Below are 71,733 nucleotides of genomic sequence, written 5' to 3'. Positions count from 1 at the left end.
GCGCCTCCAGGGGAGAGGCCAAAGCAAGACGCGCCCCGAGGAGCGTCTTGCCACATGTCACCTCTGGGTCTGACTGAGCGCCTCCAGGAGAGAGGCCCAAGCAAGACGCGCCCCGAGGAGCGTCTTGTCACATGTCAACACTGGGTCTGACTGAGCGCCTCCAGGAGAGAAGCCCCAGCAAGACGTGCCCCGAGGAGCGTCTTGCCACATGTCAGCACTCGGTCTGACTGAGCGCCTCCAGGAGAGAGGCCCAAGCAAGAAGTGCCCCGAGGAGCGTCTTGCCACGTGTCAACACTGGGTCTGATTGAGGGCCTTCTGGAGAGAGGCCCAAGCAAGACGCGCCCCGAGGAGCGTCTTGCCACATGTCAACAATGGGTCTGACTGAGGGCCTCCAGAAGAGAAGCCCAAGCAAGACGCGCCCCGAGGAGCGTCTTGCCACATGTCAGCACTCGGTCTGACTGAGCGCCTCCAGGAGAGAGGCCCAAGAAAGACGTGCCCCGAGGAGCGTCTTGCCACATGTCAACACTGGGTCTGACTGAGCTTCTCCAGGAGAGAGGACCAAGCAAGACGCGCCCCGAGGAGCGTCTTGCCACATGTCACCTCTGGGTCTGACTGAGCACCGCCAGGAGAGAGGCCCAAGCAAGACGCGCCCCGAGGAGCGTCTTGTCACATGTCAACACTGGGTCTGACTGAGCGCCTCCAAGAGAGAGGCCCAAGCAAGAAACGCCCCGAGGAGCGTCTTGCCACATGTCAACACTGGGTCTGACAGAGGGCCACCAGGAGAGAGGCCCAAGCAAGACGCGCCCCAAGGAGCGTCTTGCCACATGTCACCTCTGGGTCTGACTGAGCGCCTCCAGGAGAGAGGCCCAAGCAAGACGCGCCCCGAGGAGCGTCTTGTTACATGTCAACACTGGGTCTGACTGAGCGCCTCCAGGAGAGAAGCCCCAGCAAGACGTGCCCCGAGGAGCGTCTTGCCACATGTCAGCACTCGGTCTGACTGAGCGCCTCCAGGAGAGAGGCCCAAGCAAGATGCGCCCCGAGGAGCGTCTTGCCACATGTCAACAATGGGTCTGACTGAGGGCCTCCAGGAGAGAATCCCAAGCAAGAGGAGCCCCGAGGAGCGTCTTGCCACATGTCAGCACTCGGTCTGACTGAGCGCCTCCAGGAGAGAGGGCCAAGCAAGAAGCGCCCCGAGGAGCGTCTTGCCACATGTCAACACTGGGTCTGACTGAGCGCCTCCAGGAGAGAGGCCCAAGCAAGACACGCCCCGAGGAGCGTCTTGACACATGTCAACACTGGGTCTGACTGAGGGCCTCCATGAGAGAAGCCCAAGAAAGACGCGCCCCGAGGAGAGTCTTGCCACATGTCAACACTGGGTCTGACAGAGGGCATCCAGGAGAGAGGCCTAAGCAATACGCGCCCCGAGGAGCGTCTTGGCACATGTCACCACTGGGTCTGACTGAGCACCTCCAGGAGAGAGGCCCAAGCAAGAAGCGCCCCGAGGAGCGTCTTGCCACATGTCAACAATGGGTCTGACTGAGGGCCTCCAGGAGAGAAGCCCAAGCAAGACGCGCCCCGAGGAGCGTCTTGCCACATGTCAGCACTCGGTCTGACTGAGCGCCTCCAGGAGAGAGGCCCAAGCAAGACGTGCCCCGAGGAGCGTCTTGCCACATGTCAACACTGGGTCTGACTGAGCTTCTCCAGGAGAGAGGCCCAAGCAAGACGCGGCCCGAGGAGCGTCTCGCCACATGTCACCTCTGGGTCCGACTGAGCACCTCCAGGAGAGAGGCCCAAGCAAGACGCGCCCCGAGGAGCGTCTTGTCACATGTCAACACTGGGTCTGACTGAGCGCCTCCAAGAGAGAGGCCCAAGCAAGAAACGCCCCGAGAAGCGTCTTGCCACATGTCAACACTGGGTCTGACAGAGGGCCTCCAGGAGAGAGGCCCAAGCAAGACGCGCCCCGAGGAGCGTCTTGCCACATGTCACCTCTGGGTCTGACTGAGCGCCTCGAGGAGAGAGGCCCAAGCAAGACGCGCCCCGAGGAGCGTCTTGTTACATGTCAACACTGGGTCTGACTGAGCGCCTCCATGAGAGAAGCCCCAGCAAGACGTGCCCCGAGGAGCGTCGTGCCACATGTCAGCACTCGGTCTGACTGAGCGCCTCCAGGAGAGAGGCCCAAGCAAGATGCGCCCCGAAGGAGCGTCTTGCCACATGTCAACAATGGGTCTGACTGAGGGCCTCCAGGAGAGAATCCCAAGCAAGAGGAGCCCCGAGGAGCGTCTTGCCACATGTCAGCACTCGGTCTGACTGAGCGCCTCCAGGAGAGAGGGCCAAGCAAGAAGCGCCCGGAGGAGCGTCTTGCCACATGTCAACACTGGGTCTGACTGAGCGCCTCCAGGAGAGAGGCCCAAGCAAGACACGCCCCGAGGAGCGTCTTGACACATGTCAACACTGGGTCTGACTGAGGGCCTCCATGAGAGAAGCCCAAGCAAGACGCGCCCCGAGGAGAGTCTTGCCACATGTCAACACTGGGTCTGACAGAGGGCATCCAGGAGAGAGGCCCAAGCAATACGCGCCCCGAGGAGCGTCTTGCCACATGTCACCACTGGGTCTGACTGAGCGCCTCCAGGAGAGAGGCCCAAGCAAGAAGCGCCCCGAGGAGCGTCTTGCCACGTGTCAACACTGGGTCTGATTGAGGGCCTTCTGTAGAGAGGCCCAAGCAAGACGCTCCCCGAGGAGCGTCTTGCCACATGTCAACAATGGGTCTGACTGAGGGCCTCCAGAAGAGAAGCCCAAGCAAGACGCGCCCCGAGGAGCGTCTTGCCACATGTCAGCACTCGGTCTGACTTAGCGCCTCCAGGAGAGAGGCCCAAGCAAGACGTGCCCCGAGGAGCGTCTTGTCACATGTCAACACTGGGTCTGACTGAGCTTCTCCAGGAGAGAGGCCCAAGCAAGACGCGCCCCGAGGAGCGTCTTGCCACATGTCACCTCTGGGTCTGACTTAGCACCTCCAGGAGAGAGGCCCAAGCAAGACGCGCCCCGAGGAGCGTCTTGTCACATGTCAACACTGGGTCTGACTGAGCTCCTCCAGGAGAGAGGCCCAAGCAAGAAACACCCGAGGAGCGTCTTGACACATGTCAACACTGGGTCTGACTGATCGCCTCCCCAGGAGAGAGGCCCAAGCAAGAAACACCCGAGGAGCGTCTTGACACATGTCAACACTGGGTCTGACTGATCGCCTCCCCAGGAGAGAGGCCCAAGCAAGACGCGCCCTGAGGAGCGTCTTGCCACATGTGAACACTGGGTCTGACTGAGCGCCTCCAGGAGAGAGGCCCAAGCAAGACGCGCCCGGAGGAGCGTCTTGCCACATGTCAGCACTCGGTCTGACTGAGCGCCTCCAGGAGAGAGGCCCAAGCAAGACGCGCCCCGAGGAGCATCTTGACACATGTCTCCTCTGGATCTGACTGAGCGCCTCCAGGAGAGAGGCCCAAGCAAGACGTGCCCCGAGGAGCGTCTTGCCACATGTCAACACTGGGTCTGACTGAGTGCCTCCATGAGAGAAGCCCCAGCAAGACGTGCCCCGAGGAGCATCTTGCCACATGTCAACACTGGGTCTGACTAAGAACCTCCAGGAGAGAGGCCCAAGCAAGACGCGCCCCGAGGAGCGTCTTGCCACATGTCAACACTGGGTCTGACTGAGCGCCTCCAGGAGAGAGGCCCAAGCAAGACACGCCCCGAGGAGAGTCTTGTCACATGTCACTACTCGGTCTGACTGAGCGCCTCCAGGAGAGAGGCCCAAGCAAGACGTGCCCCGAGGAGCGTCTTGCCACATGTCAACACTGGGTCTGACTGAGCTTCTCCAGGAGAGAGGCCCAAGCAAGACGCGCCCCGAGGAGCGTCTTGCCACATGTCACCTCTGGGTCTGACTTAGCACCTCCAGGAGAGAGGCCCAAGCAAGACGCGCCCCGAGGAGCGTCTTGTCACATGTCAACACTGGGTCTGACTGAGCTCCTCCAGGAGAGAGGCCCAAGCAAGAAACACCCGAGGAGCGTCTTGACACATGTCAACACTGGGTCTGACTGATCGCCTCCCCAGGAGAGAGGCCCAAGCAAGAAACACCCGAGGAGCGTCTTGACACATGTCAACACTGGGTCTGACTGATCGCCTCCCCAGGAGAGAGGCCCAAGCAAGACGCGCCCTGAGGAGCGTCTTGCCACATGTGAACACTGGGTCTGACTGAGCGCCTCCAGGAGAGAGGCCCAAGCAAGACGCGCCCGGAGGAGCGTCTTGCCACATGTCAGCACTCGGTCTGACTGAGCGCCTCCAGGAGAGAGGCCCAAGCAAGACGCGCCCCGAGGAGCATCTTGACACATGTCTCCTCTGGGTCTGACTGAGCGCCTCCAGGAGAGAGGCCCAAGCAAGACGTGCCCCGTGGAGCGTCTTGCCACATGTCAACACTGGGTCTGACTGAGTGCCTCCATGAGAGAAGCCCCAGCAAGACGCGCCCCGAGGAGCATCTTGCCACATGTCAACACTGGGTCTGACTAAGAACCTCCAGGAGAGAGGCCCAAGCAAGACGCGCCCCGAGGAGCGTCTTGCCACATGTCAACACTGGGTCTGACTGAGCGCCTCCAGGAGAGAGGCCCAAGCAAGACGCGCCCCGAGGAGAGTCTTGTCACATGTCACTACTCGGTCTGACTGAGCGCCTCCAGGAGAGAGGCCCAAGCAAGACGTGCCCCGAGGAGCGTCTTGCCACATGTCAACACTGGGTCTGACTGAGCTTCTCCAGGAGAGAGGTCCAAGCAAGACGCGCCCCGAGGAGCGTCTTGCCACATGTCACCTCTGGGTCTGCCTTAGCACCTCCAGGAGAGAGGCCCAAGCAAGACGCGCCCCGAGGAGCGTCTTGTCACATGTCAACACTGGGTCTGACTGAGCTCCTCCAGGAGAGAGGCCCAAGCAAGAAACACCCGAGGAGCGTCTTGACACATGTCAACACTGGGTCTGACTGATCGCCTCCCCAGGAGAGAGGCCCAAGCAAGAAACACCCGAGGAGCGTCTTGACACATGTCAACACTGGGTCTGACTGATCGCCTCCCCAGGAGAGAGGCCCAAGCAAGACGCGCCCTGAGGAGCGTCTTGCCACATGTGAACACTGGGTCTGACTGAGCGCCTCCAGGAGAGAGGCCCAAGCAAGACGCGCCCGGAGGAGCGTCTTGCCACATGTCAGCACTCGGTCTGACTGAGCGCCTCCAGGAGAGAGGCCCAAGCAAGACGCGCCCCGAGGAGCATCTTGACACATGTCTCCTCTGGATCTGACTGAGCGCCTCCAGGAGAGAGGCCCAAGCAAGACGTGCCCCGAGGAGCGTCTTGCCACATGTCAACACTGGGTCTGACTGAGTGCCTCCATGAGAGACGCCCCAGCAAGACGTGCCCCAAGGAGCATCTTGCCACATGTCAACACTGGGTCTGACTGAGAACCTCCAGGAGAGAGGCCCAAGCAAGACGCGCCCCGAGGAGCGTCTTGCCACATGTCAACACTGGGTCTGACTGAGCGCATCCAGGAGAGAGGCCCAAGCAAGACGCGCCCCGAGGAGCGTCTTATCACATGTCACTACTCGGTCTGACTGAGCGCCTCCAGGAGAGAGGCCCAAGCAAGACGTGCCCCGAGGAGCGTCTTGCCACATGTCAACAATGGGTCTGACTGAGGGCCTCCAGGAGAGAAGCCCAAGCAAGAAGCACCCCGAGGAGCGTCTTGCCACATGTCAACACTGGGTCTGACTGAGCGCCTCCAGGAGAGAGGCCCAAGCAAGACACGCCCCGAGGAGCGTCTTGACACATGTCAACACTGGGTCTGACTGAGGGCCTCCATGAGAGAAGCCCAAGCAAGACGCGCCCCGAGGAGAGTCTTGCCACATGTCAACACTGGGTCTGACAGAGGGCATCCAGGAGAGAGGCCCAAGCAATACGCTCCCCGAGGAGCGTCTTGCCACATGTCACCACTGGGTCTGACTGAGCGCCTCCAGGAGAGAGGCCCAAGCAAGAAGCGCCCCGAGGAGCGTCTTGCCACATGTCAGCACTCGGTCTGACTGAGCGCCTCCAGGAGAGAGGCCCAAGCAAGACGTGCCCCGAGGAGCGTCTTGCCACATGTGAACACTGGGTCTGACTGAGGGCCTCCAGGAGTGAGGCCCAAGGAAGACGCGCCCGGAGGAGCGTCTTGCCACATGTCAGCACTCGGTCTGACTGAGCGCCTCCAGGAGAGAGGCCCAAGCAAGACGCGCCCCGAGGAGCATCTTGACACATGTCTCCTCTGGGTCTGACTGAGCGCCTCCAGGAGAGAGGCCCAAGCAAGACGTGCCCCGTGGAGCGTCTTGCCACATGTCAACACTGGGTCTGACTGAGTGCCTCCATGAGAGAAGCCCCAGCAAGACGCGCCCCGAGGAGCATCTTGCCACATGTCAACACTGGGTCTGACTGAGCGCCTCCAGGAGAGAGGCCCAAGCAAGACGCGCCCCGAGGAGAGTCTTGTCACATGTCACTACTCGGTCTGACTGAGGGCCTCCATGAGAGAAGCCCAAGCAAGACGCGCCCCGAGGAGAGTCTTGCCACATGTCAACACTGGGTGTGACAGAGGGCATCCAGGAGAGAGGCCCAAGCAATACGCGCCCCGAGGAGCGTCTTGCCACATGTCACCACTGGGTCTGACTGAGCGCCTCCAGGAGAGAGGCCCAAGCAAGAAGCGCCCCGAGGAGCGTCTTGCCACGTGTCAACACTGGGTCTGATTGAGGACCTTCTGGAGAGAGGCCCAAGCAAGACGCGCCCCGAGGAGCGTCTTGCCACATGTCAACAATGGGTCTGACTGAGGGCCTCCAGGAGAGAAGCCCAAGCATGACGCGCCCCGAGGAGCTTCTTGCCACATGTCAGCACTCGGTCTGACTGAGCGCCTCCAGGAGAGAGGCCCAAGCAAGACGCGCCCCGAGGAGTGTCATGCCACATGTCAACACTGGGTCTGACGGAGCGCCTCCAGGAGAGAGGCCCAAGCAAGACGCGCCCCGAGGAGCGTCTTGCCACGTGTCAACACTGGGTCTGACTTAGCGCCTCCAGGAGAGAGGCCCAAGCAAGACGCGCCCCGAGGAGCGTCTTGCCACGTGTCACCACTGGGTCTGACTGAGCTCCTCCAGGAGAGAGGCCCAAGAAAGACGCGCCCCGAGGAGCGTCTTGCCACGTGTCACCACTGGGTCTGATTGAGCACCTCCAGGAGAGAGGCCCCAGCAAGACGCGACCCGAGGAGCGTCTTGCCTTATGTCAGCACTCGGTCTGACTGAGCGCCTCCAGGAGAGAGGCCCAAGCAAGACGTGCCCCGAGGAGCGTCTTGCCACATGTCAACAATGGGTCTGACTGAGGGCCTCCAGGAGAGAGGCCCCAGCAAGACCCGCCCCGAGGAGCGTCTTGCCTTATGTCAGCACTCGGTCTGACTGAGCGCCTCCAGGAGAGAGGCCCAAGCAAGACGTGCCCCGAGGAGCGTCTTGCCACATGTCAACAATGGGTCTGACTGAGGGCCTCCAGGAGAGAGGCCCCAGCAAGACCCGCCCCGAGGAGCGTCTTGCCTTATGTCAGCACTCGGTCTGACTGAGCGCCTAAAGGAGAGAGGCCCAAGCAAGACCCGCCCCGAGGAGCGTCTTGCCACATGTCACTACTCGGTCTAACTGAGCGCCTCCAGGAGAGAGGTCCAAGCAAGACACGCCCCGAGGAGCGTCTTGCCACGTGTCAACACTGGGTCTGATTGAGGGCCTTCTGGAGAGAGGCCCAAGCAAGACGCGCCCCGAGGAGCGTCTTGCCACATGTCAACAATGGGTCTGACTGAGGGCCTCCAGGAGAGAAGCCCAAGCAAGACGCACCCCGAGGAGCTTCTTGCCACATGTCAGCACTCGGTCTGACTGAGCGCCTCCAGGAGAGAGGCCCAAGCAAGACGCGCCCCGAGGAGTGTCATGCCACATGTCAACACTGGGTCTGACGGAGCGCCTCCAGGAGAGAGGCCCAAGCAAGACGCTCCCCGAGGAGCGTCTTGCCACGTGTCAACACTGGGTCTGACTTAGCGCCTCCAGGAGAGAGGCCCAAGCAAGATGCGCCCCGAGGAGCGTCTTGCCACGTGTCACCACTGCGTCTGACTGAGCTCCTCCAGGAGAGAGGCCCAAGAAAGACGCGCCCCGAGGAGCGTCTTGCCACGTGTCACCACTGGGTCTGATTGAGCACCTCCAGGAGAGAGGCCCCAGCAAGACGCGACCCGAGGAGCGTCTTGCCTTATGTCAGCACTCGGTCTGACTGAGCGCCTCCAGGAGAGAGGCCCAAGCAAAACGTGCCCCGAGGAGCGTCTTGCCACATGTCAACAATGGGTCTGACTGAGGGCCTCCAGGAGAGAGGCCCCAGCAAGACCCGCCCCGAGGAGCGTCTTGCCTTATGTCAGCACTCGGTCTGACTGAGCGCCTAAAGGAGAGAGGCCCAAGAAAGACCCGCCCCGAGGAGCGTCTTGCCACATGTCACTACTCGGTCTAACTGAGCGCCTCCAGGAGAGAGGTCCAAGCAAGACACGCCCCGAGGAGCGTCTTACCACATGTCACTACTCGGTCTGACTGAGCGCCTCCAGGAGGGAGGTCCAAGCAAGACGCACCCCGAGGAGCGTCTTGCCACATGTCACTACTCGGTCTGACTGAGCGCCTCCAGGAGAGAGGCCCAAGCAAGACGTGCCCCGAGGAGCGTCTTGCAACATGTCAACAATGGGTCTGACTGAGGGCCTCCAGGAGAGAAGCCCAAGCAAGACGCGCCCCGAGGAGCGTCTTGCCACATGTCAACACTGGGTCTGACTGAGGGCCCCCAGGAGAGAGGCCCAAATAAGACGCGCCCCGAGGAGCGTCTTGCCACATGTCAACACTGGGTCTGACTGAGGGCCTCCAGGAGAGAAGCCCAAGCAAGATGCGCCCCGAGGAGCGTCTTTCCACATGTCAGCACTCGGTCTGACTGAGCGCCTCCAGGAGAGAGGCCCAAGCAAGACGCGCCCCGAGGAGCGTCTTGCCACATGTCAACAATGGACCTGACTGAGGGCCTCCAGGAGAGAAGCCCAAGGAAGATGCGCCCCGAGGAGCTTCTTGCCACATGTCAGCACTCGGTCTGACTGAGCGCCTCCAGGAGAGAGGCCAAAGCAAGATGCGCCCCGAGGAGCGTCTTGACACATGTCAACACTGGGTCTGACAGAGGGCCTCCATGAGAGAGGCCCAAGCAAGACGCGCCCCGAGGAGTGTCTTGCCACATGTCAACACTGGGTCTGACTGAGCGCCTCCAGGAGAGAGGCCCAAGCAAGACGCGTCCCGAGGAGCGCCTTGCCACGTGTCAACACTGGGTCTGACTTAGCGCCTCCAGGAGAGAGGCCCAAGCAAGATGCGCCCCGAGGAGCGTCTTGCCACGTGTCACCACTGGGTCTGACTGAGCTCCTCCAGGAGAGAGGCCCAAGCAAGACGCGCCCCGAGGAGCGTCTTGCCACGTGTCACCACTGGGTGTGATTGAGCACCTCCAGGAGAGAGGCCCCAGCAAGACGCGCCGCGAGGAGCATCTTGCCTTATGTCAGCACTCGGTCTGACTGAGCGCCTCCAGGAGAGAGGCCCAAGCAAGACCCGCCCCGAGGAGCGTCTTGCCACATGTCACTACTCGGTCTAACTGAGCGCATCCAGGAGAGAGGTCCAAGCAAGACACGCCCCGAGGAGGCGTCTTGCCATATGTCACTACTCGGTCTGACTGAGCGCCTCCAGGAGGGAGGTCCAAGCAAGACGCGCCCCGAGGAGCGTCTTGCCACATGTCACTACTCGGTCTGACTGAGCGCCTCCAGGAGAGAGGCCCAAGCAAGACGTGCCCCGAGGAGCGTCTTGCCACATGTCAACAATGGGTCTGACTGAGGGCCTCCAGGAGAGAAGCCCAAGCAAGATGCGCCCCGAGGAGCGTCTTGCCACATGTCAACACTGGGTCTGACTGAGGGCCCCCAGGAGAGAGGCCCAAATAAGACGCGCCCCGAGGAGCGTCTTGCCACATGTCAACACTGGGTCTGACTGAGGGCCTCCAGGAGAGAAGCCCAAGCAAGATGCGCCCCGAGGAGCGTCTTGCCACATGTCAGCACTCGGTTTGACTGAGCGCCTCCAGGAGAGAGGCCCAAGCAAGACGTGCCCCGAGGAGCGTCTTGCCACATGTCAACACTGGGTCTGACTGAGCGCCTCCAGGAGAGAGGCCCAAGCAAGACGCGCCCCGAGGAGCGTCTTGCCACATGTGAACACTGGGTCTGACTGAGCGCCTCCAGGAGAGAGGCCCAAGCAAGACGCACCCGGAGGAGCGTCTTGCCACATGTCAGCACTCGGTTTGACTGAGCGCCTCCAGGAGAGAGGCCCAAGCAAGACACGCCCCGAGGAGCGTCTTGACACATGTCTCCTCTGGGTCTGACTGAGCGCCTCCAGGAGAGAGGCCCAAGCAAGACGTGCCCCGAGGAGCATCTTGCCACATGTCAACACTGGGTCTGACTGAGTGCCTCCATGAGAGAAGCCCCAGCAAGACGCGCCCCGAGGAGCGTCTTGCCACATGTCAACACTGGGTCTGACTGAGCACCTCCAGGAGAGAGGCCCAAGCAAGACGCGCCCCGAGGAGCGTCTTGCCACATGTCAACACTGGGTCTGAGTGAGCGCCTCCAGGAGAGAGGCCCGAAGAGCGTCTTGCCACATGTCACCTCTGGGTCTGACTGAGCGCCTCCAGGAGAGAGGCGCAAGCAAGACGCGCCCCGAGGAGCGTCTTGCCACATGTCAACACTGGGTCTGACTGAGTGCCTCCATGAGAGAAGCCCCAGCAAGACGCGCCCCGAGGAGCGTCTTACCACATGTCACTACTCGGTCTGACTGAGCGCCTCCAGGAGAGAGGCCCAAGCAAGACGCGCCCCGAGGAGCGTCTTGCCACGTGTCAACACTGGGTCTGACTGAGGGCCTCCAGGAGTGAGGCCCAAGGAAGACGCGCCCGGAGGAGCGTCTTGCCACATGTCAGCACTCGGTCTGACTGAGCGCCTCCAGGAGAGAGGCCCAAGCAAGACGCGCCCTGAGGAGCATCTTGACACATGTCTCCTCTGGGTCTGACTGAGCGCCTCCAGGAGAGAGGCCCAAGCAAGACGTGCCCCGTGGAGCGTCTTGCCACATGTCAACACTGGGTCTGACTGAGTGCCTCCATGAGAGAAGCCCCAGCAAGACGCGCCCCGAGGAGCATCTTGCCACATGTCAACAGTGGGTCTGACTAAGAACCTCCAGGAGAGAGGCCCAAGCAAGACGCGCCCCGAGGAGCGTCTTGCCACATGTCAACACTGGGTCTGACTGAGCGCCTCCAGGAGAGAGGCCCAAGCAAGACGCGCCCCGAGGAGAGTCTTGTCACATGTCACTACTCGGTCTGACTGAGCGCCTCCAGGAGAGAGGCCCAAGCAAGACGTGCCCCGAGGAGCGTCTTGCCACATGTCAACAATGGGTCTGACTGAGGGCCTCCAGGAGAGAAGCCCAAGCAAGAAGCGCCCCGAGGAGCGTCTTGCCACATGTCAACACTGGGTCTGACTGAGCGCCTCCAGGAGAGAGGCCCAAGCAATACACGCCCCTAGGAGCGTCTTGACACATGTCAACACTGGGTCTGACTGAGGGCCTCCATGAGAGAAGCCCAAGCAAGACGCGCCCCGAGGAGAGTCTTGCCACATGTCAACACTGGGTCTGACAGAGGGCATCCAGGAGAGAGGCCCAAGCAATACGCGCCCCGAGGAGCGTCTTGCCACATGTCACCACTGGGTCTGACTGAGCGCCTCCAGGAGAGAGGCCCAAGCAAGAAGCGCCCCGAGGAGCGTCTTGCCACGTGTCAACACTGGGTCTGATTGAGGGCCTTCTGGAGAGAGGCCCAAGCAAGACGCGCCCCGAGGAGCGTCTTGCCACATGTCAACAATGGGTCTGACTGAGGGCCTCCAGGAGAGAAGCCCAAGCAAGACGCGCCCCGAGGAGCTTCTTGCCACATGTCAGCACTCGGTCTGACTGAGCGCCTCCAGGAGAGAGGCCCAAGCAAGACGCGCCCCGAGGATAGTCATGCCACATGTCAACACTGGGTCTGACGGAGCGCCTCCAGGAGAGAGGCCCAAGCAAGACGCGCCCCGAGGAGCGTCTTGCCACGTGTCAACACTGGGTCTGACTTAGCGCCTCCAGGAGAGAGGCCCAAGCAAGATGCGCCCCGAGGAGCGTCTTGCCACGTGTCACCACTGGGTCTGACTGAGCTCCTCCAGGAGAGAGGCCCAAGAAAGACGTGCCCCGAGGAGCGTCTTGCCACGTGTCACCACTGGGTCTGATTGAGCACCTCCAGGAGAGAGGCCCCAGCAAGACGCGACCCGAGGAGCGTCTTGCCTTATGTCAGCACTCGGTCTGACTGAGCGCCTCCAGGAGAGAGGCCCAAGCAAGACGTGCCCCGAGGAGCGTCCTGCCACATGTCAACAATGGGTGTGACTGAGGGCCTCCAGGAGAGAGGCCCCAGCAAGACCCGCCCCGAGGAGCGTCTTGCCTTATGTCAGCACTCGGTCTGACTGAGCGCCTAAAGGAGAGAGGCCCAAGCAAGACCCGCCCTGAGGAGCGTCTTGCCACATGTCACTACTCGGTCTAACTGAGCGCCTCCAGGAGAGAGGTCCAAGCAAGACACGCCCCGAGGAGCGTCTTGCCACATGTCACTACTCGGTCTGACTGAGTGCCTCCAGGAGGGAGGTCCAAGCAAGACGCACCCCGAGGAGCGTCTTGCCACATGTCACTACTCGGTCTGACTGAGCGCCTCCAGGAGAGAGGCCCAAGCAAGACGTGCCCCGAGGAGCGTCTTGCCACATGTCAACAATGGGTCTGACTGAGGGCCTCCAGGAGAGAAGCCCAAGCAAGACGCGCCCCGAGGAGCGTCTTGCCACATGTCAACACTGGGTCTGACTGAGGGCCCCCAGGAGAGAGGCCCAAATAAGACGCGCCCCGAGGAGCGTCTTGCCACATGTCAACACTGGGTCTGACTGAGGGCCTCCAGGAGAGAAGCCCAAGCAAGATGTGCCCCGAGGAGCGTCTTTCCACTTGTCAGCACTCGGTCTGACTCAGCGCCTCCAGGAGAGAGGCCCAAGCAAGATGCACCCCGAGGAGCGTCTTGCCACATGTCAACACTGGGTCTGACTGAGCGCCTCCAGGAGAGAGGCCCAAGCAAGACGCGCCCCGAGGAGCGTCTTGCCACATGTGAACACTGGGTCTGACTGAGCGCCTCCAGGAGAGAGGCCCAAGCAAGACGCGCCCGGAGGAGCGTCTTTCACATCAGCACTCGGTCTGACTGAGCGCCTCCAGGAGAGAGGCCCAAGCAAGACGCGCCCCGATGAGCGTCTTGACACGTCTCCTCTGGGTCTGACTGAGCGCCTCCAGGAGAGAGGCCCAAGCAAGACGTGCCCCGAGGAGCATCTTGCCACATGTCAACACTCGGTCTGACTGAGCGCCTCCAGGAGAGAGGCCCAAGCAAGACGCGCCCCGAGGAAAGTCTTGCCACATGTCAGCACTCGGTCTGACTGAGCGCCTCCAGGAGAGAGGCCCAAGCAAGACGCGCCCCGAGGAGCGTCTTGACACATTTCTCCTCTGGGTCTGACTGCGCGCCTCCAGGAGAGAGGCCCAAGCAAGACGTTCCCCGAGGAGCGTCTTTCCACATGTCAACACTGGGTCTGACTGAGTGCCTCCATGAGAGAGGCCCAAGCAAGACGCACCCCGAGGAGCGTCTTGCCACATGTCAACACTGGGTCTGACTATGCACCTCCAGGAGAGAGGCCCAAGCAAGACGCGCCCCGAGGAGCGTCTTGCCACATGTCAACACTGGGTCTGACTGAGCGCCTCCAGGAGAGAGGCCCGAGGAGCGTCTTGACACATGTCACCTCTGGGTCTGACTGAGCGCCTACAGGAGAGAGGCCCAAGCAAGACGCGCCCCGAGGACCGTCTTGTCACATGTCAACACTGGGTCTGACTGAGCGCCTCCAGGAGAGAGGTCCAAGCAACACGCGCCCCGAGGAGCGTCTTGCCACATGTCAACACTGGGTCTGACTGAGTGCCTCCATGAGAGAAGCCCCAGCAAGACGCGCCCCGAGGAGCGTCTTGTCACATGTCACTACTCGGTCTGACTGAGCGCCTCCCGGAGAGAGGCCCAAGCAAGACGTGCCCCGAGGAGCGTCTAGCCACATGTCAACAATGGGTCTGACTGAGGGCCTCCAGGAGAGAAGCCCAAGCAAGAAGCGCCCCGAGGAGCGTCTTGCCACATGTCAACACTGGGTCTGACTGAGCGCCTCCAGGAGAGAGGCCAAAGCAAGATGCGCCCCGAGGAGCGTCTTGACACATGTCAACACTGGGTCTGACAGAGGGCCTCCATGAGAGAGGCCCAAGCAAGACGCGCCCCGAGGAGTGTCTTGCCACATGTCAACACTGGGTCTGACTGAGCGCCTCCAGGAGAGAGGCCCAAGCAAGACGCGCCCCGAGGAGCGCCTTGCCACGTGTCAACACTGGGTCTGACTTAGCGCCTCCAGGAGAGAGGCCCAAGCAAGATGCGCCCCGAGGAGCGTCTTGCCAAGTGTCACCACTGGGTCTGACTGAGCTCCTCCAGGAGAGAGGCCCAAGCAAGACGCGCCCCGAGGAGTGTCTTGCCACGTGTCACCACTGGGTGTGATTGAGCACCTCCAGGAGAGAGGCCCCAGCAAGACGCGCCGCGAGGAGCATCTTGCCTTATGTCAGCACTCGGTCTGACTGAGCGCCTCCAGGAGAGAGGCCCAAGCAAGACCCGCCCCGAGGAGCGTCTTGCCACATGTCACTACTCGGTCTGACTGAGCGCCTCCAGGAGGGAGGTCCAAGCAAGACGCGCCCCAAGGAGCGTCTTGCCACATGTCACTACTCGGTCTGACTGAGCGCCTCCAGGAGAGAGGCCTAAGCAAGACGTGCCCCGAGGAGCATCTTGCCACATGTCAACAATGGGTCTGACTGAGGGCCTCCAGGAGAGAAGCCCAAGCAAGATGCGCCCCGAGGAGCGTCTTGCCACATGTCAAAACTGGGTCTGACTGAGGGCCCCCAGGAGAGAGGCCCAAATAAGACGCGCCCCGAGGAGCGTCTTGCCACATGTCAACACTGGGTCTGACTGAGGGCCTCCAGGAGAGAAGCCCAAGCAAGATGCGCCCCGAGGAGCGTCTTGCCACATGTCAGCACTCGGTTTGACTGAGCGCCTCCAGGAGAGAGGCCCAAGCAAGACGTGCCCCGAGGAGCGTCTTGCCACATGTCAACACTGGGTCTGACTGAGCGCCTCCAGGAGAGAGGCCCAAGCAAGACGCGCCCCGAGGAGCGTCTTGCCACATGTGAACACTGGGTCTGACTGAGCGCCTCCAGGAGAGAGGCCCAAGCAAGACGCACCCGGAGGAGCGTCATGCCACATGTCAGCACTCGGTTTGACTGAGCGCCTCCAGGAGAGAGGCCCAAGCAAGACACGTCCCGAGGAGCGTCTTGACACATGTCTCCTCTGGGTATGACTGAGCGCCTCCAGGAGAGAGGCCCAAGCAAGACGTGCCCCGAGGAGCATCTTGCCACATGTCAACACTGGGTCTGACTGAGTGCCTCCATGAGAGAAGCCCCAGCAAGACGCGCCCCGAGGAGCGTCTTGCCACATGTCAACACTGGGTCTGACTGAGCACCTCCAGGAGAGAGGCCCAAGCAAGACGCGCCCCGAGGAGCGTCTTGCCACATGTCAACACTGGGTCTGAGTGAGCGCCTCCAGGAGAGAGGCCCGAAGAGCGTCTTGCCACATGTCACCTCTGGGTCTGACTGAGCGCCTCCAGGAGAGAGGCGCAAGCAAGACGCGCCCCGAGGAGCGTCTTGCCACATGTCAACACTGGGTCTAATTGAGCGCCTCCAGGAGAGAGGCCCAAGCAAGACGCGCCCCAAGGAGCGTCTTGCCACATGTCACTACTCGGTCTGACTGAGCGCCTCCAGGAAAGAGGTCCAAGCAACACGCGCCCCGAGGAGCGTCTTGCCACATGTCAACACTGGGTCTGACTGAGTGCCTCCATGAGAGAAGCCCCAGCAAGACGCGCCCCGAGGAGCGTCTTACCACATGTCATTACTCGGTCTGACTGAGCGCCTCCAGGAGAGAGGCCCAAGCAAGACGCGCCCCGAGGAGCGTCTTGCCACGTGTCAACACTGGGTCTGACTTAGCGCCTCCAGGAGAGAGGCCCAAGCAAGATGCGCCCCGAGGAGCGTCTTGCCACATGTCACCACTGGGTCTGACTGAGCTCCTCCAGGAGAGAGGCCCAAGCAAGACGCGCCCCGAGGAGCGTCTTGCAACATGTCACTACTCGGTCTGACTGAGCGCCTCCAGGAGAGAGGCCCAAGCAAGACGTGCCCCGAGGAGCGTCTTGCCACATGTCAACAATGGGTCTGACTGAGGGCCTCCAGGCGAGAGGCCCAAGCAAGACACGCCCCGAGGAGCGTCTTGACACATGTCAACACTGGGTCGGACTGAGGGCCTCCATGAGAGAAGCACAAGCAAGACGCGCCCCGAGGAGAGTCTTGCCACACGTCAACACTCGGTCTGACAGAGGGCATTCAGGAGAGAGGCCCAAGCAATACGCGCCCAGAGGAGCGTCTTGCCACGTGTCAACACTGGGTCTGACTGAGCGCCTCCAGGAGAGAGGCCCAAGCAAGACGCGCCCCGAGGAGCGTCTTTCCACGTGTCACCACTGGGTCTGACTGAGCGCCTCCAGGAGAGAGGCCCAAGCAAGACGCACCCCGAGGAGCGTCTTGCCACATGTTAACACTGGGTCTGACTGAGCGCCTCCAGGAGAGAGGCCCAAGCAAGACGCGCCCCGAGGAGCGTCTTGCCACTTGTCAACACTGGGTCTGACTGAGCGCCTCCAGGAGAGAAGCCCAAGCAAGACGCGCCCCGAGGAGCGTCTTGCCACATGTCAACAATGGGTCTGACTGAGGGCCTCCAGGAGAGAGGCCCAAGCAAGATGCGCCCGGAGGAGCGTCTTGCCACATGTCAACACTGGGTCTGACAGAGGGCCTCCAGGAGAGAGGCCCAAGCAAGACACGCCCCGAGGAGCGTCTTGTCACTTGTCAACACTGGGTCTGTCTGAGCGCCTCCAGGAGGGAAGCCCAAGCAAGACGCGCAGCGAGGAGCGTTTTGCCACATGTCAACAATGGGTCTGACTGAAGGCCTCCAGGAGAGAAGCCCAAGCAAGACGCGCCCCGAGGAGCGTCTTGACACATGTCAACACTGGGTCTGACAGAAGGCCTCCACGAGAGAGGCCCAAGCAAGACGCGCCCCGAGGAGTGTCTTGCCACATGTCACCACTGGGTCTGACTGAGTGCCTCCAGGAGAGAGGCCCAAGCAAGACGCGCCCCGAGGAGCGTCTTGCCACATGTCAGCACTGGGTCTGACTGAGCGCCTCCAGGAGAGAGGCCCCAGCAAGACGCGCCCCGAGGAGCGTCTTGCCTTATGTCAGCACTCGGTCTGACTGAGCGCCTCCAGGAGAGAGGCCCAAGCAAGACTCGCCCCGAGGAGCGTCTTGCCACATGTCAACAATGGGTCTGACTGAGGGCCTCCAGGAGAGAGGCCCAAGCAAGATGCGCCCGGAGGAGCGTCTTGCCACATGTCAACACTGGGTCTGACTGAGGGCCTCCAGGAGAGAGGCCCAAGCAAGACGCGCCCCGAAGAGCGTCTTGCCACATGTCACCTCTGGTTCTGACTGAGCGCCTCCAGGAGAGAGGCCCAAGCAAGACGCGCGCCGAGGAGCGTCTTGTCACATGTCAACATTGGGTCTTTCTGAGCGCCTCCAGGAGAGAAGCCCAAGCAACACGCGGCCCGAGGAGCTTCTTGCCACATGTCAGCACTCGGTCTGACTGAGCGCCTCCAGGAGAGAGGCCAAAGCAAGTCGCCCCCCAAGGAGCGTCTTGACACATGTCATCACTGGGTCTGACAGAGGGCCTCCATGAGAGAGGCCCAAGCAAGACGCGCCCCGAGGAGTGTCTTGCCAAATGTCAACACTGGGTCTGACTGAGCACCTCAGGGAGAGAGGTCCAAGCAAGACGCGCCCCGAGGAGCGTCTTGCCACATGTCACTACTCGGTCTGACTGAGCGCCTCAGGGAGAGAGGTCCAAGCAAGACGCGCCCCGAGGAGCATCTTGCCACATGTCAACACTGGGTCTGACTGAGTGCCTCCATGAGAGAAGCCCCAGCAAGACGCGCCCCGAGGAGCATCTTGCCACATGTCAACACTGGGTCTGACTGAGCGCCTCCAGGAGAGAGGCCCAAGCAAGACACGCCCCGAGGAGCGTCTTGACACATGTCAACACTGGGTCTGACCGAGGGCCTCCATGAGGTAAGCCCAAGCAAGACGCGCCCCGAGGAGAGTCTTGCCACATTTCAACACTCGGTCTGACAGAGGGCATCCAGGAGAGAGGCCCAAGCAATACGCGGCCCGAGGAGTGTCTTGCCACATGTCACCACTGGGTCTGACTGAGCGCCTCCAGGAGAGAGGCCCAACCAAGACGCGCCCTGATGAGCGTCTTGCCACATGCCAACACTGGGTCTGACAGAGGGCCTCCAGGAGAGAGGCCCAAGCAAGATGCACCCCGAGGAGTGTCTTGCCACATGTCACCACTGGGTCTGACTGAGCGCCTCCAGGAGAGAGGCCCAAGCAACACGCGCCCCGAGGAGCGTCAGGCCACATGTCACTTCTCAGTCTGACTGAGCGCCTCCAGGAGAGAGGCCCAAGTAAGACGCGCCCCGAGGAGCGTCTTGCCACGTGTCAACACTGGGTCTGATAGAGGGCCTTCTGGAGAGAGGCCCAAGCAAGACGCGCCCCGAGGAGCGTCTTGCCACATATCACTACTCGGTCTGACTGAGCGCCTCCAGGAGAGAGGCCCAAGCAAAACGTGCCCCGAGGAGCGTCTTGCCACATGTCAACAATGGGTCTGACTGAGGGCCTCCAGCAGAGAAGCCCAAGCAAGACGCGCCCCGAGGAGCGTCTTGCCACATGTCAACACTGGGTCTGACTGAGGGCCTCCAGGAGAGAGGCCCAAATAAGACGCGCCCCGAGGAGCGTCTTGCCACATGTCAACACTGGGTCTGACTGAGGGCCTCCAGGAGAGAAGCCCAAGCCAGATGCGCCCCGAGGAGCGTCTTGCCACATGTCAGCACTCGGTCTGACTGAGCGCCTCCAGGAGAGAGGCCCCAGCAAGACGTGCCCCGAGGAGCGTCTCTCCACATGTCAACACTGGGTCTGACTGAGCGCCTCCAGGAGAGAGGCCCGAGGAGCGTCTTGCCACATGTCACCTCTGGGTCTGACTGAGCGCCTCCAGGAGAGAGGCGCAAGCAAGAAACGCCCGAGGAGCGTCTTGACACATGTCAACACTGGGTCTGACAGAGGGCATCCAGGAGAGAGGCCCAAGCAATACGCGCCCCGAGGAGCGTCTTGCCACATGTCAACAATGGGTCTGACTGAGGGCCTCCAGGAGAGAAGCCAAAGCAAGACGCGCCCCGAGCAGTGTCTTGCCACATGTCAACACTGTGTCTGACTGAGCGCCTCCATGAGAGAGGCCCAAGCAAGACGCGCCCCGAGGAGCGTCTTGCCACGTGGCAACACTGGGTCTGACTTAGCGCCTCCAGGAAAGAGGCCCAAGCAAGATGCGCCCCGAGGAGCGTCTTTCCACGTGTCACCACTGGGTCTGATTGAGCACCTCCAGGAGAGAGGCCCCAGCAAGACGCGCCCCGAGGAGCGTCTTGCCTTATGTCAGCACTCGGTCTGACTGAGCGCCTCCAGGAGAGAGGCCCAAGCAAGACGCGCCCCGCGGAGCGTCTTGCCGCATGTCACTACTCCGTCTAACTGAGTGCCTCCAGGAGAGAGGTCCAAGCAAGACGTGCCCCGAGGAGCGTCTTGCCACATGTCAACAATGGGTCTGACTGAGGGCCTCCAGGAGAGAAGCCCAAGCAAGATGCGCCCAGAGGAGCGTCTTGCCACATGTCAACACTGGGTCTGACTGAGCGCCTCCAGGAGAGAGGCCCAAGCAAGACACGCCCCGAGGAGCGTCTTGACACATGTCAACACTGGGTCGGACTGAGGGCCTCCATGAGAGAAGCCCATGCAAGACGCGCCCCGAGGAGAGTCTTGCCACATGTCAACACTCGGTCTGACAGAGGGCATTCAGGAGAGAGGCCCAAGCAATACGCGCCCCGAGGAGCGTCTTGTCACATGTCACCACTGGGTCTGAATGAGCGCCTCCAGGAGAGAGGCCCAACCAAGACGCGCCCCGAGGAGTGTCTTGCCACATGCCAACACTGTGTCTGACTGAGCGCCTCCAGGAGAGAGGCCCAAGCAAGATGCGCCCCGAGGAGCGTCTTGCCACGTGTCAACACTGGGTCTGACTGAGCGCCTCCAGGAGAGAGGCCCAAGCAAGACGCGCCCCGAGGAGCGTCTTTCCACGTGTCACCACTGGGTCTGACTGAGCGCCTCCAGGAGAGAGGCCCAAGCAAGACGCGCCCCGAGGAGCGTCTTGCCACGTGTCAACACTGGGTCTGACTGAGCGCCTCCAGGAGAGAGGCCCAAGCAAGACGCGCCCCGAGGAGCGTCTTGCCACATGTCAGCACTGGGTCTGACTGAGCGCCTCCAGGAGAGAGGCCCCAGCAAGACGCGCCCCGAGGAGCGTCTTGCCTTATGTCAGCACTCGGTCTGACTGAGCGCCTCCAGGAGAGAGGCCCAAGCAAGACGCGCCCCGAGGAGCGTCTTGCCACATGTCAACAATGGGTCTGACTGAGGGCCTCCAGGAGAGAGGCCCAAGCAAGATGCGCCCGGAGGAGCGTCTTGCCACATGTCAACACTGGGTCTGTCTGAGCGCCTCCATGAGAGAGGCCCAAGCAAGACGCGCCCCGAGGAGCGTCTTGTCACATGTCAACACTGGGTCTGTCTGAGCGCCTCCAGGAGAGAAGCCCAAGCAAGACGCGCCCCGAGGAGTGTCTTGCCACATGTCAACAATGGGTCTGACTGAGGGCCTCCAGGAGAGAAGCCCAAGCAAGACGCGCCCCGAGGAGCGTCTTGACACATGTCAACACTGGGTCTGACAGAGGGCCTCCAGGAGAGAGGCCCAAGCAAGACGCGCCCCGAGGAGTGTCTTGCCACATGTCACCACTGGGTCTGACTGAGCGCCTCCAGGAGAGAGGCCCAAGCAAGAAGCGCCCCGAGGAGCTTCTTGCCACATGTCAACAATGGGTCTGACTGAGGGCCTCCAGGAGAGAAGCCCAAGCAAGACGCGCCCCGAGGAGCGTCTTGCCACATGTCAACACTGGGTCTAATTGAGCGCCTCCAGGAGAGAGGTCCAAGCAACACGCGCCCCGAGGAGCGTCTTGCCACATGTCAGCACTGGGTCTGACTGAGTGCCTATATGAGAGAAGCCCCAGCAAGACGCGCCCCGAGGAGCGTCTTGCCACATGTCACTACTCGGTCTGACTGAGCGCCTCCAGGAGAGAGGCCCAAGCAAGACGTGCCCCGAGGAGCATTTTGCCACATGTCAACAATGGGTCTGACTGAGGGCCTCCAGGAGAGAAGCCCAAGCAAGAAGCGCCCCGAGGAGCATCTTGCCACATGTCAACACTGGGTCTGACTGAGCGCCTCCAGGAGAGAGGCCCCATCAAGACACGCCCCGAGGAGCGTCTTGACACATGTCAACACTGGGTCTGACTGAGGGCCTCCATGAGAGCAGCCCAAGCAAGACGCGCCCCGAGGAGAGTCTTGCCACATGTCAACACAGGGTCTGACAGAGGGCATCCAGGAGAGAGGCCCAAGCAATACGCGCCCCGAGGAGCGTCTTTCCACATGTCAACAATGGGTCTTACTGAGGGCCTCCATGAGAGAAGCCCAAGCAAGACGCGCCCCGAGGAGTGTCTTGCCACATGTCAACACTGTGTCTGACTGAGCGCCTCCATGAGATAGGCCCAAGCAAGACGCGCCCCGAGGAGCGTCTTGCCACGTGTCACCACTGGGTCTGACTGAGCTCCTCCAGGAGAGAGGCCCAAGCAAGACGCACCCAGAGGAGCGTCTTGCCACGTGTCAACACTGGGTCTGACTTAGCGCCTCCAGGAAAGAGGCCCAAGCAAGATGCGCCCCGAGGAGCGTCTTGCCACGTGTCACCACTGGGTCTGATTGAGCACCTCCAGGAGAGAGGCCCCAACAAGACGCGCCCCGAGGAGCGTCTTGCCTTATGTCAGCACTCGGTCTGACTGAGCGCCTCCAGGAGAGAGGCCCAAGCAAGACGCGCCCCGAGGAGCGTCTTGCCGCATGTCACTACTCGGTCTAACTGAGCGCCTCCAGGAGAGAGGTCCAAGCAAGACGTGCCCCGAGGAGCGTCTTGCCACATGTCAACAATGGGTCTGACTGAGGGCCTCCAGGAGAGAAGCCCAAGAAAGACGCGCCCAGAGGAGCGTCTTGCCACATGTCAACACTGGGTCTGACTGAGCGCCTCCAGGAGAGAGGCCCAAGCAAGACACGCCCCAAGGAGCGTCTTGACACATGTCAACACTGGGTCGGACTGAGGGCCTCCATGAGAGAAGCCCAAGCAAGACGCGCCCCGAGGAGAGTCTTGCCACATGTCAACACTCGGTCTGACAGAGGGCATTCAGGAGAGAGGCCCAAGCAATACGCGCCCCGAGGAGCGTCTTGTCACATGTCACCACTGGGTCTGAATGAGCGCCTCCAGGAGAGAGGCCCAACCAAGACGCGCCCCGAGGAGTGTCTTGCCACATGCCAACACTGGGTCTGACTGAGCGCCTCCAGGAGAGAGGCCCAAGCAAGATGCGCCCCGAGGAGCGTCTTGCCACGTGTCAACACTGGGTCTGACTGAGCGCCTCCAGGAGAGAGGCCCAAGCAAGACGCGCCCCGAGGAGCGTCTTTCCACGTGTCACCACTGGGTCTGACTGAGCGCCTCCAGGAGAGAGGCCCAAGCAAGACGCGCCCCGAGGAGCATCTTGCCACGTGTCAACACTGGGTCTGACTGAGCGACTCCAGGAGAGAGGCCCAAGCAAGACGCGCCCCGAGGAGCGTCAGGCCACATGTCACTACTCGGTCTGACTGAGCGCCTCCAGGAGAGAGGCCCAAGCAAGACGCGCCCCGAGGAGCGTCTTGCCACATGTCAACACTGGGTCTGATTGAGGGCCTTCTGGAGAGAGGCCCAAGCAAGACGCGCCCCGAGGAGCGTCTTGCCACATGTCAACAATGAGTCTTACTGAGGGCCTCCAGGAGAGAGACCCAAGCAAGACGCGCCCCGAGGAGCGTCAGGCCACATGTCACTACTCAGTTTGACTGAGCGCCTCCAGGAGAGAGGCCCAAGCAAGACGCGCCCCGAGGAGCGTCTTGCCACGTGTCAACAGTGGGTCGGACTGAGGGCCTCCATGAGAGAAGCCCAAGCAAGATGCGCCCCGAGGAGAGTCTTGCCACATGTCAACACTCGGTCTGACAGAGGGCATTCAGGAGAGAGGCCCAAGCAATACGCGCCCCGAGGAGCGTCTTGTCACATGTCACCACTGGGTCTGAATGAGCGCCTCCAGGAGAGAGGCCCAACCAAGACGCGCCCCGAGGAGTGTCTTGCCACATGCCAACACTGTGTCTGACTGAGCGCCTCCAGGAGAGAGGCCCAAGCAAGACATGCCCCGAGGAGCGTCTTGCCACGTGTCAACACTGGGTCTGACTGAGCGCCTCCAGGAGAGAGGCCCAAGCAAGACGCGCCCCGAGGAGCGTCTTGCCACGTGTCAACACTGGGTCTGACTGAGCGCCTCCAGGAGAGAGGCCCAAGCAAGACGCGCCCCGAGGAGCGTCAGGCCACATGTCACTACTCGGTCTGACTGAGCGCCTCCAGGAGAGAGGCCCAAGCAAGACGCGCCCCGAGGAGCGTCTTGCCACATGTCAACACTGGGTCTGATTGAGGGCCTTCTGGAGAGAGGCCCAAGCAAGACGCGCCCCGAGGAGCGTCTTGCCACATGTCAACAATGAGTCTTACTGAGGGCCTCCAGGAGAGAGGCCCAAGCAAGATGCGCCCGGAGGAGCGTCTTGATACATGTCAACAATGGGTCTGACAGAGGGCCTCCAGGAGAGAGGCCCAAGCAAGACGCGCCCCGAGGAGCGTCTTGCCACATGTCACCTCTGGTTCTGACTGAGCACCTCCAGGAGAGAGGCCCAAGCAAGACGCGCCCCGAGGAGCGTCTTGCCACATGTCAACAATGGGTCTGACTGAGGGCCTCCAGGAGAGAAGCCCAAGCAAGATGCGCCCCGTGGAGCGTCTTGACACATGTCAACACTGGGTCTGACAGAGGGCCTCCAGGAGAGAGGCCCAAGCAAGACGCGCCCCGAGGAGTGTCTTGCCACATGTCACCACTGGGTCTGACTGAGCGCCTCCAGGAGAGAGGCCCAAGCAAGACGCGCCCCGAGGAGCGTCAGGCCACATGTCACTACTCAGTCTGACTGAGCGCCTCCAGGAGAGAGGCCCAAGCAAGACGCGCCCCGAGGAGCGTCTTGCCACGTGTCAACACTGGGTCTGATTGAGGGCCTTCTGGAGAGAGGCCCAATCAAGACGCGCCACGAGGAGCGTCTTGCCACATGTCAACAATGGGTCTGACAGAGGGCCTCCAGGAGAGAGGCCCAAGCAAGACGCGCCCCGAGGAGCGTCTTGCCACATGTCACCTCTGGTTCTGACTGAGCGCCTCCAGGAGAGAGGCCCAAGCAAGACGCGCCCCGAGGAGCGTCTTGTCACATGTCAACACTGGGTCTGACTGAGCGCCTCCAGGAGAGAGGCCCCAGCAAGACGCGCCCCGAGGAGCGTCTTGCCTTATGTCAGCACTCGGTCTGACTGAGCGCCTCCAGGAGAGAGGCCCAAGCAAGACGCGCCCCGAGGAGCGTCTTGCCACATGTCAACAATGGGTCTGACTGAGGGCCTCCAGGAGAGAGGCCCAAGCAAGATGCGCCCGGAGGAGCGTCTTGCCACATGTCAACACTGGGTCTGTCTGAGCGCCTCCAGGAGAGAGGCCCAAGCAAGACGCGCCCCGAGGAGCGTCTTGTCACATGTCAACACTGGGTCTGTCTGAGCGCCTCCAGGAGAGAAGCCCAAGCAAGACGCGCCCCGAGGAGTGTCTTGCCACATGTCAACAATGGGTCTGACTGAGGGCCTCCAGGAGAGAAGCCCAAGCAAGACGCGCCCCGAGGAGCGTCTTGACACATGTCAACACTGGGTCTGACAGAGGGCCTCCAGGAGAGAGGCCCAAGCAAGACGCGCCCCGAGGAGTGTCTTGCCACATGTCACCACTGGGTCTGACTGAGCGCCTCCAGGAGAGAGGCCCAAGCAAGACACGCCCCGAGGAGCGTCTTGACACATGTCAACACTGGGTCGGACTGAGGGCCTCCATGAGAGAAGCCCAAGCAAGACGCGCCCCGAGGAGAGTCTTGCCACATGTCAACACTCGGTCTGACAGAGGGCATTCAGGAGAGAGGCCCAAGCAATACGCGCCCCGAGTAGCGTCTTGTCACATGTCACCACTGGGTCTGAATGAGCGCCTCCAGGAGAGAGGCCCAACCAAGACGCGCCCCGAGGAGCGTCTTCCCACATGCCAACACTGGGTCTGACTGAGCGCCTCCAGGAGAGAGGCCCAAGCAAGACGCGCCCCGAGGAGCGTCTTGCCACGTGTCAACACTGGGTCTGACTGAGCGCCTCCAGAAGAGAGGCCCAAGCAAGACGCGCCCCGAGGAGCGTCTTTCCACGTGTCACCACTGGGTCTGACTGAGCGCCTCCAGGAGAGAGGCCCAAGCAAGACGCGCCCCGAGGAGCGTCTTGCCACATGTCAACACTGGGTCTGACTGAGCGCCTCCAGGAGAGAGGCCCAAGCAAGACGCGCCCCGAGGAGCGTCTTGCCACATGTCAGCACTGGGTCTGACTGAGCGCCTCCAGGAGAGAAGCCCCAGCAAGACGTGCCCCGAGGAGCGTCTTGCCTTATGTCAGCACTCGGTCTGACTGAGCGCCTCCAGGAGAGAGGCCCAAGCAAGACGCGCCCCGAGGAGCGTCTTGCCACATGTCAACAATGGGTCTGACTGAGGGCCTCCAGGAGAGAGGCCCAAGCAAGATGCGCCCGGAGGAGCGTCTTGCCACATGTCAACACTGGGTCTGTCTGAGCGCCTCCAGGAGAGAGGCCCAAGCAAGACGCGCCCAAAGGAGCGTCTTGCAACATGTCAACAATGGGTCTGACTGAGCGCCTCCAGGAGAGAGGCCCAAGCAACACGCGCCCCGAGGAGCGTCAGGCCACATGTCATTACTCAGTTTGACTGAGCGCCTCCAGGAGAGAGGCCCAAGCAAGACGCGCCCCGAGGAGCGTCTTGCCACGTGTCAACAATGGGTCTGACTGAGGGCCTCCAGGAGAGAAGCCCAAGCAAGACGCGCCCCGAGGAGCGTCAGGCCACATGTCACTACTCGGTCTGACTGAGCGCCTCCAGGAGAGAGGCCCAAGCAAGACGCGCCCCGAGGAGCGTCTTGCCACATGTCAACACTGGGTCTGATTGAGGGCCTTCTGGAGAGAGGCCCAAGCAAGACGTGCCCCGAGGAGCGTCTTGCCACATGTCAACAATGGGTCTTACTGAGGGCCTCCAGGAGAGAGGCCCAAGCAAGATTCGCCCGGAGGAGCGTCTTGCCACATGTCAACACTGGGTCTGACAGAGGGCCTCCAGGAGAGAGGCCCAAGCAAGACGCGCCCCGAGGAGCGTCTTGCCACATGTCACCTCTGGTTCTGACTGAGCACCTCCAGGAGAGAGGCCCAAGCAAGACGCGCCCCGAGGAGCGTCTTGCCACATGTCAACAATGGGTCTGACTGAGGGCCTCCAGGAGAGAAGCCCAAGCAAGATGCGCCCCGTGGAGCGTCTTGACGCATGTCAACACTGGGTCCGACAGAGGGCCTCCAGGAGAGAGGCCCAAGCAAGACGCGCCCCGAGGAGTGTCTTGCCACATGTCACCACTGGGTCTGACTGAGCGCCTCCAGGAGAGAGGCCCAAGCAAGACGCGCCCCGAGGAGCGTCAGGCCACATGTCATTACTCAGTCTGACTGAGCGCCTCCAGGAGAGAGGCCCAAGCAAGACTCGCCCCGAGGATCGTCTTGCCACGTGTCAACACTGGGTCTGATTGAGGGCCTTCTGGAGAGAGGCCCAAGCAAGACGCGCCACGAGGAGCGTCTTGCCACATGTCAACAATGGGTCTTACTGAGGGCCTCCAGGAGAGAAGCCCAAGCAAGACGCGCCCCGAGGAGCTTCTTGCCACATGTCAGCACTCGGTCTGACTGAGCGCCTCCATGAGAGAGGCCCAAACAAGACGCGCCCCGAGGAGTGTCTTGCCACAATTCAACACTGGGTCTGACTGAGCGCCTCCAGGAGAGAGGCCCAAGCAAGACGCGCCCCGACGAGCGTCTTGCCACGTGTAAACACTGGGTCTGACTGAGCGCCTCCAGGAGAGAGGCCCAAGCAAGATGCGCCCCGAGGAGCTTCTTGCCACGTGTCACCACTGGGTCTGACTGAGCGCCTCCAGGAGAGAGGCCCAAGCAAGACGCGCCCCGAGGAGCGTCTTGCCACGTGTCACCACTGGGTCTGATTGAGAGCCTCCAGGAGAGAGGCCCCAGCAAGACCGGTCAGGCCTGCAGTGTACACATCAGAGACATGATGTTCTTTCACAGAACTGAGGTTGTTCATTACTAAATGACTTTTACAGGAATATTGTTATTATACTATTCAATAGGTTGATCATAATAATGTGTATTAAACCCACAACCTAGCACTGAGGACAGAGGGACTTTATTTAAATTTGTACTTAATGGAAACGATACATAATGATACATAAGAGCCATGTCATACATTCAGCCTAGGAATAGTAGCATTGTGCACTATTAAAAATGTACACATCAATTGCTCAAATCCCATTGTTGCAAAGTAAAACTCTAATAAAACTCTAGTCTGACATCAACAGAGAAGACTTAGTGTATGTACTACAAATACAGCATTAGGATTTCGAGTGGACCGTGCACCTTGTGAACCATCAGAGGCTTATGACGCATCATATCTTCCAGTTGCTATTAGACAAGTTATAATTTACAGGAATATTGTTATTATACTATTCAACAGGTTGATCATAATAATGTGTATTAAACCCACAACCTAGCACCGAGGACAGAGGGACTTTATTTAAATTAGTACTTAATGGAAACGATACATAATGATACATTAGAGCCATGTCATACATTCAGCCTAGGAATAGTAGCATTGTGCAGTATTAAAAATATACACATCAATTGCTCGAATCCCATTGTTGCAAAGTAAAACTAATAAAACTCTAGTCTGACATCAACAGAGAAGACTTAGTGTATGTACTACAAATACAGCATTAGGATTTCGAGTGGACGGTGCACCTTGTGAACCATCAGAGGCTTATGACGAAACATATCTTCCAGTTGCTATTAGACAAGTTATAATTCTCGACCATTTTTCGGAACTGGTTTCTTGGGTCCGTGAGTAAATGCCAAATGAGATGATAGTCCTTAAGTAAGTTCCTGGCGATCCCATGTCACGCTCTTGCCCATCAGCCGGTGAACGCTGAGACGGAACTCGATGAGAGCGATGTATTTTTTAAGTGCTCCGAATGTACTTCTAACAAGCGTGCGATTCACTTCGTGAGTAAACCGCAGCTGCAGCTGATTCAAACAGTCGAGCCAACTTTCTACATCACAATATTCGTTTTGTAGTTAGTCGAGTTACCTTTTGTGTGGCGCATGCACAGGTAGTTAGCGTCCAGCTCCCAGCTTAGAGAGTCCTGTATTGACACAGACGTCAATACATCTCGATGTCATGCAACACACAAAGTCTGTCGCATACAGGTGGGTTAACACATGTACGATACCTTTTGTGTGGCACATGCACGGGTCGTTAGCGTCCAGCTCCCGGCTTATGGAGAGTCCTGTATTGACACAGACGTCAATACATCTCGATGTCATGCAACACACAAAGTCTGTCGCATACAGGTGGGTTAACACACATGTACGATGTGTGCAATGGCGCGCCCGTTTACAATGGGACACGACGATGATCATTGTTAACCAAACTCTTGTTTCTCACGACAGGTGGTAGCGTTGTCTCCTGCACCTGGTCTTCGTGCACAGAGGGTGTTGTAATGTGCTCGTCATAGTCGCGATCGTTGTCACTCGAATCCGTTGTTCTCACGACAGGTGGTAGCGTTGTCTCCTGCATGTTGTCTTCGCGTGCGGCAAGCGTTGTGCTGTGCTCGTTATAATGGTTGTCTTCGTACAAAGGGGGTGTTGAATACTCCTTTGCGAGTAGTCTAGGAGGTGGTGTGATGGGACGTATCTCAGAGGCGTTATGTGAGCATACCACCATGGCCTGAGCAACTGCGACTACTGAGAGTACACCCAGTACAGACAGCGAGATCATTTTTTTTCTTGGGTGTTGTACGTGTGGGTACAGCCGCTTTAATGGCAGTGAGAGCAAGTGGTCAAATGTATTTATAGGTCACTAGCAGAAACTAAGGCACGTGGTCAGAGTGTAATCGTAACCACCGTAGCTCTTGTCATAATTTAATATACATAGAAATCAGAAACGGGCATGTCAGGATAGACATCGCGAGTGATAATGCGGCCAGTATCTGTGTGCGCTTGAGAGCACCTTGTTGTACTACTGTGGTGCCCACGCCGCCGGGTCTGTAAATGTCATCGACCTTCTTTATATACGCATACGCTAAAGACCGTATATTCTCTATTGATTTGAACACGTCCTTTGTTTTGCATAACACTTGAGCTGTCTCGAGCGTGATGTTGTGAGTGTACGCCAGTGTTTCGCGTGCACCGAGGTCCGAAAGGGCGTGCGCTACAACTATTAACCAAACGGCCGTCGACGGTCAATGCGAGACACCAACATAACGTTAGACCGCGACCCTCATGCCAGTTTTCTGTAGTACTGGTTGTAGTTTCTGGTGCACACTCGATACGCCATTACGATCACAATTACGTTGATTAATAAATCCAGTGTTGTAGCGACTGAAGCCAGCGCCGTCGCGCAACTCGTGTCAGTGTTATCTCTCGATACCTTCGTTCGTATCCGAGCGTATGCAGAATCTACGGATCTGGTGAAGTTGCTTGTCACTAGCTTGCGCACGTTTGATATGGCACTTTGCGCGAGACTCACACAACCTGCAGTGGCGAACGTCGCGTCAGTGCAAAGTTTTTCCGATATATCGCTCGCAACATCGTTTGTCATTTGCTGTACACTGCGCACACTGGCCGCGAGGTCGCGGAGAGGGTCTTCGTTACGAGTTGTGTAATATCCGCTGACTTGCCGATTCAATTCTGGTGGCGCTGACCCAAACGAGAACACTTTTAAGGCGCATGTCGTGGTAACTCTGGTAGCGCCGTGGTTGACGAGGACGATCATCTTTAGCAATAGTTCATCTCGAAACGCAACGATGGTGAGGGCGACGGGTTGGCCGGTTCTGCCTTCAGGCCACTCGGTTGCCGCTAGATTGCCCAATGCCACACACGCAGACGAACCCTGTACACACTCAATGACCCGTGTGCGATCGTTGATTTCTGCTAGTACGTTTGCTAGTTCTACGTGCTTCCACAGATCGGGCGTGGGCACGCGCTTGTTTTAGAGGCGTTTTTGCGCAGCCTCTACCCTGCACGACCGCTCGTGGCCGCACTAGCTATATTTATCTTTATTTGTTTCTCACACACACACACACACACACACACACACACACACACACACACACACACACACACACACACACACACAGGCCCTTGCGTGCAAACCCCGGTCAGGCCTGCAGTGTACACATCAGAGACATGATGTTCTTTCACAGAACTGAGGTTGTTCATTACTAAATGACTTTTACAGGAATATTGTTATTATACTATTCAACAGGTTGATCATAATAATGTGTATTAAACCCACAACCTAGCACTGAGGACAGAGGGACTTTATTTAAATTAGTACTTAATGGAAATGATACATAATGATACATAAGAGCCATGTCATTCATTCAGCCTAGGAATAGTAGCATTGTGCACTATTAAAAATATACACATCAATTGCTCGAATCCCATTGTTGCAAAGTAAAACTCTAATAAAACTCTAGTCTGACATCAACAGAGAAGACTTAGTGTATGTACTACAAATACAGCATTAGGATTTCGAGTGGTTCGTGCACCTTGTGAACCATCAGAGGCTTATGACGCAACATATCTTCCAGTTGCTATTAGACAAGTTATAATTCTCAACCATTTTTCGGAACAGGTTTCTTGGGTCTGTGAGTAAATGCCAAATGAGATGATAGTCCTTAAGTATGTTCCTGGCGATCCCATGTCACGCTCTTGCCCATCAGCCGGTGAACGCTGAGACGGAACTCGATGAGAGCGATGTATTTTTTAAGTGCTCCGAATGTACTTCTAACCAGTGTGCGATTCACTTCGTGAGTAAACCGCAGCTGCAGCTGATTCAAACAGTCGAGCCAACTTTCTACATCACAATATGCGTTTTGTAGTTAGTCGAGTTACCTTTTGTGTGGCGCATGCACAGGTAGTTAGCGTCCAGCTCCCAGCTTAGAGAGTCCTGTATTGACACAGACGTCAATACATCTCGATGTCATGCAACACACAAAGTCTGTCGCATACAGGTGGGTTAACACATGTACGATACCTTTTGTGTGGCACATGCACGGGTCGTTAGCGTCCAGCTCCCGGCTTATGGAGAGTCCTGTATTGACACAGACGTCAATACATCTCGATGTCATGCAACACACAAAGTCTGTCGCATACAGGTGGGTTAACACACATGTACGATGTGTGCAATGGCGCGCCCGTTTACAATGGGACACGACGATGATCATTGTTAACCAAACTCTTGTTTCTCACGACAGGTGGTAGCGTTGTCTCCTGCACCTGGTCTTCGTGCACAGAGGGTGTTGTAATGTGCTCGTCATAGTCGCGATCGTTGTCACTCGAATCCGTTGTTCTCACGACAGGTGGTAGCGTTGTCTCCTGCATGTTGTCTTCGCGTGCGGCAAGCGTTGTGCTGTGCTCGTTATAATGGTTGTCTTCGTACAAAGGGGGTGTTGAATACTCCTTTGCGAGTAGTCTAGGAGGTGGTGTGATGGGACGTATCTCAGAGGCGTTATGTGAGCATACCACCATGGCCTGAGCAACTGCGACTACTGAGAGTACACCCAGTACAGACAGCGAGATCATTTTTTTTCTTGGGTGTTGTACGTGTGGGTACAGCCGCTTTAATGGCAGTGAGAGCAAGTGGTCAAATGTATTTATAGGTCACTAGCAGAAACTAAGGCACGTGGTCAGAGTGTAATCGTAACCACCGTAGCTCTTGTCATAATTTAATATACATAGAAATCAGAAACGGGCATGTCAGGATAGACATCGCGAGTGATAATGCGGCCAGTATCTGTGTGCGCTTGAGAGCACCTTGTTGTACTACTGTGGTGCCCACGCCGCCGGGTCTGTAAATGTCATCGACCTTCTTTATATACGCATACGCTAAAGACCGTATATTCTCTATTGATTTGAACACGTCCTTTGTTTTGCATAACACTTGAGCTGTCTCGAGCGTGATGTTGTGAGTGTACGCCAGTGTTTCGCGTGCACCGAGGTCCGAAAGGGCGTGCGCTACAACTATTAACCAAACGGCCGTCGACGGTCAATGCGAGACACCAACATAACGTTAGACCGCGACCCTCATGCCAGTTTTCTGTAGTACTGGTTGTAGTTTCTGGTGCACACTCGATACGCCATTACGATCACAATTACGTTGATTAATAAATCCAGTGTTGTAGCGACTGAAGCCAGCGCCGTCGCGCAACTCGTGTCAGTGTTATCTCTCGATACCTTCGTTCGTATCCGAGCGTATGCAGAATCTACGGATCTGGTGAAGTTGCTTGTCACTAGCTTGCGCACGTTTGATATGGCACTTTGCGCGAGACTCACACAACCTGCAGTGGCGAACGTCGCGTCAGTGCAAAGTTTTTCCGATATATCGCTCGCAACATCGTTTGTCATTTGCTGTACACTGCGCACACTGGCCGCGAGGTCGCGGAGAGGGTCTTCGTTACGAGTTGTGTAATATCCGCTGACTTGCCGATTCAATTCTGGTGGCGCTGACCCAAACGAGAACACTTTTAAGGCGCATGTCGTGGTAACTCTGGTAGCGCCGTGGTTGACGAGGACGATCATCTTTAGCAATAGTTCATCTCGAAACGCAACGATGGTGAGGGCGACGGGTTGGCCGGTTCTGCCTTCAGGCCACTCGGTTGCCGCTAGATTGCCCAATGCCACACACGCAGACGAACCCTGTACACACTCAATGACCCGTGTGCGATCGTTGATTTCTGCTAGTACGTTTGCTAGTTCTACGTGCTTCCACAGATCGGGCGTGGGCACGCGCTTGTTTTAGAGGCGTTTTTGCGCAGCCTCTACCCTGCACGACCGCTCGTGGCCGCACTAGCTATATTTATCTTTATTTGTTTCTCACACACACACACACACACACACACACACACACACACACACACACACACACACACACACACACACACACACACACAGGCCCTTGCGTGCAAACCCCGGTCAGGCCTGCAGTGTACACATCAGAGACATGATGTTCTTTCACAGAACTGAGGTTGTTCATTACTAAATGACTTTTACAGGAATATTGTTATTATACTATTCAACAGGTTGATCATAATAATGTGTATTAAACCCACAACCTAGCACTGAGGACAGAGGGACTTTATTTAAATTAGTACTTAATGGAAATGATACATAATGATACATAAGAGCCATGTCATTCATTCAGCCTAGGAATAGTAGCATTGTGCACTATTAAAAATATACACATCAATTGCTCGAATCCCATTGTTGCAAAGTAAAACTCTAATAAAACTCTAGTCTGACATCAACAGAGAAGACTTAGTGTATGTACTACAAATACAGCATTAGGATTTCGAGTGGTTCGTGCACCTTGTGAACCATCAGAGGCTTATGACGCAACATATCTTCCAGTTGCTATTAGACAAGTTATAATTCTCAACCATTTTTCGGAACAGGTTTCTTGGGTCTGTGAGTAAATGCCAAATGAGATGATAGTCCTTAAGTATGTTCCTGGCGATCCCATGTCACGCTCTTGCCCATCAGCCGGTGAACGCTGAGACGGAACTCGATGAGAGCGATGTATTTTTTAAGTGCTCCGAATGTACTTCTAACCAGTGTGCGATTCACTTCGTGAGTAAACCGCAGCTGCAGCTGATTCAAACAGTCGAGCCAACTTTCTACATCACAATATGCGTTTTGTAGTTAGTCGAGTTACCTTTTGTGTGGCACATGCACGGGTTGTTAGCGTCCAGCTCCCAGCTTAGAGAGTCCTGTATTGACACAGACGTCAATACATCTCGATGTCATGCAACACACAAAGTCTGTCGCATACAGGTGGGTTAACACATGTACGATACCTTTTGTGTGGCGCATGCACGGGTCGTTAGCGTCCAGCTCCCGGCTTATAGAGAGTCCTGTATTGACACAGACGTCAATACATCTCGATGTCATGCAACACACAAAGTCTGTCGCATACAGGTGGGTTAACACACATGTACGATGTGTGCGATGGCGCGCCCGTTTACAATGGGACACGACGATGATCATTGTTAACCAAACTCTTGTTTCTCACGACAGGTGGTAGCGTTGTCTCCTGCACCTGGTCTTCGTGCACAGAGGGTGTTGTAATGTGCTCGTCATAGTCGCGATCCTAGTCACTCGAATCCGTTGTTCTCACGACAGGTGGTAGCGTTGTCTCCTGCATGTTGTCTTCGCGTGCGGCAAGCGTTGTGCTGTGCTCGTTATAATGGTTGTCTTCGTACAAAGGGGGTGTTGAATACTCCTTCGCGAGTAGTCTAGGAGGTGGTGTGATGGGACGTATCTCAGAGGCGTTATGTGAGCGTACCACCATGGCCTGAGCAACTGCGACTACTGAGAGTACACCCAGTACAGACAGCGAGATCATTTTTTTTCTTGGGTGTTGTACGTGTGGGTACAGCCGCTTTAATGTCAGTGAGAGCAAGTGGGCAAATGTATTTATAGGTCACTAGCAGAAACTAAGGCACGTGGTCGGAGTGTAATCGTAACCACCGTAGCTCTTGTCATAATTTAATATACATAGAAATCAGAAACGGGCATGTCAGGATAGACATCACGAGTGATAATGCGGCCAGTATCAGTGTGCGTTTGAGAGCCCCTTGTTGTTCTACTGTGGTGCCCACTCCGCCGGGTCTGTAAATGTCATCGACCTTCTTTATATACGCATTCGCTAAAGACTGTATATTCTCTATGGATTTGAACACGTCCTTTGTTTCGCGTAACGCTTGAGCTGTCTCGAGCGCATTGTTGTGAGTGTACGCCAGTGTTTCGCATGCACCGAGGTCCGAAAGGGCGTGCGCTACAACTATTAACCTTGGTTTGGGAGTGTGGCGAAACGCTTGCTCCGCTGTAATGGGCGGATGCAATGTTATCACCTGGTACGTTTCGTTAGTCGGGTCGTAACACACCCGTCCGTCACACGGACCGTCACATTGTATGGGGCACAGTAAGGACAACACGCCGCCGACCGTGACTTCGCACTCGACCGCGGTGGTGTTGTCGATTTGCAAAGAATCACATACGCCTCTCCAGTCGCAATGAGGCACATTGTAGTCGACGCGACTGTCGGTCACCATAGCTTTCGTCAGCCAACACACTCGATTGCCCTTCGAAACATCGGCGATCAACGTGAGCGTAGAGGTCGCCGTCGCTTTAATATCCGTGTGTGATTGCACGCTCGACGTCGATTGACAACCGGTCATGTCAGACCTGATCAGACCTTCCGAACACATGACCATTAGTTGTTGTGCGGCCGAGAGTATCGCGATCATACCGTTGAGATGTGTAGAAAGCGCGTACACGCCAGCCTTCCACGTTTCCATAGTTTCCAGCAGTCTAGAGGGACTTGTCTTAGCGCTACGGCTGTGCTGAATTTGCGTTGAGTAGACACAACGGCTTCGACCTCGCTTAGGATCTGTGGGCTCATGTACTCGTGGTAGGCCAAGACGTGTATAGTCGAGTGCGGTGACGCCCCGAACACTTGACCCGGTTTTGTTGTGGCGATATGCGTGTCCAGTAACGCGGCAAAGTCCGCGTGTCTAGCGTGTATTGATTTTACAGCTCACTCATACCCCAACAATACGGTCCGTAGAAGTTGGTTCACTTGTTTCCATGCGCTCGTGGAACACAGGACATCGCAACCTCTGTGATACTCAAGTAAAGCGTCACACAGCAGCTGCTTGCACGTTGGAAATACAATCGGTAGTAACTTCTTACTCCACTCTATGTTGAACTCGGATAGTATGTATATGGGCGGTTGCGGCGGTTTGCGCATTTTCTATCTACCCTCCGCTAATATGACTCTGTGGTCTGTCTCCTGAGATGGTGCGGTTGGAACTTGCGAGAGTGCACTATCGACGGTCGGCGTTTCCATTTCGTCAACTGTGCCATTTTCAGCCGCTGGCAAACGGCCGTCGACGGTCGATGCGAGACACCAACATAACGTTAGACCGCGACCCTCATGCCAGTTTTCTGTAGTACTGGTTGTAGTTTCTCGTGCACACTCGAAACGCCATTACGATCACAATTACGTTGATTAATAAATCCAGTGTTGTAGCGACTGCAGCCAGCGCCGTCGCGCAACTCGTGTCGGTGTTATCTCTCGATACTTTCATTCGTATCCGAGCGTATGCAGAATCTACGGATCTGGTGAAGTTGCTTGTCACTAGCTTGCGCACATTTGATATGGCACTTTGCGCTAGACTCACACAACCTGCAGTGGCGACCGTCGCGGCAGTGCAAAGTTTTTCCGATATATCGCTCGCAACATCGTTTGTCATTTGCTGTACACTGCGCACACTGGCCGCGAGGTCGCGGAGAGGGTTTTCGTTACGAGTTGTGTAATATCCGCTGACTTTCCGATTCAATTCTGGTGGCGCTGACCCAAACGAGAACGCTTTTAAGGCGCATGTCGTGGTAACTCTGGTAGCGCCGTGGTTGACGAGGACGATCATCTTTAGCAATAGTTCATCTCGAAGCGCAACGATGGTGAGGGCGACGGGTTGGCCGGTTCCGCCTTCAGGCCACTCGGTTGCCGCTAGATTGCACAATGCCACACACGCAGACGAACCCTGTAAACACTCAATGACCCGTGTGCGATCGTTGATTTCTCCTAGTACGTTTGCTAGTTCTACGTGCTTCCACGGATCGGGCGTGGGCACGCGCTTGTTTTAGAGGCGTTTTCGCGCAGCCTCTACCCTGCACGACCGCTCTTGGCCGCACTAGCTATATTTATCTTTATTTGTTTCACACACACACACACACACACACACACACACACACACACACACACACACACACACACACACACACACACACACGCACACACACACACACACAGGCCCTTGCGTGCAAACCCCGGTCAGGCCTGCAGTGTACATATCAGAGACATGATGTTCTTTCACAGAACTGAGGTTGTTCATTACTAAATGACTTTTACAGGAATATTGTTATTATACTATTCAACAGGTTGATCATAATAATGTGTATTAAACCCACAACCTAGCACTGAGGACAGAGGGACTTTATTTAAATTAGTACTTAATTGAAACGATACATAATGATACATAAGAGCCATGTCATACATTCAGCCTAGGAATAGTAGCATTGTGCACTATTAAAAATATACACATCAATTGCTCGAATCCCATTGTTGCAAAGTAAAACTCTAATAAAACTCTAGTCTGACATCAACAGAGAAGACTTAGTGTATGTACTACAAATACAGCATTAGGATTTCGAGTGGACCATGCACCTTGTGAACCATCAGAGGCTTATGACGCAACATATCTTCCAGTTGCTATTAGACAAGTTATAATTCTCGACCATTTTTCGGAACTGGTTTCTTGGGTCCGTGAGTAAATGCCAAATGAGATGATAGCCCTTAAGTAAGTTCCTGGCGATCCCATGTCACGCTTTTGCCCATCAGCCGGTGAACGCTGAGACGGAACTCGATGAGAGCGATGTATTTTTTAAGTGCTCCGAATGTACTTCTAACAACCGTGCGATTCACTTCGTGAGTAAACCGCAGCTGCAGCTGATTCAAACAGTCGAGCCAACTTTCTACATCACAATATGCGTTTTGTAGTTAGTCGAGTTACCTTTTGTGTGGCGCATGCACGGGTCGTTAGCGTCCAGCTCCCAGCTTAGAGAGTCCTGTATTGACACAGACGTCAATACATCTCGATGTCATGCAACACACAAAGTCTGTCGCATACAGGTGGGTTAACACACATGTACGATGTGTGCGATGGCGCGCCCGTTTACAATGGGACACGACGATGATCATTGTTAACCAAACTCTTGTTTCTCACGACAGGTGGTAGCGTTGTCTCCTGCACCTGGTCTTCGTGCACAGAGGGTGTTGTAATGTGCTCGTCATAGTCGCGATCCTAGTCACTCGAATCCGTTGTTCTCACGACAGGTGGTAGCGTTGTCTCCTGCATGTTGTCTTCGCGTGCGGCAAGCGTTGTGCTGTGCTCGTTATAATGGTTGTCTTCGTACAAAGGGGGTGTTGAATACTCCTTCGCGAGTAGTCTAGGAGGTGGTGTGATGGGACGTATCTCAGAGGCGTTATGTGAGCGTACCACCATGGCCTGAGCAACTGCGACTACTGAGAGTACACCCAGTACAGACAGCGAGATCATTTTTTTTCTTGGGTGTTGTACGTGTGGGTACAGCCGCTTTAATGGCAGTGAGAGCAAGTGGGCAAATGTATTTATAGGTCACTAGCAGAAACTAAGGCACGTGGTCAGAGTGTAATCGTAACCACCGTAGCTCTTGTCATAATTTAATATACATAGAAATCAGAAACGGGCATGTCAGGATAGACATCACGAGTGATAATGCGGCCAGTATCAGTGTGCGTTTGAGAGCCCCTTGTTGTTCTACTGTGGTGCCCACTCCGCCGGGTCTGTAAATGTCATCGACCTTCTTTATATACGCATACGCTAAAGACTGTATATTCTCTATGGATTTGAACACGTCCTTTGTTTCGCGTAACGCTTGAGCTGTCTCGAGCGCATTGTTGTGAGTGTACGCCAGTGTTTCGCATGCACCGAGGTCCGAAAGGGCGTGCGCTACAACTATTAACCTTGGTTTGGGAGTGTGGCGAAACGCTTGCTCCGCTGTAATGGGCGGATGCAATGTTATCACCTGGTACGTTTCGTTAGTCGGGTCGTAACACACCCGTCCGTCACACGGACCGTCACATTGTATGGGGCACAGTAAGGACAACACGCCGCCGACCGTGACTTCGCACTCGACCGCGGTGGTGTTGTCGATTTGCAAAGAATCACATACGCCTCTCCAGTCGCAATGAGGCACATTGTAGTCGACGCGACTGTCGGTCACCATAGCTTTCGTCAGCCAACACACTCGATTGCCCTTCGAAACATCGGCGATCAACGTGAGCGTAGAGGTCGCCGTCGCTTTAATATCTGTGTGTGAGTGCACGCTCGACGTCGATTGACAACCGGTCATGTCAGACCTGATCAGACCTTCCGAACACATGACCATTAGTTGTTGTGCGGCCGAGAGTATCGCGATCATACCGTTGAGATGTGTAGAAAGCGCGTACACGCCAGCCTTCCACGTTTCCATAGTTTCCAGCAGTCTAGAGGGACTTGTCTTAGCGCTACGGCTGTGCTGAATTTGCGTTGAGTAGACACAACGGCTTCGACCTCGCTTAGGATCTGTGGGCTCATGTACTCGTGGTAGGCCAAGACGTGTATAGTCGAGTGCGGTGACTCCCCGAACACTTGACCCGGTTTTGTTGTGGCGATATGCGTGTCCAGTAACGCGGCAAAGTCCGCGTGTCTAGCGTGTATTGATTTTACAGCTCACTCATACCCCAACAGTACGGTCCGTAGAAGTTGGTTCACTTGTTTCCATGCGCTCGTGGAACACAGGACATCGCAACCTCTGTGATACTCAAGTAAAGCGTCACACAGCAGCTGCTTGCACGTTGGAAATACAATCGGTAGTAACTTCTTACTCCACTCTATGTTGAACTCGGATAGTATGTATATGGGCGGTTGCGGCGGTTTGCGCATTTTCTATCTACCCTCCGCTAATATGACTCTGTGGTCTGTCTCCTGAGATGGTGCGGTTGGAACTTGCGAGAGTGCACTATCGACGGTCGGCGTTTCCATTTCGTCAACTGTGCCATTTTCAGCCGCTGGCAAACGGCCGTCGACGGTCGATGCGAGACACCAACATAACGTTAGACCGCGACCCTCATGCCAGTTTTCTGTAGTACTGGTTGTAGTTTCTCGTGCACACTCGAAACGCCATTACGATCACAATTACGTTTATTAATAAATCCAGTGTTGTAGCGACTGCAGCCAGCGCCGTCGCGCAACTCGTGTCGGTGTTATCTCTCGATACTTTCATTCGTATCCGAGCGTATGCAGAATCTACGGATCTGGTGAAGTTGCTTGTCACTAGCTTGCGCACATTTGATATGGCACTTTGCGCTAGACTCACACAACCTGCAGTGGCGACCGTCGCGGCAGTGCAAAGTTTTTCCGATATATCGCTCGCAACATCGTTTGTCATTTGCTGTACACTGCGCACACTGGCCGCGAGGTCGCGGAGAGGGTTTTCGTTACGAGTTGTGTAATATCCGCTGACTTTCCGATTCAATTCTGGTGGCGCTGACCCAAACGAGAACGCTTTTAAGGCGCATGTCGTGGTAACTCTGGTAGTGCCGTGGTTGACGAGGACGATCATCTTTAGCAATAGTTCATCTCGAAGCGCAACGATGGTGAGGGCGACGGGTTGGCCGGTTCCGCCTTCAGGCCACTCGGTTGCCGCTAGATTGCACAATGCCACACACGCAGACGAACCCTGTAAACACTCAATGACCCGTGTGCGATCGTTGATTTCTCCTAGTACGTTTGCTAGTTCTACGTGCTTCCACGGATCGGGCGTGGGCACGCGCTTGTTTTAGAGGCGTTTTCGCGCAGCCTCTACCCTGCACGACCGCTCTTGGCCGCACTAGCTATATTTATCTTTATTTGTTTCACACACACACACACACACACACACACACACACACACACACACACACACACACACACACACACACACACACACACACGCACACACACACACACAGGCCCTTGCGTGCAAACCCCGGTCAGGCCTGCAGTGTACATATCAGAGACATGATGTTCTTTCACAGAACTGAGGTTGTTCATTACTAAATGACTTTTACAGGAATATTGTTATTATACTATTCAACAGGTTGATCATAATAATGTGTATTAAACCCACAACCTAGCACTGAGGACAGAGGGACTTTATTTAAATTAGTACTTAATTGAAACGATACATAATGATACATAAGAGCCATGTCATACATTCAGCCTAGGAATAGTAGCATTGTGCACTATTAAAAATATACACATCAATTGCTCGAATCCCATTGTTGCAAAGTAAAACTCTAATAAAACTCTAGTCTGACATCAACAGAGAAGACTTAGTGTATGTACTACAAATACAGCATTAGGATTTCGAGTGGACCATGCACCTTGTGAACCATCAGAGGCTTATGACGCAACATATGTTCCAGTTGCTATTAGACAAGTTATAATTCTCGACCATTTTTCGGAACTGGTTTCTTGGGTCCGTGAGTAAATGCCAAATGAGATGATAGCCCTTAAGTAAGTTCCTGGCGATCCCATGTCACGCTTTTGCCCATCAGCCGGTGAACGCTGAGACGGAACTCGATGAGAGCGATGTATTTTTTAAGTGCTCCGAATGTACTTCTAACAACCGTGCGATTCACTTCGTGAGTAAACCGCAGCTGCAGCTGATTCAAACAGTCGAGCCAACTTTCTACATCACAATATGCGTTTTGTAGTTAGTCGAGTTACCTTTTGTGTGGCGCATGCACGGGTCGTTAGCGTCCAGCTCCCAGCTTAGAGAGTCCTGTATTGACACAGACGTCAATACATCTCGATGTCATGCAACACACAAAGTCTGTCGCATACAGGTGGGTTAACACATGTACGATACCTTTTGTGTGGCACATGCACGGGTCGTTAGCGTCCAGCTCCCGGCTTATGGAGAGTCCTGTATTGACACAGACGTCAATACATCTCGATGTCATGCAACACACAAAGTCTGTCGCATACAGGTGGGTTAACACACATGTACGATGTGTGCAATGGCGCGCCCGTTTACAATGGGACACGACGATGATCATTGTTAACCAAACTCTTGTTTCTCACGACAGGTGGTAGCGTTGTCTCCTGCACCTGGTCTTCGTGCACAGAGGGTGTTGTAATGTGCTCGTCATAGTCGCGATCGTTGTCACTCGAATCCGTTGTTCTCACGACAGGTGGTAGCGTTGTCTCCTGCATGTTGTCTTCGCGTGCGGCAAGCGTTGTGCTGTGCTCGTTATAATGGTTGTCTTCGTACAAAGGGGGTGTTGAATACTCCTTTGCGAGTAGTCTAGGAGGTGGTGTGATGGGACGTATCTCAGAGGCGTTATGTGAGCGTACCACCATGGCCTGAGCAACTGCGACTACTGAGAGTACACCCAGTACAGACAGCGAGATCATTTTTTTTCTTGGGTGTTGTACGTGTGGGTACAGCCGCTTTAATGGCAGTGAGAGCAAGTGGTCAAATGTATTTATAGGTCACTAGCAGAAACTAAGGCACGTGGTCAGAGTGTAATCGTAACCACCGTAGCTCTTGTCATAATTTAATATACATAGAAATCAGAAACGGGCATGTCAGGATAGACATCGCGAGTGATAATGCGGCCAGTATCTGTGTGCGCTTGAGAGCACCTTGTTGTTCTACTGTGGTGCCCACGCCGCCGGGTCTGTAAATGTCATCGACCTTCTTTATATACGCATACGCTAAAGACCGTATATTCTCTATTGATTTGAACACGTCCTTTGTTTTGCATAACACTTGAGCTGTCTCGAGCGTGATGTTGTGAGTGTACGCCAGTGTTTCGCGTGCACCGAGGTCCGAAAGGGCGTGCGCTACAACTATTAACCAAACGGCCGTCGACGGTCAATGCGAGACACCAACATAACGTTAGACCGCGACCCTCATGCCAGTTTTCTGTAGTACTGGTTGTAGTTTCTGGTGCACACTCGATACGCCATTACGATCACAATTACGTTGATTAATAAATCCAGTGTTGTAGCGACTGCAGCCAGCGCCGTCGCGCAACTCGTGTCGGTGTTATCTCTCGATACCTTCGTTCGTATCCGAGCGTATGCAGAATCTACGGATCTGGTGAAGTTGCTTGTCACTAGCTTGCACACGTTTGATATGGCACTTTGCGCGAGACTCACACAACCTGCAGTGGCGAACGTCACGTCAGTGCAAAGTTTTTCCGATATATCGCTCGCAACATCGTTTGTCATTTGCTGTACACTGCGCACACTGGCCGCGAGGTCGCGGAGAGGGTCTTCGTTACGAGTTGTGTAATATCCGCTGACTTGCCGATTCAATTCTGGTGGCGCTGACCCAAACGAGAACACTTTTAAGGCGCATGTCGTGGTAACTCTGGTAGCGCCGTGGTTGACGAGGACGATCATCTTTAGCAATAGTTCATCTCGAAACGCAACGATGGTGAGGGCGACGGGTTGGCCGGTTCTGCCTTCAGGCCACTCGGTTGCCGCTAGATTGCCCAATGCCACACACGCAGACGAACCCTGTACACACTCAATGACCCGTGTGCGATCGTTGATTTCTGCTAGTACGTTTGCTAGTTCTACGTGCTTCCACAGATCGGGCGTGGGCACGCGCTTGTTTTAGAGGCGTTTTTGCGCAGCCTCTACCCTGCACGACCGCTCGTGGCCGCACTAGCTATATTTATCTTTATTTGTTTCACACACACACACACACACACACACACACACACACACACACACACACACACACACACACACACACAGGCCCTTGCGTGCAAACCCCGGTCAGGCCTGCAGTGTACACATCAGAGACATGATGTTCTTTCACAGAACTGAGGTTGTTCATTACTAAATGACTTTTACAGGAATATTGTTATTATACTATTCAACAGGTTGATCATAATAATGTGTATTAAACCCACAACCTAGCACTGAGGACAGAGGGACTTTATTTAAATTAGTACTTAATGGAAATGATACATAATGATACATAAGAGCCATGTCATTCATTCAGCCTAGGAATAGTAGCATTGTGCACTATTAAAAATATACACATCAATTGCTCGAATCCCATTGTTGCAAAGTAAAACTCTAATAAAACTCTAGTCTGACATCAACAGAGAAGACTTAGTGTATGTACTACAAATACAGCATTAGGATTTCGAGTGGTTCGTGCACCTTGTGAACCATCAGAGGCTTATGACGCAACATATCTTCCAGTTGCTATTAGACAAGTTATAATTCTCAACCATTTTTCGGAACTGGTTTCTTGGGTCTGTGAGTAAATGCCAAATGAGATGATAGTCCTTAAGTAAGTTCCTGGCGATCCCATGTCACGCTCTTGCCCATCAGCCGGTGAACGCTGAGACGGAACTCGATGAGAGCGATGTATTTTTTAAGTGCCCCGAATGTACTTCTAACAAGTGTGCGATTCACTTCGTGAGTAAACCGCAGCTGCAGCTGATTCAAACAGTCGAGCCAACTTTCTACATCACAATATGCGTTTTGTAGTTAGTCGAGTTACCTTTTGTGTGGCACATGCACGGGTTGTTAGCGTCCAGCTCCCAGCTTAGAGAGTCCTGTATTGACACAGACGTCAATACATCTCGATGTCATGCAACACACAAAGTCTGTCGCATACAGGTGGGTTAACACATGTACGATACCTTTTGTGTGGCGCATGCACGGGTCGTTAGCGTCCAGCTCCCGGCTTATAGAGAGTCCTGTATTGACACAGACGTCAATACATCTCGATGTCATGCAACACACAAAGTCTGTCGCATACAGGTGGGTTAACACACATGTACGATGTGTGCAATGGCGCGCCCGTTTACAATGGGACACGACGATGATCATTGTTAACCAAACTCTTGTTTCTCACGACAGGTGGTAGCGTTGTCTCCTGCACCTGGTCTTCGTGCACAGAGGGTGTTGTAATGTGCTCGTCATAGTCGCGATCCTAGTCACTCGAATCCGTTGTTCTCACGACAGGTGGTAGCGTTGTCTCCTACATGTTGTCTTCGCGTGCGGCAAGCGTTGTGCTGTGCTCGTTATAATGGTTTTCTTCGTACAAAGGGGGTGTTGAATACTCCTTCGCGAGTAGCCTAGGAGGTGGTGTGATGGGACGTATCTCAGAGGCGTTATGTGAGCGTACCACCATGGCCTGAGCAACTGCGACTACTGAGAGTACACCCAGTACAGACAGCGAGATCATTTTTTTTCTTGGGTGTTGTACGTGTGGGTACAGCCGCTTTAATGGCAGTGAGAGCAAGTGGGCAAATGTATTTATAGGTCACTAGCAGAAACGAAGGCACGTGGTCAGAGTGTAATCGTAACCACCGTAGCTCTTGTCATAATTTAATATACATAGAAATCAGAAACGGGCATGTCAGGATAGACATCACGAGTTATAATGCGGCCAGTATCAGTGTGCGTTTGAGAGCCCGTTGTTGTTCTACTGTGGTGCCCACTCCGCCGGGTCTGTAAATGTCATCGACCTTCTTTATATACGCATACGCTAAAGACTGTATATTCTCTATGGATTTGAACACGTCCTTTGTTTCGCGTAACGCTTGAGCTGTCTCGAGCGCATTGTTGTGAGTGTACGCCAGTGTTTCGCATGCACCGAGGTCCGAAAGGGCGTGCGCTACAACTATTAACCTTGGTTTGGGAGTGTGGCGAAACGCTTGCTCCGCTGTAATGGGCGGATGCAATGTTATCACCTGGTACGTTTCGTTAGTCGGGTCGTAACACACCCGTCCGTCACACGGACCGTCACATTGTATGGGGCACAGTAAGGACAACACGCCGCCGACCGTGACTTCGCACTCGACCGCGGTGGTGTTGTCGATTTGCAAAGAATCACATACGCCTCTCCAGTCGCAATGAGGCACATTGTAGTCGACGCGACCGTCGGTCACCATAGCTTTCGTCAGCCAACACACTCGATTGCCCTTCGAAACATCGGCGATCAACGTGAGCGTAGAGGTCGCCGTCGCTTTAATATCCGTGTGTGAGTGCACGCTCGACGTCGATTGACAACCGGTCATGTCAGACCTGATCAGACCTTCCGAACACATGACCATTAGTTGTTGTGCGGCCGAGAGTATCGCGATCATACCGTTGAGATGTGTAGAAAGCGCGTACACGCCAGCCTTCCACGTTTCCATAGTTTCCAGCAGTCTAGAGGGACTTGTCTTAGCGCTACGGCTGTGCTGAATTTGCGTTGAGTAGACACAACGGCTTCGACCTCGCTTAGGATCTGTGGGCTCATGTACTCGTGGTAGGCCAAGACGTGTATAGTCGAGTGCGGTGACGCCCCGAACACTTGACCCGGTTTTGTTGTGGCGATATGCGTGTCCAGTAACGCGGCAAAGTCCGCGTGTCTAGCGTGTATTGATTTTACAGCTCACTCATACCCCAACAGTACGGTCCGTAGAAGTTGGTTCACTTGTTTCCATGCGCTCGTGGAACACAGGACATCGCAACCTCTGTGATACTCAAGTAAAGCGTCACACAGCAGCTGCTTGCACGTTGGAAATACAATCGGTAGTAACTTCTTACTCCACTCTATGTTGAACTCGGATAGTATGTATATGGGCGGTTGCGGCGGTTTGCGCATTTTCTATCTACCCTCCGCTAATATGACTCTGTGGTCTGTCTCCTGAGATGGTGCGGTTGGAACTTGCGAGAGTGCACTATCGACGGTCGGCGTTTCCATTTCGTCAACTGTGCCATTTTCAGCCGCTGGCAAACGGCCGTCGACGGTCGATGCGAGACACCAACATAACGTTAGACCGCGACCCTCATGCCAGTTTTCTGTAGTACTGGTTGTAGTTTCTCGTGCACACTCGAAACGCCATTACGATCACAATTACGTTGATTAATAAATCCAGTGTTGTAGCGACTGCAGCCAGCGCCGTCGCGCAACTCGTGTCGGTGTTATCTCTCGATACTTTCATTCGTATCCGAGCGTATGCAGAATCTACGGATCTGGTGAAGTTGCTTGTCACTAGCTTGCGCACATTTGATATGGCACTTTGCGCTAGACTCACACAACCTGCAGTGGCGACCGTCGCGGCAGTGCAAAGTTTTTCCGATATATCGCTCGCAACATCGTTTGTCATTTGCTGTACACTGCGCACACTGGCCGCGAGGTCGCGGAGAGGGTTTTCGTTACGAGTTGTGTAATATCCGCTGACTTTCCGATTCAATTCTGGTGGCGCTGACCCAAACGAGAACGCTTTTAAGGCGCATGTCGTGGTAACTCTGGTAGCGCCGTGGTTGACGAGGACGATCATCTTTAGCAATAGTTCATCTCGAAGCGCAACGATGGTGAGGGCGACGGGTTGGCCGGTTCCGCCTTCAGGCCACTCGGTTGCCGCTAGATTGCACAATGCCACACACGCAGACGAACCCTGTAAACACTCAATGACCCGTGTGCGATCGTTGATTTCTCCTAGTACGTTTGCTAGTTCTACGTGCTTCCACGGATCGGGCGTGGGCACGCGCTTGTTTTAGAGGCGTTTTCGCGCAGCCTCTACCCTGCACGACCGCTCGTGGCCGCACTAGCTATATTTATCTTTATTTGTTTCACACACACACACACACACACACACACACACACACACACACACACACACACACACACACACACACACACACACACACACACACACACACACACACGCACGCACACACACACACACACACACAGGCCCTTGCGTGCAAACCCCGGTCAGGCCTGCAGTGTACATATCAGAGACATGATGTTCTTTCACAGAACTGAGGTTGTTCATTACTAAATGACTTTTACAGGAATATTGTTATTATACTATTCAACAGGTTGATCATAATAATGTGTATTAAACCCACAACCTAGCACTGAGGACAGAGGGACTTTATTTAAATTAGTACTTAATTGAAACGATACATAATGATACATAAGAGCCATGTCATACATTCAGCCTAGGAATAGTAGCATTGTGCACTATTAAAAATATACACATCAATTGCTCGAATCCCATTGTTGCAAAGTAAAACTCTAATAAAACTCTAGTCTGACATCAACAGAGAAGACTTAGTGTATGTACTACAAATACAGCATTAGGATTTCGAGTGGACCATGCACCTTGTGAACCATCAGAGGCTTATGACGCAACATATCTTCCAGTTGCTATTAGACAAGTTATAATTCTCGACCATTTTTCGGAACTGGTTTCTTGGGTCCGTGAGTAAATGCCAAATGAGATGATAGCCCTTAAGTAAGTTCCTGGCGATCCCATGTCACGCTTTTGCCCATCAGCCGGTGAACGCTGAGACGGAACTCGATGAGAGCGATGTATTTTTTAAGTGCTCCGAATGTACTTCTAACAACCGTGCGATTCACTTCGTGAGTAAACCGCAGCTGCAGCTGATTCAAACAGTCGAGCCAACTTTCTACATCACAATATGCGTTTTGTAGTTAGTCGAGTTACCTTTTGTGTGGCGCATGCACGGGTCGTTAGCGTCCAGCTCCCAGCTTATAGAGTCCTGTATTGACACAGACGTCAATACATCTCGATGTCATGCAACACACAAAGTCTGTCGCATACAGGTGGGTTAACACATGTACGATACCTTTTGTGTGGCACATGCACGGGTCGTTAGCGTCCAGCTCCCAGCTTATAGAGTCCTGTATTGACACAGACGTCAATACATCTCGATGTCATGCAACACTAAAAGTCTGTCTCATACAGGTGGGTTAACAAATGTACGATGTGTGCGATGGCGTGCCCGTTTACAATGGGACACGACGATGATCATTGTTAACCAAACTCTTGTTTCTCACGACAGGTGGTAGCGTTGTCTCCTGCACCTGGTCTTCGTGCACAGAGGGTGTTGTAATGTGCTCGTCATAGTCGCGATCGTTGTCACTCGAATCCGTTGTTCTCACGACAGGTGGTAGCGTTGTCTCCTGCATGTTGTCTTCGCGCGCAGCAAGCGTTGTGCTGTGCTCGTTATAATGGTTGTCTTCGTACAAAGGGGGTGTTGAATACTCCTTCGCGTGTAGTCTAGGAGGTGGTGTGATGGGACGTATCTCAGAGGCATTATGTGAGCGTACCACCATGGCCTGAGCAACTGCAACTACTGAGAGTACACCCAGTACAGACAGCGAGATCATTTTTTTTTTCTTGGGTGTTGTACTTGTGGGTACAGCCGCTTTAATGGCAGCGAAAGCAAGTGGGCAAATGTATTTATAGGTCACTAGCAGAAACTAAGGCACGTGGTCAGAGTGTAATCGTAACCACCTAAAGTAGCTCTTGTCATAATTTAAAATACATAGAAATCAGAAACGGGCATGCCAGGATAGACATCACGAGTGATAATGCGGCCAGTATCTTTGTGCGCTTGAGAGCACCTTGTTGTTCTACTGTGGTGCCCACGCCGCCGGGTCTGCAAATGTCATCGACCTTCTTTATATACGCGTACGCTAAAGACCGTATATTCTCTATGGATTTGAACACGTCCTTTGTTTCGCGTAACGCTTGAGCTGTCTCGAGCGCATTGTTGTGAGTGTACGCCAGTGTTTCGTGTGCACCGAGGTCCGAAAGGGCGTGCGCTACAACTATTAACCTTGGTTTGGGAGTGTGGCGAAACGCTCGCTCCGCTGTAATGGGCGGATGGAATGTTATCACCTGGTACGTTTCGTTAGTCGGGTCGTAACACACCGGTCCGTGACACGGACCGTCACATTGTATGGGGCACAGTAAGGACAACACGCCGCCGACCGTGACTTCGCACTCGACCGCGGTGGTGTTGTCGATTTGCAAAGGATCACATACGCCTCTCCAGTCGCAGTGAGGCACATTGTAGTCGACGCGACCGTCGGTCACCATAGCTTTCGTCAGCCAACACACTCGATTGCCCTTCGAAACATCGGCGATCAACGTGAGCGTAGAGGTCGCCATCGCTTTACTGTACGCCAGGATATCCGTGTGTGAGTGCACGCTCGACGTGGATTGACAACGGGTCATGTCAGACCTGATCAGACCTTCCGAACACATGACCATTAGTTGTTGTGCGGCCGAGAGTATCGCGATCATACCGTTGAGATGTGTAGAAAGCGCGTACACGCCAGCCTTCCACGTTTCCAAAGTTTCCAGCAGTCTAGAGGGACTTGTCTTAGCGCGCACGGCTGTGCTGAATTTGCGTTGGATAGACACAACGGCTTCGTTCTCGCTTAGGATCTGTGGGCTCATGTACTCGTGGTAGGCCAAGACGTGTATAGTCGAGCGCGGTGACGCCCCGAACACTTGACCCGGTTTTGTTGTGGCGATATGCGTGTCCAGAAATGCGGCAAAGTCCGCGTGTCTAGTGTGTATTGATTTTACAGCTCGCTCATACCCCAACAGTACGGTCCGTAGAAGTTCGTTCACTTGTTTCCATGCGCTCGTGGAACACAGGACATCGCAACCTCTGTAATACTCAAGTAAAGCGTCACACACTAGCTGCTTTCACGTTGGAAATACGATCGGTAGTAACTTCTTACTCCACTCTATGTTGAACTCGTATAGTATGTATATTGGCGGTTGCAGCGGTTTGCGCATTTTCTATCTACCCTCCGCTAATATGACTCTGTGGTCTGTCTCCTGAGATGGTGCGGTTGGAACTTGCGAGAGTGCACTATCGTCGGTCGGCGTTTCCATTTCGTCAACTGTGCCATTTTCAGCCGCTGGCAAACGGCCGTCGACGGTCGATGCGAGACACCAACATAACGTTAGACTGCGACCCTCATGCCAGTTTTCTGTAGTAATGGTTGTAGTTTCTGGTGCACACTCGAAACGCCATTACGATCACAATTACGTTGATTAATAAATTCAGTGTTGTAGCGACTGCAGCCAGCGCCGTCGCGCAACTCGTGTCGGTGTTATCTCTCGATACTTTCATTCGTATACGAGCGTATGCAGAATCTACAGATCTGGTGAAGTTGCTTGTCACTAGCTTGCGCACGTTTGATATGGCACTTTGCGCGAGACTCACACAACCTGCAGTGGCGACCGTCGCGTCAGTGCAAAGTTTTTCCGATATATCGCTCGCAACATCGTTTGTCATTTGCTGTACACTGCGCACACTGGCCGCGAGGTCGTGGAGAGGGTCTTCGTTACGAGTTGTGTAATATCCGCTGACTTGCCGATTCAATTCTGGTGGCGCTGACCCAAACGAGAACGCTTTTAAGGCGCATGTCGTGGTAACTCTGGTAGCGCCATGGTTGACGAAGACGATCATCTTTAGCAATAGTTCATCTCGAAGCGCAACGATGGTGAGGGCGACGGGTTGGCCGGTTCCGCCTTCAGGCCACTCGGTTGCCGCTAGATTGCCCAATGCCACACACGCAGACGAACCCTGTACACACTCAATGACCTGTGTGCGATCGTTGATTTCTGCTAGTACGTTTGCTAGTTCTACGTGCTTCCACGGATCGGGCGTGGGCACGCGCTTGTTTTAGAGGCGTTTTCGCGCAGCCTCTACCCTGCACGACTGCTCGTGGCCGCACTAGCTATATTTATCTTTATTTGTTTCACACACACACACACACACACACACACACACACACACACACACACACACACACACAAACACACACACACACACACACACACACGTCAACACTGGGTCTGACAGAGGGCCTCCATGAGAGAGGCCCAAGCAAGACGCGCCCCGAGGAGTGTCTTGCCACACGTCAACACTGGGTCTGACTGAGCGCCTCCAGGAGAGAGGCCCAAGCAAGATGCGCCCCGAGGAGCGTCTTGCCACGTGTCAACACTGGGTCTGACTGAGCACCTCCATTAGAGAGGCCCAAGCAAGACGCGCCCCGAGGAGCGTCTTGCCACGTGTCACCACTGGGTCTGACTGAGCGCCTCCAGGAGAGAGGCCCAAGCAAGACGCGCCCCGAGGAGCGTCTTGCCACGTGTCACCACTGAGTCTGATTGAGCGCCTCCAGGAGAGAGGCCCCAGCAAGACGCGCCCCGAGGAGCGTCTTTCCTTATGTCAGCACTCGGTCTGACTGAGCGCCTCCAGGAGAGAGGCCCAAGCAAGACGCGCCCCGAGGAGCGTCTTGCCACATGTCAACAATGGGTCTTACTGAGGGCCTCCAGGAGAGAAGCCCAAGCAAGACGCGCCCCGAGGAGCTTCTTTCCACATGTCAGCACTCAGTCTGACTGAGCGCCTCCAGGAGAGAGGCCAAAGCAAGACGCGCCCCGAGGAGCGTCTTGACACATGTCAACACTGGGTCTGACAGAGGGCCTCCATGAGAGAGGCCCAAGCAAGACGCGCCACGAGGAGTGTCTTGCCACATGTCAACACTGGGTCTGACAGAGGGCCTCCATGAGAGAGGCCCAAGCAAGATGGGCCCCGAGGAGTGTCTTGCCACATGTCACCACTTGGTCTGACTGAGCGCCTCCAGGAGAGAGGCCCAAGCAACACGCGCCACGAGGAGCGTCAGGCCACATGTCACTACTCAGTCTGACTGAGCGCCTCCAGGAGAGTGGCCCAAGTAAGACGCGCCCCGAGGAGCGTCTTGACACGTGTCAACACTGGGTCTGATTGAGGCACTTCTGGAGAGAGGCCCAAGCAAGACGCGCCCCGAGGAGCGTCTTGCCACATGTCAACACTGGGTCTGACTGAGCGCCTCCAGGAGAGAGGCCCAAGCAAGACACGCCCCGAGGAGCGTCTTGACACATGTCAACACTGGGTCTTACTGAGGGCCTCCATGAGAGAAGCCCAAGCAAGACGCGCCCCGAGGAGAGTCTTGCCACATGTCAACACTCGGTCTGACAGAGGGCCTCCAGGAGACAGGCCCAAGCAAGACGCGCCCCGAGGAGTGTTTTGCCACATGTCACCACTGGGTCTGACTGAGCGCCTCCAGGAGAGAGGCCCAAGCAAGACGCGCCCCGAGGAGCGTCTTGTCACATGTCAACAGTGGGTCTTTTTGAGCACCTCCAGGAGAGAAGCCCAAGCAAGACGCGCCCCGAGGAGCTTCTTGCCACATGTCAGCACTAGGTCTGACTGAGCGCCTCCAGGAGAGAGGCCAAAGCAAGACGCGCCCCGAGGAGCGTCTTGACACATGTCAACACTGGGTCTGACAGAGGGCCTCCATGAGAGAGGCCCAAGCAAGACGCGCCCCGAGGAGTGTCTTGCCACATGTCAACACTGGGTCTGACTGAGCGCCTCCAGGAGAGAGGCCCAAGCAAGACGCGCCCCGAGGAGCGTCTTGCCACGTGTCAACACTGGGTCTGACTGAGCGCCTCCAGGAGAGAGGCCCAAGCAAGACGCGCCCCGAGGAGCGTCTTGCCACGTGTCACCACTGGGTCTGACTGAGCGCCTCCAGGAGAGAGGCCCAAGCAAGACGCGCCCCGAGGAGCGTCTTGCCACGTGTCACCACTGGGTCTGATTGAGCGCCTCCAGGAGAGAGGCCCCAGCAAGACGCACCCCAAGGAGCGTCTTTCCTTATGTCAGCACTCGGTCTGACTGAGCGCCTCCAGGAGAGAGGCCCAAGCAAGACGCGCCCCGAGGAGCGTCTTGCGACATGTCACTACTCGGTCTAACTGAGCGCCTCCAGGAGAGAGGTCCAAGCAAGACGCGCCCCGAGGAGCGTCTTGCCACATGTCACTACTCGGTTTGACTGAGCGCCTCCAGGAGAGAGGCCCAAGCAAGACGTGCCCCGAGGAGAGTCTTGCCACATGTCAACAATGGGTCTGACTGAGGGCCTCCAGGAGAGAAGCCCAAGCAAGACGCGCCCCTAGGAGTGTCTTGCCACATGTCAACACTGGTTCTGATTGAGGCACTTCTGGAGAGAGGCCCAAGCAAGACGTGCCCCGAGGAGCGTCTTGCCACATGTCAACAATGGGTCTGACTGAGGGCCTCCAGGAGAGAAGCCCAAGCAAGACGCGCCCCGAGGAGCGTCTTGCCACATGTCAACACTGGGTCTGACTGAGCGCCTCCAGGAGAGAGGCCCAAGCAAGACACGCCCCGAGGAGCGTCTTGACACATGTCAACACTGGGTCTGACTGAGGGCCTCCATGAGAGAAGCCCAAGCAAGACGCGCCCCGAGGAGAGTCTTGCCACATGTCAACACTCGGTCTGACAGAGGGCCTCCAGGAGAGAGGCCCAAGCAAGACGCGCCCCGAGGAGTGTCTTGCCACATGTCAACACTGGGTCTGACTGAGCGCCTCCAGGAGAGAGGCCCAAGCAAGACGCGCCCCGAGGAGCGTCTTGTCACATGTCAACACTGGGTCTTTCTGAGCGCCTCCAGGAGAGAAGCCCAAGCAAGACGCGCCCTGAGGAGCGTCTTTCCACATGTCAGCACTCGTTCTGACTGAGCGCCTCCAGGAGAGAGGCCCAAGCAAGACGCGCCCCGAGGAGCGTCTTGCCACATGTCAACAATGGGTCTGACTGAGGAACTCCAGGAGAGAAGCCCAAGCAACACGCGGCCCGAGGAGCGTCTTGCCACATGTCAACAATGGGTCTGACTGAGGGCCTCCAGGAGAGAAGCCCAAGCAAGACGCGCCCCGAGGAGCGTCTTGACACATGTTAACAGTGGGTCTGACAGAGGGCCTCCAGGAGAGAGGCCAAAGCAAGTCGCGCCCCGAGGAGCGTCTTGCCACATGTCACCACTTGGTCTGACTGAGCGCCTCCAGGAGAGAGGCCCAAGCAACACGCGCCCCGAGGAGCGTCAGGCCACATGTCACTACTCAGTCTGACTGAGCGCCTCCAGGAGAGAGGCCCAAGCAAGACGCGCCCCGAGGAGTGTCTTGCCACATGTCAACACTGGGTCTGACTGAGCGCCTCCGGGAGAGAGGCCCAAGCAAGACGCGCCCCGAGGAGCGTCTTGCCACGTGTCAACACTGGGTCTGACTGAGCGCCTCCAGGAGAGAGGCCCAAGCAAGATGCGCCCCGAGGAGCGTCTTGCCACGTGTCACCACTGGGTCTGACTGAGCGCCTCCAGGAGAGAGGCCCAAGCAAGACGCGCCCCGAGGAGCGTCTTGCCACTTGTCACCACTGGGTCTGATTGAGCGCCTCCAGGAGAGAGGCCCCAGCAAGACGCGCCCCGAGGAGAGTCTTTTCACATGTCAACACTGGGTCTTTCTGAGCACCTCCAGGAGAGAAGCCCAAGCAATACGCGCCCCGAGGAGCGTCTTGCCACATGTCAGCACTCGGTCTGACTGAGCGCCTCCAGGAGAGAGGCCCAAGCAAGACGCGCCCCGAGGAGCGTCTTGCCACATGTCAACAATGGGTCTGACTGAGGGCCTCCAGGAAAGAAGCCCAAGCAACACGCGGCCCGAGGAGCGTCTTGCCACATGTCAGCAATCGGTCTGACCGAGCGCCTCCAGGAGAGAGGCCCAAGCAAGACGCGCCCCGAGGAGCGTCTTGCCACATGTCAACAATGGGTCTGACTGAGGGCCTCCAGGAGAGAAGCCCAAGCAAGACGCGCCCCGTGGAGCGTCTTGACACATGTCAACACTGGGTCTGACAGAGGGCCTCCAGGAGAGAGGCCCAAGCAAGACGCGCCCCGAGGAGTGTCTTGCCACATGTCACAACTGGGTCTGACTCAGCGCCTCCAGGAGAGAGGCCCAAGCAAGATGCGCCCCGAGGAGCGTCAGGCCACATGTCACTACTCAGTCTGACTGAGCGCCTCCAGGAGAGAGGCCCAAGCAAGACATGCCCCGAGGAGCGTCTTGCCACGTGTCAACACTGGGTCTGATTGAGGGCCTTCTGGAGAGAGGCCCAAGCAAGACGCGCCCCGAGGAGAGTCTTGCCACATGTCAACAATGGGTCTTACTGAGGGCCTCCAGGAGAGAAGCCCAAGCAAGACGCGCCCCGAGGAGCGTCTTGACACATGTCAACACTGGGTCTGACTGAGGGCCTCCATGTGAGAAGCCCAAGCAAGACGCGCCCCGAGGAGAGTCTTGCCACATGTCAACACTGGGTCTGACAGAGGGCATCCAGGAGAGAGGCCCAAGCAATACGCGCCCCGAGGAGCTTCTTGCCACATGTCAACAATGGGTCTGACTGAGGGCCTCCAGGAGAGAAGCCCAAGGAAGACGCGCCCCGAGGAGCTTCTTGCCACATGTCAGCACTCGGTCTGACTGAGCGCCTCCAGGAGAGAGGCCAAAGCACGATGTGCCCCGAGGAGCGTCTTGACACATGTCAACACTGGGTCTGACAGAGGGCCTCCATGAGAGAGGCCCAAATAAGACGCGCCCCGAGGAGCGTCTTGCCACATGTCAACAATGGGTCTGACTGAGGGCCTCCAGGAGAGAAGCCCAAGCAAGACACGCCCAGAGGAGCGTCTTGCCACATGTCAGCACTCGGTCTGACTGAGCGCCTCCAGGAGAGAGGCCCAAGCAAGACGCGCCCCGTGGAGCGTCTTGCCACATGTCAACACTGGGTCTGACTGAGCGCCTCCAGGAGAGGAGCCCCAGCAAGACGCGCCCCGAGGAGCGTCTTGCCACATGTCACTACTCGGTCTGACTGAGCGCCTCCAGGAGAGAGGCCCAAGCAAGACGTGCCCCGAGGAGTGTCTTGCCACATGTCAACAATGGGTCTGACTGAGGGCTTCCAGGAGAGAAGCCCAAGCAAGAAGCGCCCCGAGGAGCGTCTTGCCACATGTCAACACTGGGTCTGACTGAGCGCCTCCAGGAGAGAGGCCCAAGCAAGACGTGCCCCGAGGAGCGTCTTGCCACATGTCAACACTGGGTCTGACTGAGGGCCTCCAGGAGAGAAGCCCAAGCAAGAAGCGCCCCGAGGAGCGTCTTGTCACATGTCACTACTCGGTCTGACTGAGCGCCTCCAGGAGAGAGGCCCAAGCAAGACGTGCCCCGAGGAGCGTCTTGCCACATGTCAACAATGGGTCTGACTGAGGGCCTCCAGGAGAGAAGCCCAAGAAAGAAGCGCCCCGAGGAGCGTCTTGCCACATGTCAACACTGGGTCTGACTGAGCGCATCCAGGAGAGAGGCCCAAGCAAGACACGCCCCGAGGAGCGTCTTGACACATGTCAACACTGGGTCTGACTGAGGGCCTCCATGTGAGAAGCCCAAGCAAGACGCGCCCCGAGGAGAGTCTTGCCACATGTCAACACTGGGTCTGACAGAGGGCATCCAGGAGAGAGGCCCAAGCAATACGCGCCCCGAGGAGCATCTTGCCACATGTCAACAATGGGTCTGACTGAGGGCCTCCAGGAGAGAAGCCCAAGGAAGACGCGCCCCGAGGAGCTTCTTGCCACATGTCAGCACTCGGTCTGATGAGCGCCTCCAGGAGAGAGGCCCAAGCAAGACGCGCCCCGAGGAGCGTCTTGCCACGTGTCACCACTGGGTCTGACTGAGCTCCTCCAGGAGAGAGGCCCCAGCAAGACGCGCCCCGAGGAGCGTCTTGCCACATGTCACTACTCGGTTTAACTGAGCGCCTCCAGGAGAGAGGTCCAAGCAAGACGCGCCCCGAGGAGCGTCTTGCCACATGTCACTACTCGGTCTGACTGAGCGCCTCCAGGAGGGAGGTCCAAGCAAGACGCGCCCCGAGGAGCGTCTTGCCACATGTCAACACTGGGTCTGAATGAGGGCCTCCAGGAGAGAGGCCCAAATAAGACGCGCCCCGAGGAGCGTCTTGCCACATGTCAACAATGGGTCTGACTGAGGGCCTCCAGGAGAGAAGCCCAAGCAAGACGCGCCCCGAGGAGCGTCTTGCCACATGTCAGCACTCGGTCTGACTGAGCACCTCCAGGAGAGAGGCCCAAGCAAGACGCGCCCCGAGGAGCGTCTTGCCACATGTCAACACTGGGTCTGACTGAGCGCCTCCAGGAGAGAGGCCCAAGCAAGACGTGCCCCGAGGAGCGTCTTGCCACATGTCAACACTGGGTCTGACTGAGGGCCTCCAGGAGAGAAGCCCAAGCAAGAAGCGCCCCGAGGAGCGTCTTGTCACATGTCACTACTCGGTCTGACTGAGCTCCTCCAGGAGAGAGGCCCAAGCAAGACGTGCCCCGAGGAGCGTCTTGCCACATGTCAACAATGGGTCTGACTGAGGGCCTCCAGGAGAGAAGCCCAAGAAAGAAGCGCCCCGAGGAGCATCTTGCCACATGTCAACACTGGGTCTGACTGAGCGCATCCAGGAGAGAGGCCCAAGCAAGACACGCCCCGAGGAGCGTCTTGACACATGTCAACACTGGGTCTGACTGAGGGCCTCCATGTGAGAAGCCCAAGCAAGACGCGCCTCGAGGAGAGTCTTGCCACATGTCAACACTGGGTCTGACAGAGGGCATCCAGGAGAGAGGCCCAAGCAATACGCGCCCCGAGGAGCGTCTTGCCACATGTCAACAATGGGTCTGACTGAGGGCCTCCAGGAGAGAAGCCCAAGGAAGACGCGCCCCGAGGAGCTTCTTGCCACATGTCAGCACTCGGTCTGACTGAGCGCCTCCAGGAGAGAGGCCAAAGCAAGATGCGCCCCGAGGAGCGTCTTGACACATGTCAACACTGGGTCTGACAGAGGGCCTCCATGAGAGAGGCCCAAGCAAGAAGCGCCCCGAGGAGTGTCTTGCTACATGTCAACACTGGGTCTGACTGAGCGCCTCCAGGAGAGAGGCCCAAGCAAGACGCGCCCCGAGGAGCGTCTTGCCACGTGTCACCACTGGGTCTGACTGAGCTCCTCCAGGAGAGAGGCCCCAGCAAGACGCGCCCCGAGGAGCGTCTTGCCACATGTCACTAGTCGGTTTAACTGAGCGCCTCCAGGAGAGAGGTCCAAGCAAGACGCGCCCCGAGGAGCGTCTTGCCACATGTCACTACTCGGTCTGACTGAGCGCCTCCAGGAGGGAGGTCCAAGCAAGACGCGCCCCGAGGAGCGTCTTGCCACATGTCACTACTCTGTCTGAATGAGGGCCTCCAGGAGAGAGGCCCAAATAAGACGCGCCCCGAGGAGCGTCTTGCCACATGTCAACAATGGGTCTGACTGAGGGCCTCCAGGAGAGAAGCCCAAGCAAGACGCGCCCCGAGGAGCGTCTTGCCACATGTCAGCACTCGGTCTGACTGAGCACCTCCAGGAGAGAGGCCCAAGCAAGACGCGCCCCGAGGAGCGTCTTGCCACATGTCAACACTGGGTCTGACTGAGCGCCTCCAGGAGAGAGGCCCAAGCAAGACGCGCCCCGAGGAGCGTCTTGCCACATGTGAACACTGGGTCTGACTGAGCGCCTCCAGGAGAGAGGCCCAAGCAAGACGCGCCCTGAGGAGCGTCTTGCCACATGTGAGCACTCGGTCTGACTGAGCGCCTCCAGGAGAGAGGCCCAAGCAAGACGCGCCCCGAGGAGCGACTTGACACATGTCTCCTCTGGGTCTGACTGAGCGCCTCCAGGAGAGAGGCCCAAGCATGACGTGCCCCGAGGAGCATCTTGCCACATGTCAACACTGGGTCTGACTGAGTGCCTCCATGAGAGAAGCCCCAGCAAGACGCGCCCCGAGGAGCGTCTTGCCACATGTCAACACTGGGTCTGACTGAGCACCTCCAGGAGAGAGGCCCAAGAAAGACGCGCCCCGAGGAGCGTCTTGCCACATGTCAACACTGTGTCTGACTGAGCGCCTCCAGGAGAGAGGCCCGAGGAGCGTCTTGCCACATGTCACCTCTGGGTCTGACTGAGCGCCTCCAGGAGAGAGGCCCAAGCAAGAAACGCCCGAGGAGCGTCTTGACACATGTCAACACTGGGTCTGACTGAGCGCCTCCAGGAGAGAGGCCCCAGCAAGACGCGCCCCGAGGAGCGTCTTGCCACATGTCAGCACTCGGTCTGACTGAGCGCCTCCAGGAGAGAGGCCCAAGCAAGAAGCGCCCCGAGGAGCGTCTTGCCAAATGTCAACAATGGGTCTGACTGAGGCTCTCCAGGAGAGAAGCCCAAGCAAGACGCGCCCCGAGGAGCGTCTTGCCACATGTCAACACTGGGTCTGACTGAGCGCCTCCAGGAGAGAGGCCCAAGCAAGACGCGCCCCGAGGAGCGTCTTGCCACATGTCACTACTCGGTCTGACTGAGCGCCTCCAGGAGAGAGGTCCAAGCAACACGCGCCCCGAGGAGCGTCTTGCCACATGTCAACACTGGGTCTGACTGAGTGCCTCCATGAGAGAAGCCCCAGCAAGACGCGCCCCGAGGAGCGTCTTGCCACATGTCACTACTCGGTCTGACTGAGCGCCTCCAGGAGAGAGGCCCAAGCAAGACGTACCCCGAGGAGCGTCTTGCCACATGTCAACAATGGGTCTGACTGAGGGCCTCCAGGAGAGAAGCCCAAGCAAGAAGCACCCCGAGGAGCGTCTTGCCACATGACAACACTGGGTCTGACTGAGCGCCTCCAGGAGAGAGGCCCAAGCAAGACACGCCCCGAGGAGCGTCTTGACACATGTCAACACTGGGTCTGACTGAGGGCCTCAATGAGAGAAGCCCAAGCAAGACGGGCCCCGAGGAGAGTCTTGCCACATGTCAACACTGGGTCTGACAGAGGGCATCCAGGAGAGAGGCCCAAGCAATACGCGCCCCGAGGAGCGTCTTGCCACATGTCAACAATGGGTCTGACTGAGGGCCTCCATGAGAGAGGCCCAAGCAAGACGCGCCCCGAGGAGTGTCTTGCCACATGTCAACACTGGGTCTGACTGAGCGCCTCCAGGAGAGAGGCCCAAGCAAGACGCGCCCCGAGGAGCTTCTTGCCACGTGTCAACACTGGGTCTGACTTAGCGCCTCCAGGAGAGAGGTCCAAGCAAGACGCGCCCCGAGGAGCGTCTTGCCACATGTCAACACTGGGTCTGACTGAGTGCCTCCATGAGAGAAGCCCCAGCAAGACGCGCCCCGAGGAGCGTCTTGCCACATGTCACTACTCTGTCTGACTGAGCGCCTCCAGGAGAGAGGCCCAAGCAAGACGTGCCCCGAGGAGCGTCTTGCCACATGTCAACAATGGGTCTGACTGAGGGCCTCCAGGAGAGAAGCCCAAGCAAGACGCGCCCCGAGGAGCGGTTTGCCACATGTCAGCACTCGGTCTGACTGAGCGCCTCCAGGTGAGAGGCCCAAGCAAGACGCGCCCCGAGGAGCGTCTTGCCACATGTCAACACTGGGTCTGACTGAGCGCCTCCAGGAGAGAGGCCCAAGCAAGATGCGCCCCGAGGAGCGTCTTGCCACATGTGAACACTGGTTCTGACTTAGCGCCTCCAGGAGAGAGGCCCAAGCAAGATGCGCCCTGAGGAGCGTCTTGCCACGTGTCACCACTGGGTCTGACTGAGCTCCTCCAGGAGAGAGGCCCCAGCAAGATGCGCCCCGAGGAGCGTCTTGCCACATGTCACTACTCGGTTTAACTGAGCGCCTCCAGGAGAGAGGTCCAAGCAAGACGCGCCCCGAGGAGCGTCTTGCCACATGTCACTACTCGGTCTGACTGAGCGCCTCTAGGAGGGAGGTCCAAGTAAGACGCGCCCCGAGGAGCGTCTTGCCACATGTCACTACTCTGTCTGACTGAGCGCCTCCAGGAGAGAGGCCCAAGCAAGACGTGCCCCGAGGAGCGTCTTGCCACATGTCAACAATGGGTCTGACTGAGGGCCTCCAGGAGAAAATCCCAAGCAAGACGCGCCCCGAGGAGCGTCTTGCCACATGTCAACACTGGGTCTGAATGAGGGCCTCCAGGAGAGAGGCCCAAATAAGACGCGCCCCGAGGAGCGTCTTGCCACATGTCAACAATGGGTCTGACTGAGGGCCTCCAGGAGAGAGGCCCAAGCAAGACGCGCCCCGAGGAGCGTCTTGCCACATGTCAACACTGGGTCTGACTGAGCGCCTCCAGGAGAAAGGCCAAAGCAAGACGCGCCCCGAGGAGCGTCTTGCCACATGTGAACACTGGGTCTGACTGAGCGCCTCCAGGAGAGAGGCCCAAGCAAGACGCGCCCTGAGGAGCGTCTTGCCACATGTCAGCACTCGGTCTGACTGAGCGCGTCCAGTAGAGAAGCCCAAGCAAGACGCGCCCCGAGGAGCGACTTGACACATGTCTCCTCTGGGTCTGACTGAGCGCCTCCAGGAGAGAGGCCCAAGCATGACGTGCCCCGAGGAGCATCTTGCCACATGTCAACACTGGGTCTGACTGAGTGCGTCCATGAGAGAAGCCCCAGCAAGACGCGCCCCGAGGAGCGTCTTGCCACATGTCAACACTGGGTCTGACCTAGCGCCTCCAGGAGAGAGGCCCGAGGAGCGTCTTGCCACATGTCACCTCTGGGTCTGACTGAGCGCCTCCAGGAGAGAGGCCCAAGCAAGAAACGCCCGAGGAGCGTCTTGCCACATGTCAACACTGGGTCTGACTGAGCGCCTCCAGGAAAGAGGCCCCAGCAAGACGCGCCCGAGGAGCGTCTTGCCACATGTCAGCACTCAGTCTGACTGAGCGCCTCCAGGAGAGAGGCCCAAGCAAGAAGCGCCCCGAGGAGCGTCTTGCCAAATGTTAACAATGGGTCTGACTGAGGCTCTCCAGGAGAGAAGCCCAAGCAAGACGCGCCCCGAGGAGCGTCTTGCCACATGTCAACACTGTGTCTGACTGAGCGCCTCCAGGAGAGAGGCCCGAGGAGCGTCTTGCCACATGTCACCTCTGGGTCTGACTGAGCGCCTCCAGGAGAGAGGCCCAAGCAAGAAACGCCCGAGGAGCGTCTTGACACATGTCAACACTGGGTCTGACTGAGCGCCTCCAGGAGAGAGGCCCCAGCAAGACGCGCCCCGAGGAGCGTCTTGCCACATGTCAGCACTCGGTCTGACTGAGCGCCTCCAGGAGAGAGGCCCAAGCAAGAAGCGCCCCGAGGAGCGTCTTGCCAAATGTCAACAATGGGTCTGACTGAGGCTCTCCAGGAGAGAAGCCCAAGCAAGACGCGCCCCGAGGAGCGTCTTGCCACATGTCAACACTGGGTCTGACTGAGCGCCTCCAGGAGAGAGGCCCAAGCAAGACGCGCCCCGAGGAGCGTCTTGCCACATGTCACTACTCGGTCTGACTGAGCGCCTCCAGGAGAGAGGTCCAAGCAACACGCGCCCCGAGGAGCGTCTTGCCACATGTCAACACTGGGTCTGACTGAGTGCCTCCATGAGAGAAGCCCCAGCAAGACGCGCCCCGAGGAGCGTCTTGCCACATGTCACTACTCGGTCTGACTGAGCGCCTCCAGGAGAGAGGCCCAAGCAAGACGTACCCCGAGGAGCGTCTTGCCACATGTCAACAATGGGTCTGACTGAGGGCCTCCAGGAGAGAAGCCCAAGCAAGAAGCACCCCGAGGAGCGTCTTGCCACATGACAACACTGGGTCTGACTGAGCGCCTCCAGGAGAGAGGCCCAAGCAAGACACGCCCCGAGGAGCGTCTTGACACATGTCAACACTGGGTCTGACTGAGGGCCTCCATGAGAGAAGCCCAAGCAAGACGGGCCCCGAGGAGAGTCTTGCCACATGTCAACACTGGGTCTGACAGAGGGCATCCAGGAGAGAGGCCCAAGCAATACGCGCCCCGAGGAGCGTCTTGCCACATGTCAACAATGGGTCTGACTGAGGGCCTCCATGAGAGAGGCCCAAGCAAGACGCGCCCCGAGGAGTGTCTTGCCACATGTCAACACTGGGTCTGACTGAGCGCCTCCAGGAGAGAGGCCCAAGCAAGACGCGCCCCGAGGAGCTTCTTGCCACGTGTCAACACTGGGTCTGACTTAGCGCCTCCAGGAGAGAGGTCCAAGCAAGACGCGCCCCGAGGAGCGTCTTGCCACATGTCAACACTGGGTCTGACTGAGTGCCTCCATGAGAGAAGCCCCAGCAAGACGCGCCCCGAGGAGCGTCTTGCCACATGTCACTACTCTGTCTGACTGAGCGCCTCCAGGAGAGAGGCCCAAGCAAGACGTGCCCCGAGGAGCGTCTTGCCACATGTCAACAATGGGTCTGACTGAGGGCCTCCAGGAGAGAAGCCCAAGCAAGACGCGCCCCGAGGAGCGGTTTGCCACATGTCAGCACTCGGTCTGACTGAGCGCCTCCAGGTGAGAGGCCCAAGCAAGACGCGCCCCGAGGAGCGTCTTGCCACATGTCAACACTGGGTCTGACTGAGCGCCTCCAGGAGAGAGGCCCAAGCAAGATGCGCCCCGAGGAGCGTCTTGCCACATGTGAACACTGGTTCTGACTTAGCGCCTCCAGGAGAGAGGCCCAAGCAAGATGCGCCCTGAGGAGCGTCTTGCCACGTGTCACCACTGGGTCTGACTGAGCTCCTCCAGGAGAGAGGCCCCAGCAAGACGCGCCCCGAGGAGCGTCTTGCCACATGTCACTACTCGGTTTAACTGAGCGCCTCCAGGAGAGAGGTCCAAGCAAGACGCGCCCCGAGGAGCGTCTTGCCACATGTCACTACTCGGTCTGACTGAGCGCCTCTAGGAGGGAGGTCCAATTAAGACGCGCCCCGAGGAGCGTCTTGCCACATGTCACTACTCTGTCTGACTGAGCGCCTCCAGGAGAGAGGCCCTAGCAAGACGTGCCCCGAGGAGCGTCTTGCCACATGTCAACAATGGGTCTGACTGAGGGCCTCCAGGAGAAAATCCCAAGCAAGACGCGCCCCGAGGAGCGTCTTGCCACATGTCAACACTGGGTCTGAATGAGGGCCTCCAGGAGAGAGGCCCAAATAAGACGCGCCCCGAGGAGCGTCTTGCCACATGTCAACAATGGGTCTGACTGAGGGCCTCCAGGAGAGAGGCCCAAGCAAGACGCGCCCCGAGGAGCGTCTTGCCACATGTCAACACTGGGTCTGACTGAGCGCCTCCAGGAGAAAGGCCAAAGCAAGACGCGCCCCGAGGAGCGTCTTGCCACATGTGAACACTGGGTCTGACTGAGCGCCTCCAGGAGAGAGGCCCAAGCAAGACGCGCCCTGAGGAGCGTCTTGCCACATGTCAGCACTCGGTCTGACTGAGCGCGTCCAGTAGAGAAGCCCAAGCAAGACGCGCCCCGAGGAGCGTCTTGCCACATGTCAACACTGGGTCTGACCTAGCGCCTCCAGGAGAGAGGCCCGAGGAGCGTCTTGCCACATGTCACCTCTGGGTCTGACTGAGCGCCTCCAGGAGAGAGGCCCAAGCAAGAAACGCCCGAGGAGCGTCTTGCCACATGTCAACACTGGGTCTGACTGAGCGCCTCCAGGAAAGAGGCCCCAGCAAGACGCGCCCGAGGAGCGTCTTGCCACATGTCAGCACTCAGTCTGACTGAGCGCCTCCAGGAGAGAGGCCCAAGCAAGAAGCGCCCCGAGGAGCGTCTTGCCAAATGTTAACAATGGGTCTGACTGAGGCTCTCCAGGAGAGAAGCCCAAGCAAGACGCGCCCCGAGGAGCGTCTTGCAACATGTCAACACTGGGTCTGACTGAGCGCCTCCAGGAGAGAGGCCCAAGCAAGACGCGCCCCGAGGAGCGTCTTGCCACATGTCACTACTCGGTCTGACTGAGCGCCTCCAGGAGAGAGGTCCAAGCAACACGCGCCCCGAGGAGCGTCTTGCCACATGTCAACACTGGGTCTGACTGAGTGCCTCCATGAGAGAAGCCCCAGCAAGACGCGCCCCAAGGAGCGTCTTACCACATGTCACTACTCGGTCTGACTGAGCGCCTCCAGGAGAGAGGCCCAAGCAAGACGTACCCCGAGGAGCGTCTTGCCACATGTCAACTATGGGTCTGACTGAGGGCCTCCAGGAGAGCAGCCCAAGCAAGACGCACCCCATGGAGCTTCTTGCTACATGTCAGCACTCGGTCTGACTGAGCGCCTCCAGGAGAGAGGCCAAAGCAAGACGCGCCCCGAGGAGCGTCTTGACACATGTCAACAGTGGGTCTGACAGAGGGCCTCCATGAGAGAGGCCCAAGCAAGAAGCGCCCCGAGGAGTGTCTTGCCACATGTCAACACTGTGTCTGTCTGAGCGCCTCCAGGAGAGAGGCCCAAGCAAGACGCGCCCCGAGGAGCCTCTTTCCACGTGTCAACACTGGGTCTGACTTAGCGCCTCCAGGAGAGAGGCCCAAGCAAGATGTGCCCCGAGGAGCGTCTTGCCACGTGTCACCACTGGGTCTGACTGAGCTCCTCCAGGAGAGAGGCCCAAGCAAGACACACCCCGAGGAACGTCTTGCCACGTGTCACCACTGGGTCTGATTGAGCACCTCCAGGAGAGAGGCCCCAGCAAGACGCGCCCCGAGGAGCGTCTTGCCACATGTCACTACTCGGTCTGACTGAGCGCCTCCAGGAGAGAGGCCCAAGCAAGACGTGCCCCGAGGAGCGTCTTGCCACATGTCAACAATGGGTCTGACTGAGCGCTTCCAGGAGAGAGGCCCAAGCAAGACACGCCCCGAGGAGCGTCTTGACACATGTCAACACTGGGTCGGACTGAGGGCCTCCATGAGAGAAGCCCAAGAAAGACGCGCCCCGAGGAGAGTCTTGCCACATGTCAACACTCGGTCTGACAGAGGGCATTCAGGAGAGAGGCCCAAGCAAGACGCGCCCCGAGGAGCGTCTTGCCACGTGTCAACACTGGGTCTGACTGAGCGCCTCCAGGAGAGAGGCCCAAGCAAGACGCGCCCCGAGGAGCGTCTTTCCACGTGTCACCACTGGGTCTGACTGAGCGCCTCCAGGAGAGAGGCATAAGCAAGACGCGCCCCGAGGAGCGTCTTGCCACATGTCAACACTGGGTCTGACTGAGCGCCTCCAGGAGAGAGGCCCAAGCAAGACGCGCCCCGAGGAGCGTCTTGCCACATGTCAACAATGGGTCTGACTGAGGGCCTCCAGGAGAGAGGCCCAAGCATGATGCGCCCGGAGGAGCGTCTTTCCACATGTCATCACTGGGTCTGACAGAGGGCCTCCAGGAGAGAGGCCCAAGCAAGACGCGCCCCGAGGAGCGTCTTGCCACATGTAACCTCTGGTTCTGACTGAGCGCCTCCAGGAGAGAGGCCCAAGCAAGACGCGCCCCGAGGAGCGTCTTGACACATGTCAACACTGGGTCTGACTGAGCGCCTCCAGGAGAGAGGCCCAAGCAAGACGCGCCCCGAGGAGCGTCTTTCCACGTGTCACCACTGGGTCTGACTGAGCGCCTCCAGGAGAGAGGCATAAGCAAGACGCGCCCCGAGGAGCGTCTTGCCACATGTCAACACTGGGTCTGACTGAGCGCCTCCAGGAGAGAGGCCCAAGCAAGACGCGCCCCGAGGAGCGTCTTGCCACATGTCAACAATGGGTCTGACTGAGGGCCTCCAGGAGAGAGGCCCAAGCATGATGCGCCCGGAGGAGCGTCTTTCCACATGTCATCACTGGGTCTGACAGAGGGCCTCCAGGAGAGAGGCCCAAGCAAGACGCGCCCCGAGGAGCGTCTTGCCACATGTAACCTCTGGTTCTGACTGAGCGCCTCCAGGAGAGAGGCCCAAGCAAGACGCGCCCCGAGGAGCGTCTTGACACATGTCAACACTGGGTCTGACAGAGGGCCTCCAGGAGAGAGGCCCAAGCAAGACGCTCCCCGAGGAGTGTCTTGCCACATGTCACCACTGGGTCTGACTGAACGTCTCCAGGAGAGAGGCCCAAGCAAGACGCGCCCCGAGGAGCGTCAGGCCACATGTCACTACTCAGTCTGACTGAGCGCCTCCAGGAGAGAGGCCCAAGCAAGATGCGCCCCGAGGAGCGTCAGGCCACATGTCACTACTCATTCTGACTGAGCGCCTCCCGGAGAGAGGCCCAAGCAAGACGCGCCCCGAGGAGCGTCTTGCCACATGTCAGCACTGGGTCTGACTGAGCGCCTCCAGGAGAGAGGCCCCAGCAAGACGCGCCCCGAGGAGCGTCTTGCCTTATGTCAGCACTCGGTCTGACTGAGCGCCTCCAGGAGAGAGGCCCAAGCAAGACGCGCCCTGAGGAGCGTCTTGCCACATGTCAACAATGGGTCTGACTGAGGGCCTCCAGGAGAGAGGCCCAAGCAAGATGCGCCCGGAGGAGCGTCTTGCCACATGTCAACACTGGGTCTGACAGACGGCCTCCAGGAGAGAGGCCCAAGCAAGACGCGCCCCGAGGAGCGTCTTGCCACATGTCACCTCTGGTTCTGACTGAGCGCCTCCAGGAGAGAGGCCCAAGCAAGACGCGCCCCGAGGAGCGTCTTGTCACATGTCAACACTGGGTCTTTCTGAGCGCCTCCAGGAGAGAAGCCCAAGCAAGACGCGCCCCGAGGAGCGTCTGGCCACATGTCAGCACTCGGTCTCACTGAGCGCCTCCAGGAGAGAGGCCCAAGCAAGACGCGCCCCGAGGAGCGTCTTGCCACATGTCAACAATAGGTCTGACTGAGGAGCTCCAGGAGAGAAGCCCAAGCAACACGCGGCCCGAGGAGCGTCTTGCCACATGTCAGCACTCGGTCTGACTGAGCGCCTCCAGGAGAGAGGCCCAAGCAAGACGCGCCCCGAGGAGCGTCTTGCCACATGTCAACAATGGGTCTGACTGAGGGCCTTCAGGAGAGAGGCCCAAGCAAGATGCGCCCGGAGGAGCGTCTTGCCACATGTCAACACTGGGTCTGACAGAGGGCCTCCAGGAGAGAGGCCCAAGCAAGACGCGCCCCGAGGAGCGTCTTGCCACATGTCAGCAATAGGTCTGACTGAGCGCCTCCAGGAGAGAGGCCCAAGCAAGACGCGCCCCGAGGAGCGTCTTGCCGCATGTCAACAATGGGTCTGACTGAGGGCCTCCAGGAGAGAAGCCCAAGCAACACGCGGCCCGAGGAGCGTCTTGCCACATGTCAGCACTCGGTCTGACTGAGCGCCTCCAGGAGAGAGGCCCAAGCAAGACGTGCCCCGAGGAGCGTCTTGCCACATGTCAACAATGGGTCTGACTGAGGGCCTCCAGGAGAGAATCCCAAGCAAGACGCGCCCCGAGGAGCGTCTTGCCACATGTCAACACTGGGCCTGACTGAAGGCCTCCAGGAGAGAAGCCCAAGCAAGACTGCGCCCTGAGGTGTGTCTTGACACATGTCAACACTGGGTCTGACAGAGGGCCTCCAGGAGAGAGGCCCAAGCAAGACGCGCCCCGAGGAGCGTCTTGCCACATGTCAACACTGGGTCTGAATGAGGGCCTCCAGGAGAGAGGCCCAAATAAGAAGCGCCCCGAGGAGCGTCTTGCCACATGTCAACAATGGGTCTGACTGAGGGCCTCCAGGAGAGAGGCCCAAGCAAGACGCGCCCCGAGGAGCGTCTTGCCACATGTCAACACTGGGTCTGACTGAGCGCCTCCAGGAGAGAGGCCCCAGCAAGACGCGCCCCGAGGAGCGTCTTGCCACATGTCAACACTGGGTCTGACAGAGCACCTCCAGGAGAGAGGCCCAAGCAAGACGCTTCCCGAGGAGCGTCTTGCCACATGTCAACACTGGGTCTGACCTAGCGCCTCCAGGAGAGAGGCCCGAGGAGCGTCTTGCCACATGTCACCTCTGGGTCTGACTGAGCGCCTCCAGGAGAGAGGCCCAAGCAAGAAACGCCCGAGGAGCGTCTTGCCACATGTCAACACTGGGTCTGACTGAGCGCCTCCAGGAGAGAGGCCCCAGCAAGACGCGCCCCGAGGAGCGTCTTGCCACATGTCAGCACTCGGTCTGACTGAGCGCCTCCAGGAGAGAGGCCCAAGCAAGAAGCGCCCCGAGGAGCGTCTTGCCAAATGTCAACAATGGGTCTGACTGAGGCTCTCCAGGAGAGAAGCCCAAGCAAGACGCGCCCCGAGGAGCGTCTTGCAACATGTCAACACTGGGTCTGACTGAGCGCCTCCAGGAGAGAGGCCCAAGCAAGACGCGCCCCGAGGAGCGTCTTGCCACATGTCATTACTCGGTCTGACCGAGCGCCTCCAGGAGAGAGGTCCAAGCAACACGCGCCTCGAGGAGCGTCTTGCCACATGTCAACACTGGGTCTGACTGAGTGCCTCCATGAGAGAAGCCCCAGCAAGACGCGCCCCGAGGAGCGTCTTACCACATGTCACTACTCGGTCTGACTGAGCGCCTCCAGGAGAGAGGCCCAAGCAAGACGTACCCCGAGGAGCGTCTTGCCACATGTCAACATTGGGTCTGACTGAGGGCCTCCAGGAGAGAAGCCCAAGCAAGACGCACCCCGTGGAGCTTCTTGCTACATGTCAGCACTCGGTCTGACTGAGCGCCTCCAGGAGAGAGGCCAAAGCAAGACGCGCCCCGAGGAGCGTCTTGACACATGACAACACTGGGTCTGACAGAGGGCCTCCATGAGAGAGGCCCAAGCAAGAAGCGCCCCGAGGAGTGTCTTGCCACATGTCAACACTGTGTCTGACTGAGCGCCTCCAGGAGAGAGGCCCAAGCAAGACGCGCCCCGAGGAGCCTCTTTCCACGTGTCAACACTGGGTCTGACTTAGCGCCTCCAGGAGAGAGGCCCAAGCAAGATGCGCCCCGAGGAGCGTCTTGCCACGTGTCACCACTGGGTCTGACTGAGCTCCTCCAGGAGAGAGGCCCAAGCAAGACACGCCCCGAGGAACGTCTTGCCACGTGTCACCACTGGGTCTGATTGAGCACCTCCAGGAGAGAGGCCCCAGCAAGACGCGCCCCGAGGAGCGTCTTGCCACATGTCACTACTCGGTCTGACTGAGCGCCTCCAGGAGAGAGGCCCAAGCAAGACGTGCCCCGAGGAGCGTCTTGCCACATGTCAACAATGGGTCTGACTGAGCGCTTCCAGGAGAGAGGCCCAAGCAAGACGTGCCCCGAGGAGCGTCTTGACACACGTCAACACTGGGTCGGACTGAGGGCCTCCATGAGAGAAGCCCAAGAAAGACGCGCCCCGAGGAGAGTCCTTCCACATGTCAACACTTGGTCTGACAGAGGGCATTCAGGAGAGAGGCCCAAGCAAGACGCGCCCCGAGGAGCGTCTTGCCACGTGTCAACACTGGGTCTGACTGAGCGCCTCCAGTAGAGAGGCCCAAGAAAGACGCGCCCCGAGGAGCGTCTTGCCACATGTCAACAATGGGTCTGACTGAGGGCCTCCAGGAGAGAGGCCCATGCATGATGCGCCCGGAGGAGCGTCTTTCCACATGTCATCACTGGGTCTGACAGAGGGCCTCCAGGAGAGAGGCCCAAGTAAGACGCGCCCCGAGGAGCGTCTTGCCACATGTAACCTCTGGTTCTGACTGAGCGCCTCCAGGAGAGAGGCCCAAGCAAGACGCGCCCCGAGGAGCGTCTTGCCACATGTCAACAATGGGCCTGACTGAAGGCCTCCAGGAGAGAAGCCC

The sequence above is a fragment of the Nothobranchius furzeri genome, chromosome 11, assembly GCF_043380555.1.
Source record: "Nothobranchius furzeri strain GRZ-AD chromosome 11, NfurGRZ-RIMD1, whole genome shotgun sequence".
Classification (NCBI taxonomy): Eukaryota; Metazoa; Chordata; class Actinopteri; order Cyprinodontiformes; family Nothobranchiidae; genus Nothobranchius; species Nothobranchius furzeri.
This window is presented reverse-complemented; position numbering follows the sequence as displayed.